At 40.3% G+C, this 72,089-nt stretch overlaps 1 protein-coding gene across 1 annotated transcript; it reads right to left on the bottom strand.

The window, feature by feature from the left end:
• Positions 1-15,502: 15,502 nt before the first annotated feature.
• ABCD3 (ATP binding cassette subfamily D member 3) lies at positions 15,503-69,154 on the bottom strand. Its single transcript, XM_032217713.1, has 23 exons — positions 68,901-69,154; positions 58,616-58,649; positions 56,171-56,269; positions 54,199-54,287; positions 49,670-49,739; positions 45,658-45,755; positions 43,207-43,330; positions 42,755-42,811; positions 40,887-41,029; positions 39,638-39,707; positions 36,338-36,407; positions 34,075-34,172; positions 33,890-33,981; positions 32,727-32,815; positions 32,056-32,128; positions 29,322-29,385; positions 27,688-27,765; positions 27,536-27,601; positions 27,361-27,450; positions 23,843-23,962; positions 22,683-22,787; positions 20,611-20,667; positions 15,503-17,715 (listed from the first exon to the last, which is right to left on the bottom strand). The coding sequence occupies exons 1-23, from the start codon at positions 69,032-69,034 to the stop codon at positions 17,638-17,640; spliced, it is 1,998 nt and encodes a 665-aa protein (XP_032073604.1). The 5' UTR covers positions 69,035-69,154; the 3' UTR covers positions 15,503-17,637.
• Between the last annotated feature and the right edge of the window lie 2,935 nt (positions 69,155-72,089).

Below are 72,089 nucleotides of genomic sequence, written 5' to 3'. Positions count from 1 at the left end.
ACCTCTCTCCCCCCCCCCGTGCCCTTTTTAGGGGCTCGGCAACTGGCCTGTGTTTGCAGAATTTGAGGTCATGTTATTACAACTTATGAATGTTTTTGATGAAAACCGATGTTTGTTTCCAGTTTCAAAAAAACTCCCCCCCCAAAAAAAACCCCACACCCAACTAGCAATAGCAATAGCGGTTAGACTTATATACCGCTTCATAGGGCTTTCAGCACTCTCTAAGCAGTTTACAGAGTCAACATATTGCCCCCAACAACAATCCGGGTCCTCATTTCACCCACCTCGGAAGGATGGAAGGCTGAGTCAACCTTGAGCCGGTGAGATTTGAACCGCCGAACTGCAGATAGCAGTCAGCTGAAGTGGCCTGCAGTACTGCATCCTAACCACTGCGCTACCTCGACACCCAAAGAGTTTGCTTAACAGCCATTACAAAAAAAAGTCATAATATCAGGTCAGTCATGTGATGACTTGCTTTACGATCTTCATGACTTACAACCAGAATTGCCAGGGCGAATTTTAGTTCTATATTGAGAGCTATCTTAAACCGAGAGCCGAGATGGCGCAGTGGTTAGGGTGCAGTACTGCAGCCACTTCAGCTGACTGCTAGTTCTGCAGCTCGGCGGTTCAAATCTCACCGGCTCAGGGTTGACTCAGCCTTCCATCCTTCCGAGGTGGGTAAAATGAGGACCCGGATTGTTGTTGGGGGCAATATGCTGACTCTGTAAACCGCTTAGAGAGGGCTGAAAGCCCTATGAAGCGGTATATAAGTCTAACTGCTATTGCTACTGCTATTGCTAAACAAAAGTAATTGGGGAGCCATTCCAACTTTCCTTTCTTAACCCCATTTAAAAAAAAAAAATAATAAAGTAAGGAAAATACAGGAAAAGATGGAGGTGTTACAAATCAAAACCACCTTGTAGAATTAATATGATAAGGTAAATGCATCAGTAAAATGTTGAAGTGAAAGTGCTAGTATGAATTTAATCTCATTATGTGTACTTTTATGGTGTTTAAAACCACAAATGACTCATTTATCACATCTTGAGGAGCTGCTTTCTCTCTGGCATTACATCATCCAGCTGATTTTTATTCATCTTACCTCAAGCGTTTTATTGATTTTACTCCACACCAAACATGTTACATAAGACACTGAAATAAGTTGCTCATTTTCCTTAAAATGTATTAAAAGAAAGATTCGCAGGACACTAATTTTGTATCCAGCATTGTATTTAATGCTTTATTTACTATGGAGCACATCTGTTGCACACATTTCTCTTATAAGCACATCTTTTTTCCCAAAAATCAAATACAATTGATTTTTTTACTGATCTGATTTTTCACACAGATCTGCTCTGTTCACTTGTTTTAATTGTGTAATGTGTGAATGACTTTGGGGGAAATAAATGCTGCTTAGGAAATAATAAGCCAAGAGAAAGAAGAGCCCAAGGATTTAATGGTCAGATTAAAGAAATGTAGAAAGTACTCATCCAAATTTATCAGATGGCTTCAGGTAGAAAGTTTGTACCTTCAGACTTGCAAAATTCTGTTAATTTAGCATTTAAATAAAGTAAATTTAGTTGTCTGGTAGTTTTTCCCTGTCTGGTTTGCTTCTGGAAGGGTGCGGCGTGGGAAGGCTGACTTCAGTGTTTCAAATCTGAAGTTAAAAACTTTGCAATGCCATTTTTAACCATCTGATCAATTAGTACAGACAGGGCCGGATTTAGATGAAAAGAGGCCCTAGGCTATTCCACTTATGAGGCCCTTTCACCTCCCATTTTTAAGTTTGTAAATTACATGAGAGACAATAAAATACATCATTACTGTGATATATATCAATATATATCAATATATATAGCTGGCCTCCCGACGGAGGGCGGCTCTGCTCTGCGGCAAAGGCAGCAAGGCCAGCCGCCTCCCCTGCTGCGCTCAGCTGCCCGGCTCGGCCCCCTCGCCCTCACCTGCCTGGCCGCTGGTGGGCTCCGCGTCAACGGGGCAGCTACTGGGAGCGGCCGCGCCTCTCCCCCGACCGCCGGTTCCGGGAATGTGGACGGGCTCCCCAACTGCCGCGGCGCTGGAACGATCTTAACCAATCCATTTTTATGTTTGTTTATTAGTCATATGCGTAGAATTTCTCCTTATTTTCGGTTCAGTGTTTTAGTGTTCACTGTTTTTAGAATAGTATAATTTTAATTTTGCTAACAATTTGAATGTAGGCCCCTCTTGATCTTGAGGCCCTAGGCTGAAGCCTAGTTAGCCTATAGGAAAATCCGGCCCTGATCTGTACTGTACAGATCCTTCCTAAGTTTCTTTCTTGGATAGTTAAGATCTTCGGGATTCCGCCTTCTTTTGTCAGATTGTTTCCTAAGCAGCAACTTTTCCCCTCTTTCCCAAAGGTCAGTAATACATTCCGTTCCATCACTTTCTTCTACAGAGCATCCAGTCCAGCCTAGCACAATAAATAAATATCCAAAATTGCTATTTTTGACAAGGAAACAAATCACGTTTGAACTAATTATTCATTGCATTTCAGAAAGGGGTACCCAGATTTGGCCTTTCCTGTAAATCCCAGCAGCACAGATTCCTATGTTCTATGATAGCAGGGGTGGGCTTAAAAAGTTTTAACAAGGGATTCTCTGCCTGGTTGCTGGATGGGCGTGGCCATGGTAGGCGTGGCCTAGTTGGCCTCCTGCACCACGGCAGGGGGGGACTTTTGCCATCCCTGGGCTCCCAAGGCTTTTCTCGGGCCTCTGGGAGGGAGAAAACAGCCTCCCCAGACTCCGGAGGCCCATTTTTCCTCCTCCTTGAGTCTCCGCACGCATCCTGCACTTACCTGCATCCAAAATGGGCCACGTGGGGACTCCTGGGAGGGGAGGGGTTGGCGGCGTTAGCCAAGAATTGCGCAGAATCTTAGCCAGAGGTTCTCCCGAACCGCTACAAACCCCCATCAGCCCACCCCGGAGGATAGCATGTTTTGGGAAACGTATCAGGACATGTTTTTCAAACTGGAATGAAAGGAAAGTGCTGTATCAGTACTTCGTACTTAAGTTACAAAGAGAATACTAGAGATAAACTAGTACATCACTGAAGCAGACCTCTGTTGCAGCAGTAATTCTTATAAAACTATGCACAAGTTCCCATTAAAAATGAAGCTTAATGTCTTCTGATGCTTTTGGGGGAAAAAAAATTCTCCTTCAGTCCTTCCTTTCCACTTTAAAATCTTGCAGACTGCTATTGAATTTCATTATATTTGTATAATCCATTCAATGTACTTTAAAAAGTGTGAAAACAAAAGAAACAATTAAAATGCTAATGAACTATAGATCCCTTAGTGTTAGCCAGAGCTCCTTCAAAGATATAGAACTGACACTGTTTTCCTTGAATATTGGATTTTGGAATGTAGAGGATGTCAACTTGACAGCAGCCTTTTCTTATCAACCCCCCCCCAAACAATTTCCTAAAATTTCTGGCCACAATTTCCATTTTTGAGGGTTGTGGTTGTTGAAGCCTTCATGGTATCCAATTCTGAGACTGTTCCAGAGTATGTCATTTTTCCGCTTTCTGCCAAAAGTAACACAGACCGTAATCCCTGCCAGTGAGAAAATTTCTGGGAATAGAACAGAATCAGGAATTTCTGCTCTTAAAAATCATGTTGAACTATTCTTTTTATCAGGATTCTTGGTCATTTGGTGAGTAGCAAATGAGGCTAAGAGTTGTAGTTCAGCAACATATGGATTGTCATCATCATTGCAAAAATAATATACTTCTAAGAATCATTATTGTGCAATAATTGGATGGATGGATGTGGAATATTGTCCCTAGTACTTTCTGGGAGCTAGCAGTGCTGTGGGAAACATCCAGATCTCATGCTATCAAGCCACTGAAGAACTGTTATTCATAATTTACCCATTTAGAGAGACATTATATTTGAATATCTAATATACCTTTTTGAGCATGAATCAGAAATTGTAAGTCAAACCTTGGAAAAAATGAGAAATGTTAACATGGAGTTGATGGCGAAAGGACAAAATAAAAGGAACTGTATGAATCAGTGTGTGGAGATGATGGAAGCAAGGGTGATTTGCAAGAGTAGAAAGATATGGTATTATAATTAGTATAAAATTGATTTTCCCCCCTTTCTTTTACCTTCTTTCTTTTAATTTCTTTTCCCTTGATTTGTATAATGCTGCCAATCCAAAAGGAAATTAGATTATAATAATGAAGATGATGATGATGATTTATTAAACTTGCAAGCATCCCATGCATGCATCAGTGGTGGGATTCAAATAATTTAACAACCGGTTCTCTGCCATAATGACCAGCTGGGTAGGCATAGCTCGGTGGTCATGTGACAATGTGGCTGTGGCCAACTCACGTCGATGGGCGCTTCGCCTTAGCTGTTACAATGTAATAAGGGTTAACCGGAGAGGCAGTTTCTGTAAGCAGGGCAATAAAGATGAGGCTAGAAACAACAACAACAATTTTTCCTTCCTGCCTAAAAAATAAAATAAGATTTCTTCCAACAACCAGTTCTCCGAACTGCTTAGAAAGTTACGAACCGGTTCTCCCAAATAGGTGTGAACCAGCTGAATCCCATCACTGATGCATCCTGACTCTCATTGACTTTGGATGGCTCATACAATTAAAAAGTACCATAAAACCAATAAAGATAAAATATGAGAGGTGCAATAAAGTAGGGGGGGTCTCACTCTCTGATATTGGGGTGAAGAGCCAGGTCTTCAAGGTTGTTCTAAACCGTGGCACGACAAAACCGCGGTCCACTAAAGCGCGCCCGATTAAAGCGCGTCGCTGACGTCATCAGCAGCGCGACAACGACCGCGGAGAAAAAAGGGTGCTTTAAAAAGCGCTTTTAAAGCAAGCCGATTCACGTAAAGGTAAGGGTTAGGTTTAGGGTTAGGGTTAGGGTTAGGTTAAGGGTTAGGGTTAGGTTTAGGGTTAGGTTAAGGGTTAGCGTTAGGTTTAGCGTTAGGTTAAGGTTTAGGTTTAGGGTTAGGTTTAGCGTTAGGTTAAGGGTTAGGTTTAGGGTTAGGTTTAGGGTTAGGTTTGGGGGGGTTAGGTTTAGGTTTACGCGTTAATTTTAGCTTTACCGCTCACAGCGTGCTGTTTTCGTCGCGCTGTGATGACATCAGGTACGCGGTTTCGTCGAGCGCGCTTTAGTCAACAGCGGTTTTGTGGTGGAACCGTTCTAAACAACAGCCGGGTGGGGGTGGTGATATTTGGATCTCAGGGAGAATCTTGTTCCTGAAGGTAATGCTGCTACAGAAAAGATGGGCTTCGAGTATTTCAATAGATAACATTGGTCCAGTAAAGGAACTTGGAATGTGTCAAACCTCCATGATTGAATCAGCCAGGCAGATATAATGGGGGGGGGGGGGGGGGCAGGGAATCTTCCTCAGGTCTTATGTCATGTGGCCTTTTAAAAAATAATAAGCAACTTGCATTGCACTGGAAGCATATATATGAATTAAATGTATTAATTTAATAGTAATAACTGTTAAAAGGGATCTTGGAGTCCTGGTGGACAACCATTTAAATATGAGCCAGCAGTGTGCTGTAGCTGCCAAAAAAGCCAACACAGTTCTAGGCTGCATTAACAGAGGGATAAAATCAAGATCAGGTGAAGTGTTAATACCACTTCATAATGCCTTGGTAAGGCCACCACACTTGGAATACGGCATCCAGTTTTGGTCACCACGATGTAGAAAAGATGTTGAGACTCTAGAAAGAGTGCAGAGAAGAGCAACAAAGATGATTAGGGGACTGGAGGCTAAACCATATGAAGAACGGTTGCTGGAATTGGGTATGTCTAGTTTAATGAAAAGAAGTGTTGCAGCAGATTGAGGTTTGCAATCTACTTACGAAAGACCAGGACTCGAGACCACGAAGGTGAGAGAAGCAGGTTTATTTGATGCATCGAGTTCAGCGTGTTCACACACCAAAACCTGAACTGCCTGGGCTCTGCCCAGGATGCTACTTTTATGCCGTGTTCCACACTGTGCATTCTCAAGGCGTTTCCATACACGAGACAAGCATGACATTTCGAAAAGGAGAAGTTCATTTGGAATGTTAGCTGTTTCACCTCTGTTCTATCTCTCACCCACGCCTGGCTTCCTGTGCCCCTCCTTTACAGGGTCTTGCCACACTGTTCAGCCCTATTTTTAATACTTATGAGGAATTTGGAGAGAAGCTACAAGTCAAAGTTGGAACTCCCAGGGCACTAGAATGAAAAGCCAAGCTAATATGAATTTATAAGGTCCATTCTATTAAGACCACCTAACCTGGCCAGCCACTGGTGGGTTTACCTGTGCACCCCCTCCTGCATCAGAAGGACTCGGGGTGACGTGATGACAGTGTTCCAATAACTCAATGGTTGCCACAAAGAAGAGGGAGTCAAACTATTCTCCAAAGCACCCGAGGGCAGGACAAGAAGCAAAAGATGGAAAATAATCAAGGAGAGAAGCAATCTAGAACTAAGGAGAAATTTCCTGACATTTAGAACAATTAAAAAGTGGAACAACTTGACTCCAGAAGTTGTCAATACTCCAACAGTGGAAGTTTTTAAGAAGAAATTGGACAACCATTTATCTGAAATGGTATAGGGTTTCCTGCCTGGTATAGGGGGTTAGACTTGAAGATCTCCAAGGTCCCTTCCAACTCTCTTATTCTATTTGTGAATATATATATATATATATATATATATATATATATATATATATATATATATATATATATATATATATACACACACACACACACACACACACACACACATATATATATATATACACACACACACACACACACACACACACACACACACACACACACACACATATATATATATATATATATATATATATATATATATATATATATATATATATAAAATACAGATTAACAACACAAATCCGGGTGGCTTATTTTTGTAAGCCGCCCGGAGTCCTTCGGGATTGGGCGGCATATAAATGTGGTTAATAAAATAAAATAAATAAAATACAAATAGAAATTTTCATAGAATCAAGGGCTGTATTGTTTTCATACAGTAGGTGTCTTGGTAGATACTTGATAAGACAGTACATTCCATCACGTAAATAATAAATTATACATTTTCCTGGTGTACAGTGGTGGGTTGCAATCCCGTTCCAACCGCTACGGTTGGAACAGGGCCGGCAGCGTCCTCATGGACGCACGCAGCGTGCACTCACACACACACAGCACGCACATGCATTCAAGCATCTCTGTGACGCTCCAGCTACTCCATGGAGCGTTGCGCAGGCGCTATATGTGCCCTGCACCTGTGCAGAAGCCTTCAAGCTCCGGTAAAGAGCTCAGGCGGGCGGCCCCTCTGGAGCACCATACCAGAACGGTATCCGGTGCTCCGGGCTGGCTCCGGTACGCCTGTATCGGGGCGTACCACCTGCAACCCACCACTGCTGGTGTATCTCATACATAACAGTTATATGTTTTTGCGGTTTTCTCTTCTTTTTACATACAAAGTAAGTCTAAAATTTTATAAAATATGTTTTTATAAAATATGTTTCATTAAAACATATGATATATGCTTCCCCAAATGAATCTTTCAGCAATAGAATTCTTTTCCATATATAGAGGTATAGGATCTTCAGTCCTCTGAATAATAGGTGGAGAATGATCATTCTTCCTTTCTTACGGGATTGAACTGTAAAGTAGATTTCTGCTGTCATTCTGTTCAGTTCTAAATGATTTGTACATAATTCTTCTGAATTACAGTATACAAAACCTGTGAGTCACAGGCAGTTACTGTATTACATGATGGTATTATATGAACGGAAGGTTTGCAAATTCTTCCGAGAACTGCTTCGAAATGCAAAAAAGCGCATATAAAACACCTCTTTCAGTGGTAAAGTGGCTGTGATGCACCATATTCTCTCTGTACATTTATGGAGTGACCTTTGCATGTGCCATAAGAATCTAGAATAAGACAATTAATGTTTGAACAATTCCTGCGTTCTATAAAGCATCTCTTTCAAATGACTAATATGGCCTTGTTATGAATTAGTATTGCATTTTAGAACTACCACACCAATCATTGACTGAACACAACAGCTTCCTTCTAAACACATATAGGTATGAAATGCATCCCAAAACATTTCAGTTGGATTAATTGAAATTAGAGCTAGAAATATGTTGTATGCGTGTCAAAATTGGCTTCTCCTGAAGTTCACGTAACTGGGTTTTCTAATTATTTATTACATATTCCTTTAAATGCCTCATTTGGTATCTTCTGGGTTTTTTAAAAAATGTAGCAATTACTTGTGATATTTAACATTTTTACTGCTATGTCTATTACTCTTCATATTGTTGTCGAAGAGTGTTTTTATTAAAAATACTGCAGCACCATGGGGCAATTGTTCTTACATTGCAAATCCTCTTACAACAACAACAACCAGCTACGTAGCTGAAACTGATATTTGATCACCATAATTCTTAGGTGGACTGCAGGGGTGGGTTCCTGCCAGTTCTAACCTCTTCTATAGAAGAGGTTCCACAAATCTACAGTGCCGTTTAGAACCGGTTCCAGCTCCCTCCCCCAGCCGTGCACACATCATCAAGGTGAAGAGTGAGAGGAGGAATTCTGGGAGTTGAAGTCCACAAGTCTTAAAGGTGTCAAGTTTGAACACCCCTGGGTTTTTTTTCCCTAAAGGGTTAGGGGTGCGAGGGTCTTGTAATGTGACAGCTTTAAGACTTTCATACTTCAATGCCAGAGTTCCTGAGCCAACATGACTGGAGGAGGAATTCTGGGAGTTGAAGTCCACAAGTCTTAAAGCTGTCAAGTTTGAACACCCCTGGGGTTTTTTTTCTAAAGGGTTAGGGGTGCAAGGGTCTTGTAAATTGACAGCTTTAAGACTTGCGTGCTTCAAATGCCAGAGTTTCTGAGCCAACATGGCTGGCAAGCCACTCCCACAAAGCAGGCCACACCTACAGAAGAGGTTCTAAAAAAATTTGAAACCCACTACTGGTGGACTGATATATGTATGCACAACAAGAATTTATTATTTGAAGCCAGAGTGCTTGGAACAGTAGCTCTTAGGAAGCTAGAATCACAGTACAATGTGTGTCTCCTTAGGATTGCATGGTGTCAAATCTCACATAGCACTTATGAATGTCATACTAGTTGCTATCTTAATCCATATTATATATAAATGTCAACATGGGTTTTATAATGATTTAAGTGAGAGACATGTACAGTTTTTTGATACAGGGACTGGCAATCTTTTCAGATGCTAGACATTACCAGGCCTGAATATAAAACAAATATCTAAGAATAATCCTCACAGGATTCCCAGGAATGAAACCCTGAGATTTCGTTAGAATTTTGAAATCTAGAAGTTTCATCTACTGTATGTGATCACAATCATTTAAAAATGATTGGATTTGGGTTTTATATGGACGCCATCTATGAGCATCACTCATAAAGCACCGATGACGTTGGTTTATGTTATGAAGGTGGCATAACGACATTATCTATGGTTTACATGTGCATATTCCTCTACCATCTCTACCATTTTGGGTTTTTTTTTGCAGTGCTTAAAAAATACTGATTTGATCCTCAATTATACCAAAACATTGCACACGATTGGAATTGGGCAAACCATATTAATTACTCATAAAAAGGTGACACGAATAAGAAAATTAGCACTATAGACACATGTAATTCATGTGAATTGTGCCCATTAATTTCCAAATACTGTTCAATCCTTTGTACGTTTATGCATATTAAAAGCATCTTTCCTATAAGTAAAATCAGATTATGAATTATTAGATTTCATACATAAAATCTCTACGTACTTAGAAGTGACGTGTGCTTATCTGGATTTCCACAAATTCTGTGCGTAATGTTAGAAGCTTTATTATATCTATAATATAAACTTTTTATAGAAAGAACTAGGATATATTAACATTCCTAGGGTTATTAGTAAAGATTATCCTGCCTTCATTTGTCGGAGACGCTGGATCTCACGGGGAGGGGGGGTGGTCCTTAAATTCCTTAAAACTTAAAAACAAGGTCTGTAGTTCTGTTGAAAGCTTTAAACAGGAGAACCTTCTTGAAATGGCAAATTGTGCAATATCTCAAGTATCTTCTTTCTACATCTCCACAGTATGTTTAAAAGTATCTAGCATTTCCTGTTTTTAAGCTCCAGTGATGGTGGTGGTGGTGGTGAAATCAGCTTTAATCAACAAAAATTAATAGCTTTAATCAACAAAAAGCAAAAATTGTATTCCACTAAAAACAGACATGGTGAATTATTTTGGGGGTGATGGTGGTGGTAAGAAACCATTATTTTCTAGAATCTTTTTTCTCACAATGATGGAATGTTCCAGAAGATTAAGGGCTTCCTGCTTGTTTTTGCATAACACCACTTCAGAAGTTGGATTATATACATTTGTTCTTTTATACTCACAGCAGAAAGATGTTTTACCTAGAGTGAATTGGCATACTGGAAAATGATAGTGGATATCATTATTGGAAAGATGAGTGGATATTGTAGCTATAGCAGCAGAAACTGAAGTATCATTGCCAGAGAAAATATAGAGATAGAGTTGGAATCTGGGTTTATGGTAGAGAAACCATAAACCATAGGTAGCAGGGGGCGTATATAAGTCCATGTCTTACTGTCCCCATTTATCTGCATTTACTTGCTTTGTTTATGTTTATGTTCATACCAGAGGTGGGTTCCTACCAGTTCGCACCTATTCGGTAGAACCGGTTCGTCAAATCTACCGAACCGGTTAGAAGAGGTTCCACCAGTGGACCCGGAAAGCAGGCCACACCTACAGAAGAGGTTCCAAAAGTTTTTGAAACCCACCACTGGTCCTTGGATATGATTATTCTACACTATCATGCTCCTATTTATAAAACTCAGTGCTTCTGTGAAAGGTAAGGATGACTACTGCGTTTGTGGTGCAATCAGAACATTGCGTGTGTTGAAGTTGTTTTAACGCAAACCAAAGATGCCTTTTAAAAAACAAGTTTACATCCTATTCTTATGCAGGCCAGTGCTGTGTGTGAGGTCATTTAAGGTGGTTCTGACAAGTGTCGTCGGCATCTTCATATCCGGTCACATGGGCGGCAAGCCACTCCCATCCGGTCACATGGGTGGCAAGCCACTCCCACAAAGGAGGCCACAGCCACAGAGTAGGTTCGAACAATTTTTGAAACCCACCACTGGTTCATACTTATACTTGTTACCTTGTATATGTTAGACAAACCAACCAACAAACAAATAGAATGGTCCACTTTTGCACATACTGACTGCCATTAAATCAGGTGGAAGGAAAGCATCAATGTGTAACCCAAGTTGTAGCATTGCAATTTCTTACAGTAGATTACTTCTCCCACCAATCTAGGACTGGTTTCCCCCCCCCCCCATTTTTCACTTGCTTACTAATTGAGTGAAAAGTGCTTTAAATTTTATTAGCAACCCTCTCCCTGATGTCTGAACAGATAAAAGCCGTAACCCTTACCTCTCCTGAAATCCAATATTTATTTTTTTGTGGTCAATGTTTTAGTTTCAATAGAAACTAAAATCCCATAAATATCTAGAGCGATTTGTGCCTCTAAAGCTTAGTACTTGTATGCACTATGTACTTCTATAAATAATGTCTGAAATGTGAGCATATTGCATGGAACAGCATTGGTTTAAACTGATGATACATCTGAATTTTTACAGTTGCCTATAAAGTGGAAATTTTTTGCTCAATTTAATTATTAGCAGATTCAGGGTTTAGATCTCAACTCCTATCATTCCTATTCATCTCAACCAACAGCAATCTGATCACTTAGCTATGATCTGATGAGAACATTGACATATCTAACTCCTTTGATGGATAAAAGACTATCAGAAGATGCTGTATTACTTGATTAAAAGGGATAAAAGTCTATGGGAAGTAGAAAACTGTCTGACATCTCCCTTAAATATCAATTAAAACCCCCAAAATTTACTAACCTGTTTCCCTGAAAATAAGACCTCCCTGGATAAGCCCAATCGGGCTTTTGAGCACATGTGCTAAAATAAGCCCTTCCCCAAAAATAAGCCCTCCCTGAAAATATTACAACACAACAACAGCCATGAGGCGACCACACTCACCACCTCCTGCACCTCAAAAATAATAAGACCTCCCTGAAAATAAGGCCAAGGGCTTATTTCAGGGGTCAAAAGAAAATAAGACCCTGTCAATGTCTTTTAATAGCAAGTATAAAAGTGCTTCAAACAAAACCCGTTTGCATGTTGATCACAATATTCAAAAATGGGCTCAGAATTTTGATTCCCCTTTCCTATTCTAAATAGCGGACCTCATGTTCGAAAACTGCTTGCATAATCTGTCACTGATTTAATTCCACAAAGATCATTCCCCCTCACCCACCCACTTACGTTTTAGCCCCTGCATAGTTCACCGACAAGTATTTATAATGTAAACGTGTCCTCTGCAGTCTGCTTTATCTCCCATTATGGTAATAAAGACCAAATGGGAGTTAGATATTCATCAGCAGCTTTGCTATGCAGAGATCAGAGTCATGGAAACTCATCAGTGATTGAAGTTTCTCCCGTAAAACAAACCAATTACTTATTCCTGTTTAAAAAACACAAACCAAAGGACTATATAAAAACATACATGTGTATGCATGCATTATGGTATATACTCACATAATATTTTTATATACGCATTCATAAGCGTGTATGTGTGTCATAACAGCTTAGAAGAAATGATTTACATATGTAAGGAATGTAGTTGTGTATGAGGTACGTGTGAAGGCCACAATGCTGTAGCTGTTAATAAGATGTAAAATGTCAGTTTCTTAAGAAAACCCTTTTAACAATTACTCTTAGCCAGGTGTTAAATTAACACTTTAGTCATGCCCCTTGCTGGCAACCATAACTAGGTAGAACAGATGTAATCAGAAAAGCCTTTGTAAATTACTTACTGTAAACATACTCCTAATTTCAAAAATTACACGGAACAATTGTTTAACTCTCAATGGCTGAGGTCAAGCAATATGGAGATAAAATGAAACAAGAGCCGAGGTGGCGCAGTGGTTAGGGTGCAGTACTGCAGGCCACTTTAGCTGACTGTGATCTGCAGTTCAGCGGTTCAAATCTCACCAGGCTCAAGGTCGACTCAGCCTTCCATCCTTCCGAGGCAGGTGAAATGAGGACCCAGACTGTGGGGGCAAGTTGCTGACTCATTTGCTAAAAAATTTGTAAACCGCTTAGAGAGGGCTGAAAGCTCTATGAAGCGGTATATAAGTCTAATAAATAAATAATAAATAAATAAACCATGATGTATTAGAGCAAAATATGTTCATAGCAAGCGGAAGGCAGCTGGATTGATGCATCCCTACATAATATACATTTTCCAAGTTTACAGTTTCTCATACTTCTCTTGTTTTACCATGAAGCAAAAACAAACAAACAGGAATTGCAATCAGACTTGATTTAAAAAGTGGCCTTGAAACAAAATCAAAGCTATTTAATTTACAGTAGGTTCCTGATTTTCTGTTGACCGGATCCTGTGTTAGGAAACTGAAAACCAGCAGGCATGCACACACAGAAATTTGGGCTCCGTAATGTTGGTGTCAGCCTTTGCTTTGCTGCTGCTTCGGCTGCCATGAAACGGGGAGGGGGGGCATGGTATTTGGGAGGGGTTACTTATTGTGCTGGAGGAAGATTCTGGAGTTCTGCTGCCTGTCAGACTACGCATGCGGAGGAGGTTCCCGCCAAGGCTAACGGCACCGACATTCCATCTTGGTGATGCCTTTCGAAGTTATCTCACACCTGACACTTAGGAGAATTATGATTGGACTGCAACTGGGATGCCAAGGGGTGGGGAATGGGTTATTTTATATATCAATCGCTTTCGCGCCTAAATAATCAGTCTTCGCTTTGCTACGCCTTTAATCATTTATAATTAGTAAAAGTACACTTGATTTCTACCTATGGAGTCTCGTGGTCTTCTTTCCTAATTACTCAATGAAGAGGTGCTGACAGTTGGTAATTTAGGCTTGATGTGATAAAATAATGTTTCACTTTAACTGGGATTAGCCCCTAAAATTATGAAAGCCGAATCACTAGGGCAATCAAGCGTACAGTTGTAAAAAATGTTCCATTGATAACAATTAAAAAGAAAAAAAAATACTCGATGGTTGTGTGTTTCAATTTTATTATCCAGAGGCACTTATATATAGAAAAATCGTACATATGCCTTTCTTTCTAATTGACTTTACAAGCTATAAAATAACAAATTACTGCAATTATTTCCCACCAAAAGGAGTCTCTTGTGATCAACTACAGTACAAAATACTACCAGGCTAAATGTGGTACAGAGAATGGCGATGCTTCATTCTTGCATTATACCAACATTTCCAGTTTAATAAATCGTTAACAGTATCAATCAAAACATATGACCATGACAAGTCCATCATGGCTGACTTGTGGATCATTTTGAACCATTACAGATGAAAACCATAACCTTAACAACTCTTATCCCCTTGAGCACTGCTCTGGTTACTTTTACCTTCATGCTAGTTTTCTCATGGGGCAGGTTGATTTTTGCGTGGCACGACAAAACTGCGGTCCACTAAAGCGCGCCAGATTAAAGCGCGTACCTGACGTCGATCAGCAGCGCGACAAATACGACCGCGAAGAAAAAAGGGCGCTTTAAAAAGCGCTTTTAAAGCAAGCCGATTCACATAAAGGTAAGGGTTAGGTTTAGGTTAAGGGTTAGGTTTAGGGTTACGTTAAGCGTTAGGGTTAGGGTTAGGTTTAGGTTAAGCGTTAGCGTTAGGTTTAGCGTTAGGTTAAGGGTTAGGTATAGGGTTAGGTTAAGGGTTAGGGTTAGGTTTAGGTTTGGGGGGGTTAGGTTTAGATTTACGTGTTAATTTTAAGTTTACCGCTCACAGCGTGCTGTTTTCGTCGCACTGTGATGACGTCATGTACGCGCTTTCGTCGAGCGCGCTTTAGTCTACCGCGGTTTTGTGGTGGAACCGATTTTTGATGCATTCTGAATATAAGTATGAAGCTTGAGCTTAATGAAGGTCATCTAAAATCCCCATTTTCCCTCATGTTCTCATGTAGCACTGAAGTAAATCAACCGCTATCACTGATTAAGAGTCACTGTCACACAATCAGCTCCATCTGAGAGAGAACGTTTTTAAAAAATTGTGCGTAATGGGTAAAATTCATTGGAGACTTTCCCATAAGTAGAAATGCTTTTTTTTTTTCATAGAATGTGGAATTCTTCCCAACAACTTATATCCCTCAGAATCTTCTTCTAGATTCAGAGAAGATTTTATAGGGTTGTGGTGGCTGAAAGGATATCTCTTCAGAGTAAACAATTATCTCTACTTCCCAAGCAATGCAATATCCCACTCTATGAAGAATGTTGCCATTAAGCAACCCTAGATTTTCTACAAAAGACGCTATATGCTTTAGGGTGCTTTCCAGTTAGTAACAAAAACATACATGCCATTTTTGACTATTACTCACTTGTAGCCCAGATTTCCTGTAAAGGAATGTATTTTAATAGCAGTTTTTTTTTCATACGAATTTCTTGAGAAAGCGGATCTCTGTAGAATAGCGGCACAAAAATAAAAAAATAAAAGATCATATGTGGAAAAAGAAGTTTTCACCAGAAGCGTGGCAACCAAATTCAAATCAGAGCTTTATTTATTCCTCCGTCAGATTTCCATTCAATCTGAAACAGCCATTCCAAGCAATTGATTTGTGCTAAATTGGTATCATAGTCTTGCTGTTTGGAATGCTTTTTTCAGATTATGACATGCCCTGATGCATTGTCTGTAAACTCGTATCAACTAATACTATCAATATCAGCTTTTAGGGAGAGAGAGAAAATCGAAGTAATCATAAAAAAGGCAATTCTTTGTTAAATATGAAATGGCAACAAACTGAAACCAGTTATTTAATATTTAAACTGAAAATACTTATTTAACATTCATTTTTGCATTTCTCAGATAATTCATCCTAATCCAACTCTCCACCCATTTACCCAGCACATATGAAAACAATGGCATTTAGAAACACTGACTTTTCGGAAAAATAAACAAATCTGATGAAATGCTTGGAAGTTTGAAAAATTCCAGATTTCCCATGAAATAGGGATAATTAATGATCGACTAATAATTAAGAACAAATGCTGATTTTAAGCAAAGGGAGGGGGGAACACCAACCACATTTATTTTGCATGTAGTGCTTGCCCATCATGTTAAGTGCATGTGGATGTTATATTATAAGGACAAAAATCACATCATACAGCACAGTTTTTAAAGATTTGTTAGAAGAATGATAATCAATTACATAGCCAGACTAACCAACTCATATCTTCCAGTCCCATCTATGTCAAGAAATCTAGATAATAATTTATAATCATTGCATGTAAGTTTTATCACATACTTGTTTCAAAAGTGCTTATTTATAGTTAAGCGGTTGTGTCGTTTTTATAAAAGTAATGGACAGGAAGCCAAACAATTCTTCAAGTAATAACTATATAAAATAGTTCTAAAAGATTCTGAACTGTTTCTTGGGGACTCTGAACTGTTGTCTCTCTGGCATTAAATAGTTTACATTCCTTTTTTTTAAAAAAATCACGTATTATAGACCTACATGCCAGGTACAAAAATGTCCAGTAAATGCCTTCTCTGAAAAATCCAAATCCTTGTGGCAGATATGTATGGCATTTTATTTCAAACTTGCACACTACATTCTACAATTTAGAAACAGATTAGACCTCTCATAAGCGAGAATGTCCTTGATCTGTATTCCATGACAAGGATTTGGAAATTATTGTATTTATTTCTTCTTCATCCCCTCCCCCTCCCCATTCTCATTCCTCTTATTTGTCCTTCTGAAATTGGAATATAAAGGCCAAATGGAATATTGTTATTTTATTTGCACTGAGCAGGAAAAAATGGAAAAAACAGGATTGAAAGGTAGTCTCCAGCAATGGCCAGAGGATGTTGGATGGAGTTTTATTTTTTTTGCAAAGAAATTCTAAAGGGGCTTTTCTCCCCTCAGTACACCTGGAAGGAGACTCTCTCCACAGACATGGCTAAGAGGAAGGCCAATTGCCCCATATTATGTTACAGTAATACAACAAATCCTATCCTGAAAAGAGTACAGATAATGAACTGACACACTAGGATGTTGACACAGAAATTCGTATCTGTTGTGACGGGGACAGAAGAGGTAGTGAATCTAATTTTAATAAGGGCCTTCCCCAGAGGAAGTATGGTCAAACAGAAGTCAAATTAGTTGACTTCAGACTGTTTACATCCCAGGATGAACCAACATTTCAGTGATTTAAGCCCAACTTAATTTAGGCAGATTTTTTTAAAAAAAACAAAACACAAGAATAAGAACATTCTTAGAGCATATTAATAATTAAACCAACATGAACACAAATTAGTAATATTCTACATAATAATAAAGGTACTGACAGCTTGTTATCGTATTCCTAGTAATCAATTTAAGAGTAAGTCAAGTAGCTTTGTTACACCACAATGTACGTTTCCCAAGTTCAGTATTGTTAACAGTCATGGCTGTTGATGGTCGGAGTTGGGGGTTATGAACCAAACTCAATTGTTTCTTCAGTAATTTTCTTGAACTCATAGTTGCCTCTTCCATCCATGTGAAGATAAAACTGGGGAGACAAGAAAACAGTCAGCAAATTTGGATATTAAAGAGTGAAAAGTATGCATCTGTTTAGATAAGGATCATTTAGAGGAATTCATCTTCAGACATCGCCCTTGGGGAAAAGAGCTCTGTAAAATGTGGATATTTGATCTCCATCTGCTGGCCATGATAATTCAACCAGTGGCCTAAGCCTTATCCTTCAAAAATGAATTCAATGCTTTTTATTACTGAAACCCATAAATTGCTAAATAATAATCCTGTATTTTTCAAATAGTCATTAAAGACAATGGGTATTAAAACAAGTGTTTTATATATAAAAAAAACTTAACTGCAACAAACTAATGACAAAAGTGACCTCTCTTAACTGTTAACAAAGTTTTCATTATATTTATGAGCAATCACAATGTGCAATATTAATACAGGAAAAACCAACAATCTTCTTTAATTATCCTTGAGATAAATGTACATGATTCAGAGGAGTGTAAAATTGGTTTTATTGTAATGGTTTATTATGACTTTATTCTTCCATTATTCTATTCTAATAAATAGATGTACTTTTAATTTTTTTTCCCAATATACTTTTTTATTTTCCATTTTCATAACATACAATCACATGTATACTATTACATAGGCAGTATCCTATTGTATTAAGTAGTAATTACATCAGTTCCTCTTGTCATCAATGCCCAGAAAGATAAAAACACGTTATTAGCTCTTCTGCTCTCCATAACCTCTTTCTTCTACCTCTCTCCTACCTCCTTCCTTCCCTCCATCATCCTTTCCTACTCTACTTCCCCCTCCTTTCTCCTTCTCCTCTCTCTACATTCCACTCCTCCTGATCCTCCTCGTCTTCCCCCCTTACCCTCTCTCCTATCCCTCTCTCCCCATCTCTCTTCTCTCTTCTGTTTCCCACTCTTCCTCTCATTGGTGTATTTCTGCTTCTGAGCGAACTCCAATCTATGTTGATGGTATTTATGCTTCCATATCCATAGAAATAGATATACTTTTGAAAGGAAGTCTCAGTGACAATGTGGTTATGATTCCGAACTTAGAAATTTAGAGGAAAACTATAACAGAATCTAAGCAAACCTCTGGCTCTTAAAACTCAAAAATAAGGGGAAAATATGTAGTGAATTCTTCCATTTATTTACTTACAATGTCAATTTCTAAGGCTGCCCACTCGCCAATGACTCTGGGCAGCTCACACAGAGTTAAAAAGAATACAGAGCACTTTAAAAAAAATCATAAAAAGGAGTTGCATGAGGGGAAATAGGGCTGAGGGAAAAACCCCACAGGAACTAAACAATACAGCCTCAGAGTTCAAAATGCTGAATCATGCAATGTCCCAGCACAGTGTCTGTGGGAACAGAAAGATCTTTAAGGTTCTTCTAAGGAGTGCAAGACTGGGATCAAACAGACCTCAAGAGGAAACTGTTCCAAAAGGCAGGTGTAGTGACAAAGAAAATTATATGTCTACTGGATCCCATAAGAAGATGATATTGTTTTAACAGATGAAATCTGAAGCATTCCATTGGCTCTTATAAGACAGGCAGAAGACATTCCAGTGAACATTCAAGCCAATGTAAATTATTAATCTATTTAAAGGGTAGATGATAAGAACAGTGACCCTATTTCTTAGCAAAATAAATGAAAATCATGAAAAAGAAGTAACGTTAGGCCTGCTATTCATCTTTTCTTTTGGACCCCAGGCCTACCACGCTTTCTATTATTCTACTATGCATTTTTTTATTGTGGGAAAACGGGAGAGGGGATTTTATGGAGTTAGGCGATATGTAGCCATAACAACATTCTTTATAGAAAGCCAAGGTCACTCTTTGTCTCTGCACCTGACCGGAATTGGATCAGGTGAAGCTGCCAGCATGGCAGTGGAAGATTGGACCATGTGATGGACTTGTGGGTGTGAGGGAAAGTTCTGGAACTTTCAACTGAGTGGGAAAACTGGGAAGCCTTCAGGTTTGAGTTTTTGCAGATGTGCCAACATGGCTCTCTTAATATATTGGAACTTTGAGGAATACTTTAAGGAACACTTTGCCTTGGACTCTAATTTAATTTTGGATGCTATCTGGAACCATGACAAATAAATTTGAAAGAGACTCATAAGGGTAAAAAAAAATGTTTGTGTTATGTTTACAAAGGAAAATTCAAGAGCAAAAACAAGGAAAATGTTACCAAAATACATATTATAATAAAATTATGTAAAAGTGATTTACAGTATATAAATTCATTTAAAAAATAATTCAATTTCCGAGCAGACGTCCCCTAAGAGGGCTGCTGAACAATAGGAGGATTTCTCTCTCCTGCTAATGATCAGCTGATTTTGCTGCCAAAGCTGGTTCTTTGGTACTGATGCTCCCTGGATTTAACTTCTCTTTAAATTCAATCCTGATTTCCAATTTGCTGATAACCTTAAGGTTGACTCTGTATCTTGGGTTTCTATATATACATAGTCCTCAACTTACAATCACAACTGAGCCCAACATTTCTGTTGTTAAGCAAAACATTTGTGAAGTGAATTTTGCTGCATTTCATAACCTTTCTTCTTAAATGAATCAATGTAGTCGTTAAGTTAGTAATCTAGAAGTGACTTGTAAGTGGGAGGTTTGTGACCTGAAGACTTCCCATACTTATTAAAAGTGTTATAATGCCTTCAAGCTAATTCCTAGGCTTAAAACTTTATGCTTTGAGACCCAAATATTTAAAGAGCAAGTTTTCTGTTTGATTATGCCCCCTAATTCAGATAATAAGAGATCCTATGTATGTTGTTTTCAACCTATCCAGGAATAACATACCAAGTTAGTCTTATTTCCTTAGCAGACATGGATAATGTCAAATGGATTTTATGCATTAGAAAAAAAGAACAGTTAAATAAAATAAGCCTTACATCATGGTGTTTCCAAAGTGATTTTCTGTGAGATACAGTGAAGAGAGTGATGCCAACCTGAAATGCCAAAACACAATTTAAGGGTTATAAATGAGCTTTAGATTGCCAGACATCTATCCGCACCGAAGTCCAAGACACAATAAAAAAAGCCAACCCATATATAATCTACAGAAAAATAATCCAATTTTCCAAAGTATTCTTTTTTCTAAAAGCAGCTATAGGAAGCGGGAACCTTTAGAACAAGATTATAGTGCCAGAATGACACTTTTTTCTCTGTTTAACTTTATGCTGCACTATTTTCTTTTGTAACTTAACAGCTGCATTGTGATGCTTGTACATTTTCCCTTCAATAAATAATAGCAGCTTCGAGTTGGGTGATTTGCAACAGGGAATCTCCATGGGAAACATAAGAATTCACTCCCTTCTCCTAACCCTCTCCTCCCATTCTGCCCTTTGGTTAAAAATCAGGCTACAACTCATATGTCATCTTTACTTAGGGGTTCAAAAAATTAAATCCTAAAGAGATAAAAGATACATAAATCTTTTTCACTGAATTCGCCAGAATTGAAGACTAATGCTTCAAATATATTTTAACCATTTTTAAAACTTGCATTTCAAGGCAAAGAAGGAACCTGAATGCAGTGAATGAGAAAATATGTGCATGAATAGTTAACTCCAGCTTCAGCAACTGCCCAATTCTTATTTGCTTTGGCCGTAACAAAGACAAAACCATGATTCAGGGCAGGACCAGCTAACTCAGTTTCAACTGTGAGATGGGGAAGCATATACAGTTAATAAATAAACTTAAATAAATAAATCCACAAAATACCCAGTTAGCCTTCTTACTGCATTATAGCAATAGCAGTTAGACTTATATACCGCTTCATAGGGCTTTCAGCCCTCTCTAAGCGGTTTACAGAGTCAGCATATCGCCCCCACAGTCTGGGTCCTCATTCCACCCACCTCGGAAGGATGGAAGGCTGAGTCAACCTTTGAGCCGGTGAGATTTGAACCGCTGAACTGCAGATAACAGTCAGCTGAAGTGGCCTGCAGTTATATCCCTTCATCCCCCCTATCCAGGACAGGGTTGGGCAACTATGACAACTTTACAACCTGTACAGCTGACTTTAGGAATTCTGGGAGTTGAAGTCCATATGCCGTAAATCGTGACCCGTCAAAACCGCGGTCCACTAAAGCGCACCCGATTAAAGCGCGTACGTGACGTCATCAGCAGCGTGACAAATACGACAGCGGAGAAAAAAGGGTGCTTTAAAAAGCGCTTTTAAAGCAAGCCGATTCACATAAAGGTAAGGGTTAGGTTTAGGGTTAGGTTAAGGTTTAGGGTTAGGTTTAGGGTTACGTTAAGCGTTAGGGTTAGGTTTAGGGTTAGGTTAAGGGTTAGGTTTAGCGTTAGGTTAAGGGTTAGGTATAGGGTTAGGCTTAGGGTTAGGTTTGGGGGGGTTAGGTTTAGATTTACGCGTTAATTTTAAGTTTACCGATCACAGTGTGCTGTTTTCGTCGCGCTGTGATGACGTCACGTACGCGCTTTCGTCGAGCGCGCTTTAGTCTACCGCGGTTTTGTGGTGGAACCGCCGTAAATATGTCATAGCGGCCTACCCCCTTGGTCCAGCTTCTTTGACTGAAACTGGAGAAATAATTCTATCAAATCCCCATTTTTTTTTGCTCAGCCATTATCTCCCCACTTCCCCCCCAAAAAAAACAATGACCCGTATTAATCAATGAAATAAATCATTCTTATCCTTTAGTTCAGAGAAATGATCTTCAAGTTGGACGAACTTCATGAGGAGAAGAACAGACTTAAGTTATATTCTACGGAAAATATCAAAATAAAAATCCCCCAAAGTAGACGGTCGTTACTCTTCACGTGATTTTTCTCTCTCTGCTGTTTTATTTTGCCTTCTTTAACACATTCTCATGTTAATATTTTAGGGTTAGGGTCTGTAGGCCTAACGTTACTATAGTAATGTAGCCACACCATTTTCTTTTCTTTAACATGGCTTTAAAGTTGGATCTTAAATTAGCAGTGCAAGATTAACCACAGAAAGACATACTTTCCGACAATGGCTGTAGATGTATCCCTCCACATCAACACTAACGGCGCTCGTACATTCATCCAGAATGGCAAACTGGGGTTTATGGTAGAACAATCTAGCCATCTGCAATGGAGAAAGAAATGATGAAGGATTACCATATAATCCATATATACTAAGAACATTGAATTGGATTTTTTTTTTAAAAAAGCCTAAGATATTTTGCAGATAATCATAAAAAATAAGCCACATTATATGATGGGAGAGACGTTCAAACCACAAAAGTACTACAAAAATGTCCCTTAATTCCATCACACTCATATTCTCCAGAGAGAGTCACATTATTTGTATGCTGTCAGTCCTGGAAGCTATTTTTTTTCGTTGGATTATTTGTAGTCAAAGTGAAAATAAAAACAGCAAATTTTATACGTGGCACACAGTTCTCTTTTTTTTCCTCCCCCTTGAAATAGATGCAAAAATTTCATTCTGTTGCCATCACACAGAATTATCTGAAAATATTTTACTAAATTTCTGACCCTCTTAAAGGTAGCAATTAATGGGAGATTTATCTATGACTCAGAACTGCTGCCAGCCTGAGTTAACTCTAGATTAGAAGAACAAATATTCTGAACTGGAATTAAGCAGATTGCGAACTGTAAGTAGTGAACTTATTATTATTATTTTATTTTTAAAAGCTTATTATCAAAAGCAGACATCGTAACACATTTTGTTCCTATGTAATATTGTACTAAATTATTAATCAGGTGTTCCTCGACTTACAACAATTTGTTTAATGACTGTTCAAAGTTACAACGGCACTGAAAAAAAAAACCATATGACTGTTTCTTATACTTAATGACCATTGCAGCATTGAAACCACTGTTCAATAACAGTGGCAACAACTATGGAGCATCCTATAAGAAATGAATTTATTTATTTATTTATTATTAAAATTTATATGCCGCCCAATCCTGAAGGACTCTACACTTAGGAATGGAGACAACCCTGTTTGCTCTAATAGTTTATGTTTGTTGGAACCTAGGGATTTGGTGGTCTATAAATGTAATTAATAATAGTGGTAATTGACCACCGTTTTACTACTGAATTTATGTAAACGCGTCAATCAAAACAAGTGGTGGAAAATGTACACAGTGTCAAGGGACACTGTGAAGCCAACCAACCGCCATTCTCTGTTTCTCTCCTCCACTGAGAACATCCATCCAGTCTTGAACGCTATCCCAGCCTCCTTCACGTTCCAAGATTTGACCCAGCTGGACATTATCCAAGTATTCCTTTAACACCTGCAACCAAAACAGTAAACAAATATTGCTTAACAGACTGCTGATATGTTTGCTACTATCTCCCTGTTAATTTAGCTAATCCTCCCCCGTCCCTAACAATTTAGATTGGTTTAGTTCAAAATGTTTTGTCAGATAAATTGTACCCAGCAACCATATTACCTGAGCTAGATTATGTACTTTAAGTGGTATTGAAGTACATGATAAATGTTATGCAGTCTCGCATACAGCTGGCCTGAAAGCGGTTCTGATTCACTGACCTTCCCTTCCGTTAAAATAGAAAGCCTAAGTAACCAAATGCTCTCTTTCACCAGATCTATAGGTTTTTTCCTTCAACTTCTCTGTGATTCAAGACAGAAATCACAATGGCATTGCTACAGAACCTGGCACTGAAGCATCAGCGCAGATTTCAATCAACATTCTCTTTTTCTACATAGGAACCAGAGTTATGGAACTTGGAAATCCATGTGTGCAGTTATAAAATTCCCCCCAGTCTTGAAAGCTTGGCAGAAGTTAAAGCAGATGAGTAATTTCTACGCATGTACTGATAAACTGATGTATCTCTTCTTTATTACATTCATACCCTTTAACGGTATCAGCCGATAGGGAGGCTATGCACCTGATTTTTCTGTCCTATAATTTCAAGATGCTCACCAGAGGTGGTATTCAGCAGATTCCAACCAGTTCTGGAAAACCGGTAGTGGAAATTTTCAAGTAGTTTGGAGAACCATGTCTGAACAGCCCCGCCCCCATCTATTCTCTGCCTCCCGAGTCCCAGCTGATCGGGAGGAAATGGGGATTTTGCAGAAACCTTCCCCTGGAGTGGGGAGGGAATGGGGATTTTACAGTATCCTTCCCCTGGAGTGGGGTGGGAATGGAGATTTTACAGTATGCTTCACCTGCCATGCCCACCAAGCCACACCACGCCACGCCCACAGAACGTGGTGTGACATAAAAATGTTTGAATCCCACCACTGATGCTCATATAATAGCACATTTTCCTATCTGCCAAGCGGCAGTGCCTACAATAAATTCAGAAAATTAGCTTTTATGATTCTACTTCTATACTAATTCAGTATAGTTCTACAATAATTGAGAAAATTAAGGCTTGTATGAGCAATGTTGTAATTAATCTCAATTAAAAAAATCAAACAAGAATCAACCTAGGAATACCACTATAATACCACTATTCGGTTACAGCACAGAAACCGCTTTGGTCGCATTGACCGATGATCTTTGGAGAGCCAGAGATGGAGGACATCCCTCCATCCTGGTTCTCCTTGACCTCTCAGCGGCGTTCGATACCATCGACCATGGTATCCTTCTGCGACGACTGCGGGAGGTGGGAGTGGGAGGCACCGTGTTGCGGTGGTTCTCCTCCTACCTCTCGGACAGGTCGCAGTCGGTGTTAGTGGGGGGGCAGAGATCGTCCCCTAGGCCCCTAACATATGGGGTGCCTCAGGGTTCGGTCTTATCCCCCCTACTATTCAACATCTACATGAAACCGCTGGGAGAGATCATCCGAAGGCACGGGATAAGATACCATCAATATGCGGACGATACCCAGCTGTATCTGTCCGCCCCGTGCCAACTCAATGAAGCGGCAGACGTGATGAACCGAGGCCTTGAGGCCGTTATGGACTGGATGAGGGCTAACAAGCTTGTACTCAACCCAGAAAAGACCGAGTGGCTGTTGTGCTTCCCTCCCAAAGATTCGACCAATATTCCAGCACTCAGGCTGGGGGGTCAAATTTTACACCCCTCAGAGAGGGTTCGCAACTTGGGAGTCCTCCTGGATCCACAGCTATCTCTTGACCACCACCTGACGGCTGTGACCAGGGGGGCATTCGCCCAGGTTCGCCTGGTGCGCCAGTTGCGACCCTACCTGAATCGGGAGGCTCTCACAACAGTCACTCGGGCCCTTGTGACCTCTAGGCTGGAATACTGCAATGTGCTCTACATGGGGCTGCCCTTGAAGAGCATCCGGCGACTTCAGCTAGTCCAGAACGCGGCCGCGCGAGTGATTGTGGGTGCACCTCGGTTCACCCACATAACACCTATCCTCCGCGAGCTGCGCTGGCTACCTGTCGATCTCCGGATGCGCTTCAAGGTGCTACTAGTCACCCATAAAGCCCTGCATGGTAGTGGATCTGCGTACTTGAGAGACCGCCTTCTGCCAATCACCTCCCTGCGACCAATTAGATCTCATAGATTGGGCCTCCTCCGAATTCCATCGGCCAGCCAGTGCCGGCTGGCAACCACAAGGAGGAGGGCCTTCTCAGTAGTAGCCCCGACCCTTTGGAACGAGCTCCCCGTGGAGATTCGTACCCTCACCACCGTCCAGGCCTTCCGCACAGCCCTTAAGAACTGGCTAGCCCGTCAGGCCTGGGGACAAAGATAGCTGCCCCTCCCGAATGATGAATGAATGTTGCTTATTATTTTTTACTATATGTGTCTACGTCATTGTTTGTATTCCCCTTCCTGATTTTTATGTGAGCCGCCCTGAGTCCCCTCAGGGAAAAGGGCGGCTTACAAATGTTAATAAACATTCAAACATTCAAACTATAACAGCAAATCTGAAAACCAATGAAACAATGTTCTATCACAGGGGTAGTCAACCTTTTTATACTTACCGTCCACTTTTGTATCTCTGTTAGTAGTAAAATGTTCTAACCGCCCACCAGTTCCACAGTAATGGTGGTTTATAAAGTAAGGAAGTAACTTTACTTTATAAAATTTATAAAGCAGAGTTACAGCAAACCCCTACCGCCCACCATGAAAGCTGGAACGCCCACTAGTGGGCGGTAGGGACCAGGTTGACTACCACAATACCTTATTCTGTTGGCATGCTTATCTATAATAGATACATATTTCCTTTTTCAAAGTATTATATCTTTCTTAAAGAAAGACAAATCAGAATGTGTAGAAACATTTATAAATTTCCCTTCTTCTTCTCTGCTCCCATTAAGGTTGTAATAAATACAAGAGTATCAATTCATACACATATGCACTGAGACAAAACTGGTTTAAATCACTGGCATTTCAAATTATTACATGCTTTTAAAATTTACAGCGATTTCTGTTTTTTGAATTTTGATTTACTTTCATTATACATCTATAGTAAATGTAACCTTTAAAAACAGAGCCTGTTTGATCTAGTGGTTAAGGCACAAGACTACAGGAATCTGTGAGTGTTAGGTCCCATTTTTGCCATAAAAGCCGGCTGGGGTGACTTTGGGTCACTCACTCTCTCTCAGCCCAATGTACCTCACAGGGTTGTTGTTGAGGAAAAAGTAGGAGGAGGAATTGTGTTGGATATGCTAGCGGCCTTGTGTTATTTGTAAAAATGATAAAGGGGAGATTCAAAGAAATAAATTGTTTGAATAAATAATGCATTTCACCTGGTCAGAGATGCCTTTCCTTTTCTGATCTTCTATAGTGTCTGGATAAATTACTTGGTCTCTCAACGTCCCGAGTGTCATATATGGTCTCTGAAATTAAAATTAAATTATAATTAGAAAATCGTGGCATTTGTCAGAGAGAAGAAATGTCAACGGTCCTGGTGGTTTGATTTACCTGGGGAACATAAAACAACTTTCCTCTCTCGGGTTTAGTTAGGCAGCCGCCGAACAAGGGCCACAGCTGCAATAAGAAAAACACAACTTATTAGAATAGAAATATAATGTCATTTTTTTTGCCCTTCAAATCAAGTTTACTTTTTTACTTACTTCACCAAGGACCCGGAAGAGAGAACTTTTTCCACATCCATTTGGCCCACAAATAAGGACATTTGCCCCAGATTGCACCTGGAATATAAATCAAGACAGAATATGTATGTTTAAAGTTTCTCAAATGCTAAAAGCTACAGTATATGAATTACCTTCACAATGCATGAGATTTGCTTCATTAACTTGGGAACATATATTTGATTTAGCAAGTATTTTCTAGATACTCCTTCGAAACACAAGCACTCAAAAGTATTCAAACCTTGGAAGTGTTTATAAAATTTGGTAGAAGGAAGTTAAAAACCTACATGCAAATTTTCGGTTCACTATGGGACGGACCTGCTTTTTTAAAGTACTAAAACGCTCAGTTAAATTGACACATTTTAAAAATAATTTGAACTAGATTGTTTTATGAAAATAAAATGGAAGATTCTGCTATTGTAGCGTGTCTCAATCAAGTATGGTTCTGGGCTTAATACAGAGTTATTTTTCTGATCTGGTCTACCTTAAAGATCATCCCCCTGGCTACTTACTTGTGGAATGCCACAGAAATTGGTCCTCTCTCTCCCCTACTCTTTATCATTTATATGAAGCCACTGGGAGAAATTCTGAAGTGACTTGGGGTGCTGATGATACAAAGTTTTATGCTGCCACCCAAGTCTGAACTGGGCTCCATCAACTGTGGAGATCCTTTTTTTTTTGTCTGGAAACTATAAGGATTTGGATAGGACAAAACAGGTTGTTCTAATGAGGCAATCTTGGAGCTACACAAAAAATGTTATGGAATGGATATTTTGGTTTATATTATGACTACCTAATGAAAAAAAAACTCAGCCTGATTAATGTGTTTTTTCAAATTCCTATATTAGTGTTGACTAGGCCCATGGAGAATAGCAATCAGTTTGTCAAATTTCTCCTGGTTTCCATGTGTATAGCATGATTATCACCAGGAAGAGATTTATGCAAATATTTAGTATTATGCATACAGAGGATGGGAAAACTACTTAGAATCTATGTGGGTTAGCTCCCCTCTTAAAAGTTTCCCATATAGAAAGCTTTCCTTTTCCTGCCTCTTGGGACTTCCCCCCAAATTTAGAAAACATTCTTGTCTGTGAAAGGGCCCTATACTGAGAAGGAGAAACTCCTCAAAATTAGGTAGATTTCACTGAATTATAATATAATAATATAATATAATATAATATAATATAATATAATATAATATAATATAATATAATATAATATAATATAATATAATATAATATAATATAATATAATATAATAATAATATAATAATATAATATAATATAATAATATAATATAATATAATATAATGCAATGCAATGCAATGCAATACAATACATAATATAATATAATATAATATAATATAATATAATATAATATAATATAATATAATATAATTAATATAATATAATATAATACCTCCAATATAATATAATACCTCCACTAATTTTGGATAGTTTTTCACTTTGAAGGCAATCTCCCTCACTATCAGAGATCACTTTGTTCTGAAATAATCTTCCAAAGACAATGCTTTGGGATGGGAAGTGGAACAAAACACATTTTTATTCTTATTCAGCGAATTATTTCCAGGTGAAATTGTGAATGTTACAAGGTACCTCAAAGTTGAGATCTTTAATCAGCAAATCGCCATTTGGTGTTGCCAATGGAACGTGATCAAATCTTCAAGGAAAATAGACATACCACCATTAATTATTAAAAAATATTACCATTGCAAAAAGGGACAATTAATAAACTAATTAGTAAACTGTCTACTCAATTTACTAGTGAATTGCCGTTAAACAAGAGGGTTAACATTTTCAAGGTGCTTGCAACATAGCCGCGCCCACAAAATAAGCAAATAACAAAATGTCCTTCAAAATTTTTGAAGTTGAAAACGGGAAAATATATGAAAATCTACAGAGTTGAAAACATAAACACTGTTAGGTTTCACAAGCATTAACCTCTGTCCCTCTTTCTCAATATTTGTAGATGCTATTACTTTTCAGAAACGATATGGGTATTCCTTAAGTTACAACCACTTTTTCAGGGATGGCTCAAAGTTACAGGTGAATGATACACTTGGTTCCTGAAGCTACGGCTGTTGTGGCACTTCTGAAGCCAAGTGATCAAAATTCAGGCGCTTGGCAGCCCATCTGCACTTACAATCACAGCGGTGCTTCAATTTTCCCTGCCTATCTTTCCCATCTGTGCCACAATTTAGGAAGGGTTCCTTCTAAGCCTCTTATTCTGTAGATGTGGGTAATGCTGTCATTGTTCCATAGGCAGCCTCTGTCTCCCAAGCTCTTTCCCACATAACCCATTACACCTTGTCAGCAGTGGGAACAAGAAGGAGGAGCCGAGGTGGCGCAGTGGTTAGGGTGTAGGACTGCAGGCCTCTTCAGCTGACTGTTATCTGCAGTTCAGCGGTTCTAATCTCACCGGCTCAAGGTTGACTCAGCCTTCCATCCTTCCGAGGTGGGTGAAATGAGGACCCAGACTGTGGGGGCGATATGCTGAAGCGGTATATAAGTCTAACTGCTATTGCTATTGCTAAGAAGACAGCAAAATTTAGCTGGGGCAGTGGAACGCAGGACGGCAGGGGCTTCAGAGGCCAGAGCACAAGGGCAGTTGATGTTGGGACAGTTACAACTTCTTGAGATGACTGGGGCTTCCCATTGTGATGGTTGAAGCTTCCTGGGATAACTGCAGCTTAGTGCTAGGGCAAGGACTCCTTGCAGATTTATTTATTTTATTTATTAATTAGATTTATATACCGCTTCATAGGGCTTTCAGCCCTCTCTAAGTGGTTTACAGATTTTTAGCAAATTGAGTCAGCAAATTGCCCCCACAGTCTGGGTCCTCATTTCACCCACCTCGGAAGGATGGAAGGCTGAGTCGACCTTGAGCCGGTGAGATTTGAACCGCTGAACTGCAGATAACAGTCAGCTGAAGTGGCCTGGAGTACTGCACCCTAACCACTGCGCCACCTCGGCTCTTCACATCCAGAGCTGTGGCAAGCCATGAAGCTCCTGAGTTGCAAGGTGGCAAGCAGCCCCCTAGGCCAGTGATGCCGAACCTTTTTTTTAGCACCGAGTGCCAAAAAAGTCGCACGGAAACGTCGTGCGTACACGCGCTTATTGGGGGTCACACTCCGAAAAAGCTGAACTTCCGGGTTCTAGCGTGCATGCACGCCCGATGATCAGTTGGCACAATCGCACATGCACACACCAGTTTTTGCCACTGCCGCGTGCACGAAGGACAGCCGATTATCGCATGCACAAGGGCGCCAGATACCCAGAAGGCAAACAGGCAAGGATGCGCGTGCTGGGTGGCATGGCCTTGCGCGCCACTTTGGGCTGCCACACCATCATGGCCTTAGGCTGTGCAGTTCCTGGGCTGCTTGCTACCAAGCCAGGAGTGATTTGCATTGGAATGCATCCTTAGCTAACGATGGGTGGAATTCGGTTCACAATTGCAATCGGCACTGCCAGGATTGCTATCGCCAAGCAATGTAGCCGCATAGCGTCAAGCTTTACAATCACATTGTTTAGCGGTGGAAATTCCAGTTCCAATTGCCATCACAGCTCTTTGTACATAAAAGAGAACTAAAGGTGGAATTGTGTTGATGTTGACTGTTTCCTTTCGAAAGCTTGGATATGTATGAACAGTAACTGTTCAATAACTTTTTGACTGTGGTTTCATAAAGCCTATTTTATATGTTTACTTCACTGCAACTCTCTCCCACAAAGCTTCTTGTAGATCCAAGAGATGGCCATAGTTGTTGACAGTTGGAGTAAAACACTGATCAATGTAAAACAGTTGTCTTAAATCAATCAAGTCAGATCCCTAGATAACCCTGCCAACTGAATATGTAGTGGCTTGTGATACTCATTCATTACACATTTCAAATGTAATATAATTTGCTTTTCCACTTAATTCATTGAATCCCATGCAGATGACACTAGCTCCAAGATCTGTGGAAGCATGTCCATACAGAGGCCTACAAGATCTGTGGAAGCATGTCCATACAGAAGCCTACATGATTTTCTGCATTCAGAAGACCACAATTGTACTTGTACTTGTACTTGACGCCTCTTCACCCATCGTGGGTATAGTAAATCTACAATTGGGGGTGGGGAAGGGTGAACAAATGGCATTGCCAGGAAGCAATTGTAGACATGGTCTCACAGCTGCTTCTTGTACAGTTTACTCTTCAGGGTAAAAGGTGTGTGCAGAGATCTACCACAAATGCTAAAAATTAAAAATAAAATCTAGATAGCACGGATAGGTAGGTAAAAATGAAAAAGGTTAATAGGACGTCTTAATAAAAAAATGAGGGATTTTACCTACTTGATAATGTTATCTGTTATGACAATTCGTCCTGAACCAGGAATCAACGGAGTGGCTTGCTTCAGGTCTAAATCTTAAATTAAAAAAATTAAAAACAGTAAATAATTAATAGTAAAGTTATTATGTGTTTTTTTTTTAATAAACAATTTTATACATTCACTTATATACTGAATATTTGCAATAATAATAATATAATAAAAAAAACCCCACCTAAACACAACTCATCATAAACCCAACCTGTCGCTTTCATACACCCCTTCTTCTCCCCCTCCAACTTTCCTTTCTCCCCCCAACGATCACCCCTCTTACTTCCCTTTCCCCTCCTATCTTCCTTTCTCGCCTTCCTCACCCTCCTTCCCCTCTCATCCTCCTTACATTCCCCTCTTCCTCCCTCCTTACTTCTCCCTCTTCCTTTCCTCTACTTCTCACTTTGGTGCATTTCTCTATTCATTAATCTATTCAGTTACTAAAAATTGCGCTAAAAAGAAAAGAGAAGGAAAAAAAAAAAGAAAAAGAAAAAAAAGAGAAAAATAAAAAGAAAAGATAAGGAACAACAGTATACAAGTGTATTCTTCTTATTCTATATATTGAGACTATATCTCCACCCACCCATGGTGGGTGGATGTGTTTTTGTATTAATTCCTTAATCAACTTCAGGGCACCATAGTTACCTTTGTCTTGTGTTAACATGGTTCGTTGATATTTCCCTTTGTTTAGTTCCTTCAGAACTTGCATTAATTCTGTAATTCGAGCTGTGAAGCTAAAGGTTATAAATCTATTAAACTGACAGACTTCAAGAATTTTCTTCAAAACTGAACGTTCATCAAAAATAGATGAAATCGACAAGTTTAAAATGGAAAACAAAATAATACATATCACGAGTGCATATTATAAACATTTAGAAAGATTTCTTTTTCCATAAACGATGGTCCAAGCTTTGTTAAAATACTTCCTTTTTTATATTTCAAATATACTTTTTTATTTTCATTTTCATAACATACAATCACATGTATACTATTACATAGCCAGGATCCTATTGTGTTAAATAGCAATTACATCAGTTCCTCTTGCCATCAACACCCAAAAATATAAAAACCCATTATTAGCTCTTCTGCTCTCCATACACCTCTTTCTTCTACCTCTCTCTTACCTCCTTTCTTCCCTCCAGCATCCTTTCCTACTCTACTTCCCCTTCCTTTCTCCTTCTCCTCTCTCTACATTCCACTCCTCCTTATCCTCCTCATCTTCCCTCCTTTAAACTCTCTCCTATCCCTCTCTTCCCATCTTCCTTCTCTCCTGTTTCCCACTCTTCTTCTCATTGGTGTATTTCCGCTTCTGAGCAAACTCCAATCTATGTTGATGGTATTTATACTTCCATAACAATATACTTAACATATCCTAGTTTTAAATAAAAAATAAGAGAAGACAGTATACATGTGCAATCATATTACATTAAAATTTAACACCCCTCGTCAAACCTCCCTCCCTCCCTAAAAACAATCAAATTGATCTTAGTTATCTCATAATTAGAAATTAATACGGATTTGGGGCTAACAAGGAGGATAAAATACATTTATTTTATGAATGAAAATGGGATTGCACTTATTGGTCAAGGTTACTGTTGGGAAACTACTGGCCAGGCTGGAAGGAGGAGTAAAGCGAGGGTCTAGCTTAGAATTCTTGCACAGCCAAGCTTGATCTCCCTCAACAGTCTTATCTGACTGTTCCTGAGGAAGGTGAGCAGTCTGGGCAGATTCTTATAACACAGGTAGAAGTCAATGAAATTGTTTACTTCAACTATTTACGGCTTTAGTTGCTCGTACTTGACACTTACCCAGCCAATCGAGTCATCTCACGACCCGCTAGGACTATTCTGCCAAGGGCTTGAGACATTCTCAGTAGCATTCTTCCACTTTGGTAGTAATCCTTAAAACAATGAAATACAGGGTTTTCTCTCAAAAACCAACAAGCAATATGCGTGTCATTTATTATAACTACTGCAGCAAATATATTACTCACCTCCAAAAGTTCAGCATGGTTGCTACTCTGATGACGAGGATGGGACAGGTCTAGAAACGGGCGGCTAACAACCAGATAGCCAACTACGGTTGCAAGATCTGTAACATTTGAAAGGGGGGGGGGGAAGTATTTCTAATTCCATGTCGTTATTTTAAATGTGGATTGATCCAACATTCAGACAGCAGTTTCATGAAACACCGTTTTATTCTTTTCAGTTTAATACAGGTAGTCCTTGTTTAGCATGACCCAACAATTGCGCAATAGCCATAAGCGCGATGACAAAACTGCGCCAACAAAACCGTGACGTCAAAATCCCGTCCACAAATGCGCGCCGACAAAATTAGGGGTAGGGTTATAACGTACGTATACACGTCCCACTATGTAGTTTGTTGATGATGTGATTTTGTCGGCGCGCATTTGTCGGCACGCTTTTGTGGGCGCAATTTTGACGTTGCGGTTTTGTCGGCGCGCATATGGATATCGCGCATTTGTCGCAACAAATGTTTAGCCACCACAATTAGGAACCAGCGAGTCACGGCTGCTAAGTGGGGAAATTGTGTGATCAGAACTGGATTTCAGGGTTGAAATTGACAAGTGAAACTGACACGGCTGATCGGTTTCACACCTTGGCTTACGTTTGCCTCCTAACCATTCCCCAGTCCTTTGGAATGCTCATCCCAGCACAGTTATAACAAAGGAATTAATATTTGTATTTATATTCATTGGAGAGCAAGACAGTATAGGAGTCCTTGCTTAATGATCGCAATTGGGCCCAGAATTTTGGTCGTAAGTTATTGTGATCGTTAAGTATGTGCCCATGTAACCTGACTCTGTTTTAGAACCATTTTACAGCGATCATAAAGTAAGCCACAACAGTCATTAATCAAATCATATTATCAATAAGCGGACCGAGAGATTAAGCGAATCCAGCATATTCAATGGGTGGGGTTTTTTTTGCCATATTCTGCTGGAAACCAGCAAAAACTGCCACAAGTTGTGGCCACCTGACCCTAGGACACTGCAACTGGTCTTAAATGCAAAACAGTTGCCAAGTGTCTGAAATGTGATTGTGGGACTGTGAGAGCATATGTGGGGCGGTTGTAACTTGGAAGATGGGTTGCAATTTTTAGTTTATGGTAAAGCAGTCAGTTACTACGTAAGGGCTACTTTAAGCAGGCACACAGTGGGTAATACACATTAAAAGCAATATTCAGGTGCAAGCAGATATGAGCATGCCATGCAAATAGCCCATTGTGTTTCCCTTTGTGTAACTGCTTACTCTCTTGTAATGTCTTTCTCTTGGAGAAGGACAGGTAAAGGCACAGGAGAAATTACCTACAGAAATAGCTTGTTTTTTCTCTTCCCAATTCACAGAGAGATTGGTGAGGAAAGAATTAGAAGAGAGTAAGCAGCAGAGGTGAGTTCCTACCAGTTCGCACCTATTCGGTAGAACTGGTTCGTCAAATCTACCGAACCGGTTAGAAGAGGTTCCACCAGTGGACCCGGAAAGCAGGCCACACCTACAGAAGAGGTTCCAAAATTTTTTGAAACCCACCACTGGCAAGGATCTTGTAACTTGACAGCTTTAAGACTTGCATGCTTCAATGCCAGAGTTTCTGAATAGCTACTTGGACCGACCTAAGTACTAATTCATAATTTCATATCCGGTCACATGGGCGGCAAGCCATTCCCATCCGGTCACATGGGTGGCAAGCCACTCCCACAAAGGAGGCCACACTCACAGAGTAGGTTCCAACAATTTTTGAAACCCACCACTGGTAAGCAGGCACCCAATGGGGGAATAGATTGGGCTGTTTGTGCAGTGCACCATGGTTCCCGGCATCAGTGCATTGATTTCAATGTGTATTACACCTCTCCAATCTTTTTATTCTGCAAGGGGAAGGGGGAAGGACAATGACTGTAATGGAGATCGCATTAATTCAGAGTTTAAACAATCATCTGGGATCAACAAAATGTAAACCAACCCCTGTTCTATAAGACTTTTCCCTTTCCTTCTGCCCAAGATTATGGAAACATCTTAAATGGTACAGCAATCAGAAGGGAGAGGCTGCTATTTAAAAGTCAGAAAAAAGATACTGGCATTATCGAATTTTACATGGCAAAATGCCTGTTTTGTGGAAATTCTATAACAGGAGAGAAAGAAAGAAAGAAAGAAAGAAAGAAAGAAAGAAAGAAAGAAAGAAAGAAAGAAAGAAAGAAAGAAAGAAGGGAGGGAGGGAGGGAGGGAGGAAAGAAGACTTACATTTAGCAACAATGGTGTCTACGAAGCCCATTGTAAACCGGAACAGAATGAAATTATGCAGATGCTCTACCTAGGGCGATAAAAAAAATGAAAAGTTATGTCAACACATTTTTTTTAAAGATTTTTATTAACAAACATGTAAAATACACACACACACAAATTAGATGTACACATCATTTATACAATACAGTGCGAAAAGGAACTTCCTGTTTTTTATATTAGCAATCATCAATCGATACCGCTCACCTTATATTATTTCCCCTTCTATCGTATTTCATTTGGATTTCACCATTCTTAACCCTCTTATTTTACTCATAACTATTGTTTTTTGAGTTTTGTTATATTCCTTCATTGATTTTTGTTTCTTTCCTCCATCCACCTATACCATTTATCCCATATCTGGTGGAATTCTGATTCTTCCTTTCCCTGTATTTCTTTAGTTAGTTTATCCATTTCGGCACAGTCCATAACCTTTCTTATTATTTCATCTTCATTTGGGGTTAATTTGTTTTTCCATTTCTGGGCAAAGGTGATCCTTGCCGCTGTAAGTATATGTAGTATTAAATATTGGATTTCTTTTTTGTATTTCACCGACATAATTCCTAATAAAAAAACTTCAGGTTTCCATTCTATTTTAACCCCTTATTGCTTCCAGCCAATTTTTGATCCTTTTCCAAAAAAAATTTGCCTCCTCACAGGTCGACCATAAATGGTAATATGTTCCATGTATTGATTCGCACATTTTAAACATGGAACTTAAATTATGAATTAAAAACAGATCGCCTCTCAGTCTTTCTTAGGATGTATTTATTTTATTGGGAAACAAAAACAGGAAAAATGTTGCATTCTACAATATACAGGAGCGAACTACTTATCCAAGAATTGCAAATTTGTTAAGTAGCAGGCCACTTTTCGCAACCTCATTTGTTGTTGTGTTTTAGCAATAGCAATAGCAGTTAGACTTATATACCGCTTCATAGGGCTTTCAGCCCTCTCTAAGCGGTTTACAGACTCAGCATATTGCCCCCAACAACAATCCGGGTCCTCATTTTACCCACCTCGGAAGGATGGAAGGCTGAGTCAACCCTGAGCCGGTGAGATTTGAACAGCCGAACTGCTGAACTGCAGTCAGCTGAAGCAGTGCTGCATTTAACCACTGCGCCACCTCGGCTCATTATTTTTTTTAAAAGTACCATCTTTTTATAAGCCATAATTTTCAGAAAAGATGTGGATAATTTTATTGCTATAGTACACTGTAAAAATGGTTTATAATTTCAAGATAACCTTTTATTCACAATTTAATCACATTTATATATCTTTATATTAGATGTTCGTAGATGAGGGAATCATGACCCTTTTGAGGCAATGACAATCACTGTGTATTGTTGAGTGTGCCCAAAAATAAAAATTAGAGAAATGATTTTTTAAAAAATCTCATGATATTTCATGCAAGAATAGTAATCTTATGAAATTTGGTTCATTTGGTGTAATTTCACTGCATATGCCTCTCAGTTGGTATTTTGGCAGGCAATAAATAGCACATTGGCTTACAAAGTAGTCTCTGTGTTAAAGATCTTAGTTTGTGTAGAATAGCATGAGTAAAATAGGATTTTGGTTCAATTGGTGCCAAATCCTATTTGAAAAAGTTTTAGAAGATATATTAATCTCCCATTTAGATTAACAGAAAGTGGACAGAAGGAAAAAGAATGAGAACATTGTTTGGAAAAGAATGAAATGATGTATGCTACAAAATACCACAAAAATGTGTGGAGTTATGAGAAGTCTGTGAAAATATACTTGGTCTATTAAAAATGCTACAGGTGGGGAAAAAAATCCTTACAGTAGAATGACAGCAGCATAAAATGAGGACCAGAAAAAAAAAGTATGTGTGTGTCAGCGGTGGGTTTCAAAATTTTTTTGAACCTACTCTGTGGGTGTGGCCTCCTTTGTGGGAGTGGCTTGCCGGCCATGTGACCTGGTGGGAGTGGCTTGCCAGCCATGTGTTTTCTCTCTCTCTCTCTTTCCTTCCTTTTGTCTCTCTGTCCCTTTTTCCTTTTTTTCTTTCATCTCTCATTTTTTCTTTCTTTTTTTCTTTCTTTCTTCCTTTCTTTCTCTTTCTCCCTCTATGTGAGTCTGTGTGTGTGTGTGTGTGTGTGTGTGTGTGTATGTCAGTGGTGGGTTTCAAAAAATTTTGGAACCTCTTCTGTAGGTGTGGCCTGCTTTCCGGGTCCACTGGTGGAACCTCTTCTAACCGGTTCGGTAGATTTGACGAACCGGTTTTACCGAACCGGTGCGAACTGATAGGAATCCACCTCTGGTGTGTGTGTGTGTGTATACTGCATATAATGTAGTCAAAGAGAAAAAAGAACAGTTAAGATTAAAAATGGCATAGAAAATGCGGAGCAATTTTGAAATATACATGCCCGTATATACTCTACGTCTTAAAAAAGAATTACAGAAACTGTATCCAATATGTGGATGTGTTATGTTGATGACTCGCAAGAATAAAATATGCAGATAGGTAAACACAGGTAAAGCTCTTATCACATCCGTCAAGGAAATGATATGAATTCTCAGAGGCAAATGTCTGCAACGTGAAATAGTTTTTTCTGCCTTTTAAACTTCATATATCAAATTTGTTAAGCTTTAACAAGAAGATTTGTTTTGCCTCTCAGATAGGGCTCCAACCTACTCACAACTAAAAAAGTGAAAGCATATTTATAATGCAATATGGGAAACTAAAAAAGTGAATTAACGGTGAGGGGGGAAAAAAGGCTTTGGTGCTTGTAAATAGCACTTGTAAAAGTCAAATGCATTTTTTTTAAAAAAAAAAAATCCACATCCAGGATCAACAAAGCTCACTGATTCTGAAGTCACTGGGTCTAAAGGTAGTTTTAAGTCAGACTTAAGGAAAAAAATAAAGCTATAAAGACTGAGAAGGGAAGAAGGTGATAAGCAGGTTTGGCAAGATTTTTGGAGAATGACTATAACTAAATTGAATCAAATCAAATTGGAGGAGACAAAATCCTTATTACGACTGAAGGGCCAATTTGTAGACAAGGCCAATATGCTACAATCATGTCCCCTTTATAACTATATCATTTGGCAAATACACATAGTCCTTAGGCATTGCTTTCAGAAAAAAATAGTTTCTTTCACCTATTGCTTTTCATTTTTTCTTAAGTGATTGGTCTCGTGCAGATATTCCTTCTAGCACAGAAGCCTTTCATAATCTTTAACATCACTGTGCCAAATGTTATGGATTATTTACAATTACCAAGTGGTTTGATGCTAACTTACCAGTTTGCGAAAAGATTTGTGAATCGTCTGTTTTTCCCTTTCATTCCCATTGTAAAATGCAATTTCCTCACTGTAGGAAAAAAAAAGGCCTAATCAGCAGCAAGATCAAGCTACGCAACAGGAGAATGAGATGGGGTTTGTCTACAGGTGATAAAAGTGTTGTGACACCTTGCTGTTTCAAACAACCGGTTGGAAGTCGTAATTTTAAATGCTCCCTCGATATCTTTCCCAGCTTACTACACATGTTTTAATTCTGCCCTGCAACACAGAATCACATTGGCTGTTTCAGCATTTCACGATTTTCGATCTCCTACATGTCTGGATCAGAATTTGAAACTAGTCTTTCAACTAGTGAAATCTTGCTGCCACAACAAAATTAGCAAAATGTTCTTGTTTAAATGACCAAGCAAAATAACTCAGAGTGTATGCATCCTTAAATTCTTAGTTACAGCCATACTTGTCTCCTCACAGGTTAGGTCTCCTCCAGATTCCATCTGCCAGCCAATGTCGGCTGGCGACTCCCCGGGGGAGAGCCTTCTCTGTTGTAGCTCCAGCCGTCTGGAATGACCTCCCCGCGGAGATCCGGACCCTTACTACCCTCCCAGCCTTCCGCAAAGCCACCAAGTCCTGGCTGCTCCAGCAGGCCGGGGGGCTTGTGAAACATCTAGCCCCACGGAAACTGTGAATGTTGCGTTTTTTAAAGTGTTGTCTTTGTCTATTTATCCCTCTTCCCTTGTCTATTGTGAGCCGCCCGGAGTCCTTCGGGAGTGGGCGGCATACAAGACAAATAAACTAAACTAAACTAAACTCTTGGTTCTCTAAGAGAATTACCAATAACTACTCCTGATTTTCACTGCTTTGGCAGTAAAGCTGACATTAAGTTCACATTAAGTAGCGAAGCAGTAAAGGTTACATTAAGTTTACATCACTACTAACTTCATTTTTAAAAAAATAAAACTGGTATTTTAAGAAGTTTTTTTTTTAGTAAAGAAACCCTTAGGATGTGCTTCGTACAACAAATTAAATCACACTAAAACAAATTATGACAAATCAAACATGTATATCTTATTCATTCAGTTTTCAGATGAAAATTGATTGTTTTAATTCTTTGCCAACCAATATAGAGAGGTTTAACATGAAACAGTTTAGAAGTTTTTAAAAAAATAAATAAATAGCAACATAATGGACTTGATTTAGCCTATAATATTTGGCCTAATGAATATTAGTTTCTCTTGAAACCATCTCATACCTGTTTGTGATCAGCCGTGAATTGACATATCTGTATTCGCCTTCATATTTTTGTTCCGTGATAGTCATCTTACCAATAGGTCTTCTTAAGCGAGTAAGAAAAAAGCCTGAAAAAATCAAGTAGGCCATCATGGAAGCAGGGCCCTGAAAATATCAAAGAATAAAATAAGACACAACTTCCAGAATAAATTTATTAACAATATTTTCTTTTTCAAAAAGAATGCAGCTAGCAATCCATCTGTGCAGAGGCTAGTTGCAAAGTTATCACCCGACTACAGATGAGGAGTTACTTCCAACTACAGAAAAATGTAATCAATCTTAAAGTTAGACCTGCCAATTCTGAAATTAAATAACACTTACTTATTTTTTTATAAATGACAGCAGGTTCCAAATATAACAACATTTGCTTCTGAGTAAATACTTATATTGTATCATATATGTCAAGGGCTGATCTATGATAAGAAACTGTTCTGAAAGATTATGACACAATGACACTTAACCTTTTACAGTGGCTTATTAATACATCCATTTCTACTACAAAAAAAAATGTGTGCAGAGATGTGGGCATGCATGTGTGTTCTGACCCGCCTCGTCCCACACCAACACACTCGGGGCCAAAGATAAGTTACGGCATTTAATTAACAGACAAACAGGTCCTTGGCAGCAAACCGGCACAGACAAGCTTGGGCAGCAATAAACACAGATAAGGCTTGGCAGCAATCCAGCCTGCCAAGCTCACAATAATGTTCTCCGACATTCGTTCCTGCATTGACTTCTGCAAGAGGGGCATGTGCACAAGCAGTCCTTTTATAGTCTGGAAAGGAGCCTAATGACCACCAGCTGAGTGCAATTACCTCCTGTAACTGCGCAACTGTTCCTGATGCCTATTAGCTCTTCAGTGCCGGGCATCCAGGAACAACTCACTGCTGACCTCAGGCTCACACTCCCTTGTCTCCTCCCCACTGGTCCAAGGCTCAGGCGCCTCCTGTGGCCAACCAGTCTCTCTGTGCCCTGCTCAGGGTCGGAACCCTGTCCAGGGTCCTCCACATCCTCCAGAGCCAACTCATAGGGCCCCTCGCTGTCGGAGTCTGGTGGCAGCTCCAACAGTTCCTGCTGGGCCACAACACTGTCTGTATGTGTTTGTGTTGATGCCTGGTGACTGCCTGGATGAGTCCCTGCAATTTTGGGGGGGCAAGATTTCAGAAGTAGATTGCCATTGCCTATTTTCTAGATCTCAGAGGCTATGACTGGGGCAAGATCACCCAGCTGGATTTCATGCATAAAGCGGGACTAGAACTCACACTCTCCAGATTTCTAGTCTGGTGCCTTAACTACTACACCAAACTGGCTCTCTACAAGAACTTTAATGTATGTGAAATTCTTAAAACTCTGAACGATCTACGGCAGTGGTAGTCAACCTGGTCCCTACCGCCCACTAGTGGGCGTTCCAGCTTTCATGGTGGGCGGTAGGGGTTTGCTGTAACTCTGCTTTATAAATTTTATAAAGTAAAGTTACTTCCCTACTTTATAAATCACCATTACTGCGGGACCGGTGGGCGGTTAGAAAATTTTACTACTAACAGAGATACAAAAGTGGGCGGTAGGTATAAAAAGGTTGACTACCCCTGATCTACAGATTACATTATCAAGACATTGTTAGAAGAATCCCACATTATATTTACCATCTGTTTATAGAGTATGTAACACACATTTGACAGATTATAATGGTTGAAAATTTCTAAATTTCTGGTCATTTTAGTTCCAAATACTACTCAATATTACATTATAGAAAATTCTCAATAATTCATCTCTCCTATTAGAGAATATATAATCCATACTTAAAGTACATAAATAAAAATACAATTTTACCTGTGCTCCTATTGCGCTTGTTAGTTTAAAGATGTACAGAACAATATCCAAAAATGGCTGTAAAATAAGATTTAATTGTAAATATTGGTCATGGGAGAAACAAGCAATATGGTTTTTTTTATTTAAAAGGACATTTTTTAAAACGTCACATTTTTTAAATAAACATAGCTAAAATGTCTTATTATAACTTAGTCTCTCAAAGATTATGTGAACATGCGAATTCAATTTTTAAAAAAGTAAAAATCTGTATTTAAAAAAATTCCTACAATATAAATCAGTTTCTCAAGAGTTTTCGCTTCCTCTATTGTTCAACAGTTATTAAAGTGCAAGAAAAATCTTTTAATTCAGCAGTTTTTCAGTTTCATGCTGAGAACGAATATTTAAATTGCTACTATGTAAGTAATATTTAAACATGCAGATGACAACATAATCACTTTTTTTTCCACACTTACCTTGCTGAGATTTGAATATAGGTCCACTACACTGTTGCAAAATTTTTCGACATCTTGTGTAAGTAGTTGATCAGGATTGCCTATTCTGTTGTCTAGATTGCCCATTTTGTAGAATGTGTAACTCCTAAAATGTCAAGAAATCAGTGATATAATACAGGAGTTTTACTGAATGATTAACTACATTTATATTTATTAAAATTGTTGCCAGCCCTCTCGCTGCAAGGCGACTCTGGGATGCTTACAAGGTTAAAAGAAATAAAACCGTACATATACATCTAAAAGAAATAAAGCTATACATATACATCTATACATGTGTGGATCGATAGGTCGATCAATAGATTGATTAGATAAGAGTATGTAAAATTATGATACAAAGGTGGAAAGGGAGAAAATAAGAACTGCAGGGGTGAGATGGAATCTACGAGTCTGTCAACCAAGGTTCAAGGTTCAAGAGAGCTGAGGTGGCGCAGTGGTTAGGGTGCAGTACTGCAGGCTACTTCAGCTGACTGCAGTTCTGCAGTTCGGCTGTTCAAATCTCACCGGCTCAGGGTTGACTCAGCCTTCCATCCTTCCGAGGTGGGTAAAATGAGGACCCGGATTGTTGGGGGCAATATGCTGACTCTGTAAACCGCTTAGAGAGGGCTGAAAGCCCTATGAAGCGGTATATAAGTCTAACTGCTATTGCTGCTATTGCTAAGGTTCATTTTATTTATATGCCGCCCTCTTCCCGGCGGGACTCAGGGCGGCGCACAAACCCAAAGGAGGGGAAGGGAAACACAAAAACTACAGCAAAAAGTACAGGGCATTTAAAAACAACCAACAGCCACACGACTCGAGAGGGGAAGGGAGCTCATCGACCCCAGGCCTGCCGACACAGCCAGGTTTTAACGGCTTTTCGGAAGGCCTGGAGAGAGGTGAGGGTCCGAATCTCTGCGGGGAGCTCGTTGTTGTGATACTCCTGGTTGGAATGAAGACAGTCCCTTCAGGTAACCTGGAACCACGCCATACAAGTTTTTAAAGATGATAACCAACACCTTGAATTGCACCTGGAAGTAAATCAGTAGCAAGTATAATTCTCGGAACAGCAGTGTGACATGGGCCACTCTAGCCACACTCTGCACCAGATGTAGTGTCCGAATGCTCTTCAAAGTTAGACCCATGTTCAGTGCGTTGCAGTAGGTCAGATGTGAGATGGCCAGGACTTGAATGACTTGCGTGCAGGGGCTCTTGAACCAGGAACGGCTGCAAATGGTGCACAACCCAAAGTTGTGCAAAGGCTGTGACTGCCACCTGCTCATGAATCAAGGAGAACCCCCCAAGTTGTGAACCAGGTCTGTGTGGGGGTAGCGCCACTCCATCCAAACGGTGACGGGTGATCTCACTTTGGTGGCTTCATGTAGAAGTTTAAAAAGAGAGGCAATGTGAGGATGTTTGCTTTCTCAGTAGCTGGCAAAACACTCTGAGAAATGCAACATCATTGATCATTGTTAATTTTAATCAATTTTTTTTTAAAAAAAAATGCTATTGTTAACAATGCTATTGTTAATTGGGTTTGTTTTTTGGCTATTCTATTTAATTTTTTTTTTAACTTTTGTAATATGCGTTTTTTTTTTTTAATGTTGTACGCCGCCCTGAGTCCTTGGGAGAAGGGCGGCATATAAATCCAATAAACCAAACCAAACCAAGTGCAGCCAAGGCTGTTTCTCTCCCTTAACTGAGCCTAAATCCCGGTTGAAAGGGGCCCAGATAATCTGTTTCATCCAGGATCCTCTGACGCTGCCAAACAACCATCTTTTCTATCACTTTCCCTAAGAAGGGAAGATGGGAAAAATGGACAAAAATTATCCAGGCAGGTGGGATCTTGCAAGGATCGTGCACGGAGGCAAGGTGAATCGGGGTCTCCTTATACATTAAATTATACATTACAATTTAGATTGCCTTTAAAGGATTTGAGTTTAAGTTTAATGTAATGCAGGGGTAGTCAACCTGGTCCCTACCGCCCACTAGTGGGCGTTCCAGCTTTCATGGTGGGCGGTAGGGGTTTGCTGCAACTCTGTTTTATAAATTTTATAAAGTAAAGTTACTTCCCAACTTTATAAATCACTGTGGAACCGGTGGGCGGTTAGAAAATTTTACTACTAACAGAGATACAAAAGTGGGCGGTAGGTATAAAAAGGTTGACTACCCCTGATGTAATGTAATGTTACATTAAGAGCCAAGGTGGCACAGTGGTTAAATGCAGCACTGCAGGCTACTTCAAATCTCACCGGCTCAGGGTTGACTCAGCCTTCCATCCTTCCGAGGTGGGTAAAATGAGGCCCCGGATTGTTGTTGGGGGCAATATGCTGACTCTGTAAACCGCTTAGAGAGGGCTGAAAGCCCTATGAAGCAGTATATAAGTCTAATTGCTATTGCTGTTGCTATGTTAAAAACTATAAAAAAATCACTTACTGTAGGTACTGCTCATAAAGATACTTGGTCAGTCGGACACGGAAACACAATTTAAGTTCATTTAATCCATACTTCAAGAAGTTATTCACCAGGGAAATCTGTAAATAAGAACGTATCAATAAGAACGCATAATCTAATGTGCTTAAAGCCCATCACCACCTTAGATCCCAACAGATGGCAAACTAAAATCCAATTTAAGAGTACAATCCATGAAGAATTCATCTGCAATCATAGCAATGTTTGTTTGGAAAATTAGCCCCAGTAAACTGAATGCAATGTAAACCTGCGTAGGATTGTGTGTAATCGGTATTTTTTTTAAAAAAAAAAAAACTTCATGAAGAAATACATGCTTAGATTCAAGGTACCAAGAGGAAGCTCGAAGTGTAATAGTACTTGCTACTCTGTGAACTGTTTTACCAGATGGTGATAGTTTCTCATGGCACAGTATCACAATATAGTGGGGATGATATACTGTAAATTACAGCAAGTTGGTGAGCAATCTTTTATCTGTAAGAACCACATATTGGTACCGCAAAAGAAATAGAAAGCAGGGGGCTTTGTGTGAATCGGGAACTTCTAATTCTTTCTTTGATTTTGAAAGTTTTTTATGTTCCCCCCCCCCTCATTTCTATGCTAAGACTTGTTCTGCTGTTTTTTCTTCACACAAACATGCTGATATTTTACTATGCAGGTCTCAACTGAGAGACTGCCTCCTGCCATTTACCTCCCAGAGACCAATAAGATCACACAGATTAGGCCTCCTCCGGGTTCCATCGGCCGGTCAATGTCGGTTGGCGGCTCCCCAAGGGAGGGCCTTCTCTGTAGCTGCTCCGGTCCTATGGAACGATCTCCCCATAAGAGATCCGGACCCTTACTACTCTTCCGGCCTTCCGTAAAGCGACTAAGACCTGGCTGTTCCGGCAGGCCTGGGGCTGTTGATTTTATCCAGCCCCACTCTAAGCTGTATGCACGTTGTGTAATTTTAATGTTTGTTTTCCTTTTAATTTTTATATGTCCCCCTTTTTATCTGTAAGCCGCCCAGAGTCTCTAGGGAGTGGGCGGCATACAAATGCTAATAAACCTAAACCTAAACTATCTACAGCAGGCTTATCAAACTCAATTTCATTGAGGGCCGCATTACGGCTCTGGTTGACCTTAGAAGGCTGGCTGGGCGTGACTGACTGGCTGGGAGGGGCCAACTGAGTGGCATGGTCAGCTTGACGCCGCTACCCAAACTATTTCCTCTTTACACTGGGTAGACAAGGCCGAAGCCATGCTGGTCTGATCTTTCCTCTTCGTGTTGGGTAGACCAGGGCGGCCCCACTGGGCTGGATCCAGTGGTGGGATTCAAATAATTTAACAAGTGGTTCTCCGCCCTAATGACCAGCTGGGTTGGCGGGGCTCGGTGGTCATGTGATTAACTGGGCGTGGCCAACTCGTTACTCACATCAATGGGCGCTTCGCCTTAGCTGTTACAATGTAATCAGGGTTAACCGGAGAGGCAGTTTCTGTAAGCAGGGCAATAAAGATTAGACTAGAAACAACACCAGAATCTTTCCTTCCTGCCTTCCTTACAGGATTAGCCCCGTAAAGTGGGGGGGGGGGGAAACAAAAGGAGATTTCTTCCAACAAACGGTTCTCCAAACTGCTTAGAAAATTAACAACCGGTTCTCCCGAATAGGTGCGAGCTGGCTGAATCCCACCACTGGCTGGATCTGACCATATTGCGGGCCAGATCTGGACCACGGGCCTTGAATTTGACACCCCTGATCTACAGTAAGGCTCCCGCCTTCGTGAACTGGCCCATTTGATATGTTCTTCCTGGAAGAAGCTTTTTGCACATACCCCACTTTTATAAGTAAGGAGAATGAAGGTCATGGGATCCTACTTCTCTGGCTTTGTGAAAGGGTCTTCCCTTGGAAATAAGACTGACACCATCCCTCTTCACATTCTGAACTTTCCCCAGAACGTATAGGGACTGGTTAAACTGCTTCAATTCCCTTTAACTGTTGTGTTTCATGTTGTTTATCTTACATTTTGACTGTGCTATTATTTTCCCTGTTGTCTGCCTATCCCAGGTCCTTGGGAAAGACTCAACAGGCAGACAAAAATGCCAAATCCAGTCTGAGCATCTGGCTGAAAGCGGGAGCCATAATGAACCGTAATGATATTATTAAGGTTTACCACTTTTATTTTAATGATATTTATTGTGGCACTCTGGAGTTCAGATACTTTTGAATTCGATTATGGGTATCAGGCAATTATTTCTGCCACCAAGCTTAGTTTCCAATCTAGCACATTCTGCCCTATCACAAATCAAATCCATCTGTGCTTATACAGTATTTACTCTTACACTTACTTTGATTTTTTTTTTAAAAAAAATCCTCTCTTGTATAAAACACTTCCCCATCAAAGTGGAAGGGGAGCTGTTCCATTAATGAGGTGAGGAACTATAATTTTGTTAATGATAAGGTGGGAAGACTACACCAAGATTGTATCTTATGTACTTTGATTTCAAAAATCAAAATGAACAAACAGTTCATCAACTTTTAAATATTTTTTGCATTACAAACTTTTCCTCTGCTCTTATACTCTGGACATAGAATATTTCATTCCTCCAGTTTCATCGTAGTTGGAGTGACATTAAAGAAATCTCTCACATTAAGATCAAGGGTAAGCAACTTGGGAGAACTGCAAATAGCTTGGATGACAGTTTCCACAACATTGTGGAATTGCCATTGGTCACACTAGCTTTGCTTGATAAAGTTGTAGCGCTAACTTCTGGAAGTCGCTACAATATAAAGGTAAAGGCTCCCCTCGCATGTATGTGCTAGGCGTTCCCGACTCTAGGGGGCGGGGCTCATCTCCGTTTCAAAGCCGAAGAGCCAGAGCTGTCAGAAGACGTCTCTGTGATCATGTGACCGGCGTAACTAAAGGCCGAAGGCACACGGAACGCTGTTACCTTTCCACCAAAGGTGGTCCCTATTTTTCTACTTGCATTTTTACATGCTTCCGAATTGCTAGGTTGGCAGAAGCTGGGACAAGTAACGAGAGCTCACTCCGTTATGCAGCGCTAGGGATTTGAACCGCCGAACTGCCGACCTTTCTGATCAACAAACTCAGTGTCTTAGCCACTGAGCCACTGCGTCCTTTCCACTACAATATAGTGAGTGCATGATTAAAGTGTGGGCGGGGGGGATGAAATACTGTAAACCCATAAACTTTTTCAGGGTAATAAATTTCATGGGAGTATAAAGTGGCCAAATAGAGCCGAGGTGGCGCAGTGGTTAAATGCAGCACTGCAGGCTACTTCAGCTGACTGCTAGTTCGGCAGTTCAGCTGTTCAAATCTCACCGGCTCAGGGTTGACTCAGCCTTCCATCCTTCCGAGGTGGGTAAAATGAGGACCCGGATTGTTGTTGGGGGCAATATGCTGACTCTGTAAACCGCTTAGAGAGGGCTGAAAGCCCTATGAAGCGGTATATAAGTCTAACTGCTATTGCTAAATATTACTGGAAAAGGTTGTTGTTGTTGTGCCTGTCGGAACAGCCAGGTTTTAAGGGCTTTGCGGAAGGCCTGGAGGGTGGTGAGGGTTCGAATCTCCACGGGGAGTTCGTTCCAGAGGGTCGGAGCAGCCACAGAAAAGGCTCTCCTCCGGGTAGTCGCCAGTCGACACTGGCCGGCGGATGGAATTCGGAGGAGGCCTAATCTGTGGGATCTAATCGGTCTGGTGGAGGTAATTGGCAGCAGGCGGTCTCTCAAGTACCCAGGTCCAATACCATGAAGGGCTTTATAAGTGACGACTAGCGCCTTGAAGCGTATCCGGAGACCAATAGGTAGCCAGTGCAGCTCGCGGAGGATAGGTGTTACGTGGGTGAACCGAGGTGCACCCACGATCGCTCGCGCGGCTGCATTCTGGACAAGCTGGAGTCGCCGAATGCTCTTCAAGGGGTCGACTGAATATCTATTCATTTTACCCCAAAGAGTTCAAGAACAAAAAAAGCACCACTTACAGCAGGCATGGCAGCGATGAAGTTGAACAAGTACCTCTTGAAATCTTTTCTACTGCGGCCAATGATAGCACTGCAAACCACCACACGCACAAGATTAGTGCCAGAAGCAAGAAGACCCATCCCACCATGTTTCCACAAGGACAAGTGGAAAGCCGTGAAAACGGACACAAGGAAAGGTCAACAGAAGAAGCAGCAAGACTCTCTTTGCACCGGATCAACATTCAGATGTGCTCCCACAACGGTGGGCAAAGCAACAACTGAATCAGTGAAAGCCATCACCTCCCTTTTGACCCTCGGTGAAAGCCGTCATCTCCCTTGCTACCCTTCGTTCTAATGAAACCAAATTATACAGGGGGTGGGTGGGTTTTAAACTTCCACGTACTGTCGCCCATCTCCTTGAAGACACCACGCTACAAACAAAGCTATCGCCAAATAAGCCTATTGTCAAATCCCATGCCTCCGTGACGCCTGGTTAACGTACACTTCCATCCTGATGTCACGAAGGTATGTATTTTCCCCATTTCTGCTGGCATAAGGGCCATTTCTGCCCGTGACCCGTCAAAACCGCGGTCCACTAAAGCGCGCCCGATCAAAGCGTGTACGTGACGTCATCAGCAGTGCGACAAATAAAATTAAAAATAAATTAAATTAAAATTAAAATTAAATTAAAGCAAGCTGATTCACATAAAGGTAAGGGTTAGCGTTAGGGTTAGGTTAAGGGTTAGGGTTAGGTTTAGGGTTACGTTAAGCGTTAGGGTTAGGTTTAGGGTTAGGTTAAGGGTTAGCGTTAGGTTTAGCGTTAGGTTAAGGGTTAGGTTTAGGGTTAGGGTTAGGTTAAGGGTTAGGCTTAGGGTTAGGTTTGGGGGGGTTAGGGTAAGGTTTTCGCGTTAATTTTAAATTTACCGCTCACAGCGTGCCGTTTTCGTCGCGCTGTGATGACGTCACGTACGCGCTTTCGTCGAGCGCGCTTTAGTCTACCGCGGATTTGTGGTGGAACCATTTCTGCCATAGGAGAAAGCATGGGCTGCCACTATAAAAGGCAGCTCTATGCTTTTTGTAAAAAAAAAAAAAAAAAAACAATTCCTACATTATAGCCACAAATGCAAAAATTTAAATAAACAGGGTTTGAATTGGATAAAAGCCAACATAGAAATACATATAGAGAAAAAAACAAGACCAGGGCAAGGAATAAAAAAATTATATTCAGGAAGAATTTGGTACCATGTTTCCCCAAAAATAAGATAGGGTCTTATTTTCTACCCCCCAAAAAATAAGCGCTTGGCCTTATTTTCGGGGAGATCTTACAATTATTTTTGAGGTGCAGGAGGCCCGTTAAACCTCTGCCCGTGGCGCGTGGATCAGCTGATCCAGAGAGGGCCGGAAGTTCTATCTCTGTTTCTGGTACACTCTTTGCGGCTGCCCCTAAAAGGGGCACAGTAGCTAGTGTTTGCGATAACGGCTACCGCAAGGCCGTTCTGCATGGATGGCAGGTGCATGTGCGGTGGGTGGGGCATGTTCCCCCCATTTCTCCCCGCAGGAAATGGCGGGGACCGGCTGCACATGCGTTTAAATATTTTAGGGGAGGGCTTATTTTCAGGGGGGGCTTATTTTAACACATGCACTCAAATGCCTTATTATCCAGGGAGGTCTTATTTTCTGGGAAACAGGGTAGGAAAAAAATAATACTAATGGTTTAGGAACATAGCGGGAAGAAATTTGACTACGATCATCCAATGATCAGCAATGTTTCATCCTCAACTTCCAGAATTCTCAGCCAGCATGGCCAAAGCTGGGAACTGCACTCCCAGTACACTGACTGGGAATTAGATTAAGAGCAATCTAGAACAATATTCAAAGTGGCGTTGGCGGCAATTGAGACTTTACTTTTAACCTACTAAGTGGTTGTCTTTGGAGTAGCAGAAAACAACAGTGAAAGTCACCAGCACCCCACTGTACAATTTGTAAGAGTACAAGTTTTGAAGCAATTAATAAAGCTTTAGAAAGACCATGGAGTATACAATTTAGCTGATATTATTTAAACTAAATCTCTCCAAAGTAAAAAAGCCACTGGGGAACAGAAGCTATAGTTTCATTTATGCATCAGTTATGAGCATAAACATGGTAGATACATGCTTATATTTATGTCTCTTTACCAGTGGAATGGAAACTACAAATTTAAGAAAGAAATTCTTGAATAGCGACAGATCCCTGCTTACGATTGCACTGCAAGAAAAAAAATGTACAGAATTTAACATTTTTATTTCTGACTAGGCAAAGTAATCATTACATACGTTTATTGTAACAAAAGAGTAATGGATAATTACTACAGGTAGTCCTCGATCTACGACCACAATTTATGCTGCTAAGTGGGAAATTTGTTAACGGAGTTTTGCTCCTGACTTCCCTTGCCACAATTGTTAAGTGAATCACTTCCGTTTCTAAAATTAGTTAACATGGTTGTTAAATTGATCTGGCTTCTCCATTGACTTTGCTTGTTAGAAGGTCGCAAAAGGTGATGATGATATGACCCCAGAACACTGCAACGGTCATAAATATGAATCAGTTCTCAAGCTTCCAAATGTAAACCACGGGGGGATGCTGCAATGGCCATAAGTGTGAAAAATGGTCATAAGTCACTTTTTTTCAGTGCCGTTGTAACTTCAAATGGGCACTAAATGAACCGTTGTAAATCGAGGACTACCAGTACTACAGAAGTCTAATAAACAACATTCCTCAATAGACATCAACATTTGTAAAAAGAAAAGCTGTCCTACATTTCATAGAATACAGGATTATATGCATGAATGTCAAAATGGAAAGCTTAAAATAAATTCCTCTCCATAAGATTTGTTTAAAATTGAGTAAAATTCTTGACATCCAAGAGTATTCATGGTTTAGATAATTTGTGCCCACAATACTGCATTGTATTTGCATTGCAACACAGGAGTAAAGAATCACATATTATTACCTTCCATAAAATAAACTCGTACATATATGCAATTGGCTGACACATTTAGGTATGTTGAAATACCAACTTTAAAACTCCCAGTCAACCAGTGGTGGGTTTCAAAAAATTTTCGAACCTACTCTGTGGGTGTGGTCTCCTTTGTGGGAGTGGCTTGCGGGCCATATGATCTGGTGGGAGTGGCTTGCCAGCCATGTGTTCTCTCTCTCTCTCTCTCTCTCTCTCTCTCTTTCCTTTTGTCTCTCTGTCCCTTTTTTCTTTCATCTCTCTCTCATTTTCTTTCTTTTTATATTTATTTCTTTCTTCCTTCCTTTCTTTCTCTTTCTCTCTCTGTGTGAGTCTGTGTGTGTGTGTTTCAGTGGTGGGTTTCAAAAATTTTCGGAACCTCTTCTGTAGGTGTGGCCTGCTTTCCGGGTCCACTGGTGAAACCTCTTCTAACCAGTTTGGTAGATTAGACGAACCGGTTCTTCTGAACTGGTGCGAACTGGTAGGAACCCACCTCTGCAGTCAACATAACTGATAGTCATAGGAATTCCGAGAGAGAAATCCCAATGTATTGGATTTGGGAGAAAATTATGTTTTTTGCACTTCTAGAGGGGACCAGTTGAGCAAGGCTAACCCTTAAACTTGTGATGGCGAACCTATGGCACACTTGCCACAGGTGGCACGTGGAGCCATTTCTGAGGGCACGCGAGATGTTGCCTTGTTGGCTCCAGCGCACATGTGTGCGCTGGCCAGCTGATTTTTGGCCTTGATTTTCGGCCATTTTTCACCCTCCGGAGGCTTCAGGGAAGCCTATGAAGCCTCCGGAAGGCGAAAAACTACCCAACACACAAACCGGAAGTTCAGGGACGGACTTCCGGTTTGCGGATTGGGCTGTTTTTTTTCCCTCCAGAGGCTTCAGGGAACCTGGAAGTCCATTCCCGAACTTCCGGTTTGTGTGTTCGGCCTTTTTTTGCTCTCCCCAGGCTACTAGAAAGCCTCTGGAGCCTGGGGTGTGTGTGTGAAAAATGGACCTACCAGGTCCCCTGGATGTCAGAAAATGGGCCATTTCCAGCTTCTAGAGGGCCTCAAGGGGGGGAGTGAGACCATTTTTGCCCTCCCCAGGCTCCAAGAAAGCCGTGTGCGCATGTGTGGGTCAGAATCATGTGCACATGCGCAGGAGGCATGGCACGGGGGGGCATTACATTATGGGTGTGGGCACGGGAGCGTGCATGATAGCGCATGCATGCTTTTGGCACCTGAGGTGAAAAAGGGTTGCCATCACAGCCTTAAACTATGATTTTTGCTTTTCTATTAGCCACACTGGTTAGTTTAAAAGTGGAAGTTTGTTCTCCAGGAAGCTCCAAGAAAGACTAACAGCAAAGGGGAGAGTCTGTGGTTTAACATGGCATGTTCACTTAGAAAGAAATGTTGATTTTGTATTGTACTTGGATAAAGCCTATATTTACTAATTTAAGTTAAATATTATTTAATTTTATGCACTGTGTTTCTAAAAATAGCAGTATTAGTCTCTGATATCCAGTAACATAAAAGAATAATGGCATATATAAATAACGCTTACCTCTCAATAACTGTTCCATTATGAATCATCCAGATGTCACAATATGTGCGAAGTACCAACATAATGGCAATAAGTACCAAATAACCTGTCTATTGTAAGAAAGATAGAAACAATATTTAGAATTGTATTGATTTTAGGAGCTCTGCAAAGAAAGCACATAGATTTTTTTCCAACCATAAAGAATCAGTGCAAATTAAGCTTTAAAATAAAGCTAATCTGTTCCAAACATGAAGTACAGATTGTCCTTGGCTTACAACCAAAATAAGTGCCAGAAGAAAAAACACTGTTAATCAGTGTGGTCATTAAGTGAGACGGGAGATGGGACTGAATTGGAGTTTACAATTTTTTTTTACCACGGTCATTAAGCGAATCACCTACACCACGACTTACAACCCTCTACCAACTGCCCATTAAGAGCCGAGGTGGCGCAGTGGTTAAATGCAGCACTGCAGGCTACTTCAGCTGACTGCAGTTCTGCAGTTCGGCTGTTCAAATCTCACCGGCTCAGGGTTGACTCAGCCTTCCATCCTTCCGAGGTGGGTAAAATGAGGACCCGGATTGTTGTTGGGGGCAATATGCTGACTCTGTGAACCGCTTAGAGAGGGCTGAAAGGCCTATGAAGCGGCATATAAGTCTAACTGCTATTAGCTTCGCTTGTCGGAAGCCAGCTGGGAAGGTTAGAAATGTCAATCACATGACAGTAGGATACGGCAACTGTCACAAAAGTGATTGAGCTTTTAAATGCCTGGATTGTGATCATGTGAATGCAGGAATGCTGCAAGAGTCATAAGTCACTTTTTCAGTGCTGTTGCAATGTAGAATGGTCATTACATTGAAGACTACCTGTATACTAGAGATGCAGGGATTATTTTTGCTGCACCTCTTAGGTAATTATTGAGTGTTTTAGCATAGGTGTATACCGCCCAGAGTCACCAAAAATATGAATGAGCAACTGGAATGCAGCTATACAAACTGGATCAATCAATCAATCAATTAATCAAAGCAATTCTAGGGAGCTTTCTACAGAATGTATCCAATATCCAAAAGCCATGACTCCCGAGGGAACAAAATTTTGGAAAGTTATGGCTCCTTAAATGCTACTGGCTGCAGCTTTACTACTAGGCTGCTGTGATCATGTGATCTTTATTTTCAACATTCTATAATATTTAGCAATAGCAATAGCAGTTAGACTTAGACTTAAAATAAGCAGAGTAAAAAATGGTTGTAACTGTTATATATTAGACTTCTAGTCTTAATATGATTGTTACAGTTTAATCATGTCTCCCAGATGGCTTACTTGTAGAAAATTTAATGCAGCATATTAATATAGCCTACAGTGCTGAAATGAACAAAACATGCACAATTGCTACCACTTCTAACACTATTTGTGTTTGTAAAAACAGGAACAACCACCCAGCTTTAGGACGCAATTTGTATCTTTAACAAGCAGAGAGGCGGATCTCCACTTGCCTATCAATTAAACTTTGAAAAAAAGTTACAAGCTTTATAAACAAGAGTGCCAGTATAAAGAAAAATCCTAGAAATACATTACGTAGTACTTATTCATACCCACTGCATTCTTCCATGGTGATGAGGCTTAATGCTGAGAGCAGACTTGTTATTCCTGATTGCTGCTTTCGATTCTTTTAAGAACATCTACAGCAGTCAAATTACGGCATATGGTTTTCAATGTTTAACTAATTCAAGTTAATAAGAATACCCCCCCCCTCCAAATACTACATTCGTAAATATAGGTTTAACACGGGCAACCATAAAAATGTTCAGGATCCAGTTTGACATAAACAGCAGTTGCAAATTACTAAATTTTCAGGCTTCAAGTGACTGAAATAAACAGCCTTTGTGTTGAATTGGCATTCTAGGTATTGCAGCCAAAATACATCTGAAAGACCACCAGCTAAAAAGGTTTCATAACAAAAGTATTAAGACTGGTTATTGTCTATTCGCAACTTACCTCTTTACAAAATGTCCTGGGGACCATAACTTTCAGAATTTGACAAATTCTTGCAAAGAATACTTTATCTACTACCGCTCTTTCTTTCTTGAATTCTTTCTGCATATTAAAAGATTACAGGAGAAAATGGTCTCATCAAAACAAGTGTATCTGAATTATTTCAACACAGCTAAACAATTTAATGTGAATTATTCTCTGCATCCTATATCTGTCAAATAAAGAATACCAATGTTTTTGCTTTGCAAAAGAAACAAGAGCTTGCCATTTTCTTCACTATATTAATACTGTATCTTTATTTTATCAATGCTTATTCCTGAATGAATCAAATAGACAGGTTGCAAATCTAGCCAGCCAGGATAGACCAAAAAAGACTGAACTGGGATTTAGTAGTACATGCCTGCCCTTCCCATTTCCCACACCACATTGGGTTGTGGCAAGCAATTTTTCTGTTATTTCCAGGTGAAAAATCAAAAAGGCAAAACAGCTTTTTTTTTTTTCCTGGATTATATTCAGTAATAAAAACACGACCATACGTATTTTAGCAGCGCGTGTGAAATTACTTACAATTTGGTAGGATATTTTACAATGGTATAGAATAAATAGGTAAACAGAGTGTTTTACAGGGGTGTATTGCAAAGTGTGAATGAAGTGTCTCTCTTTGAAGCGTTAAAGCAGCCGCCTCCTTTGCCAGGCTCATGTGCAGTGGTGGGTTTCAAAAATTGTTCAAACCTACTCTGTGGGTGTGGCCTCCTTTGTGGGAGTGGCTTGCCACCCATGTGACCGGGTGGGAGTGGCTTGCACCCCATGTGACCGGATATGAAATTATGAATTAGTACTTTGGTTGGTCCAAGTAGCTATTCAGAAACTCTTGGCATTGAAGCATGCAAGTTTTAAAGCTGTCAAGTTACAAGACCCTTGCACCCCTAACCCTTTAGGAAAAAAAACTAGGGGTCTTCAAACCTGACAGCTTTAAGACTTGTGGACTTCAACTCCCAGAATTCCTCCTCCAGTCACGTTGGCTCAGGAACTCTGGCATTGAAGCATGCAAGTCTTAAAGCTGTCAAGTTACAAGATCCTTGCACCCCTAACCCTTTAGCAGTGGTGGGTTTCAAAAATTTTTGGAACCTCTTCTGTAGGTGTGGCCTGCTTTCTGGGTCCACTGGTGGAACCTCTTCTAACCAGTCCGGTAGATTTGACGAACCGGTTCTACCGAATAGGTGCGAACTGGTAGGAACACACCTCTGCTCATGTGGCTGTTTCAAAGGCTCTCCCTTGTCCGTCTGCATGCCAGAACAGCCATCAAATTCAGGCCCAGAAAAACCAACACAGCCCTCTTAAGTAGTTACACAAGCTTTGCAGAAAATGCAGCTGCTTTAATCTTTCAAAAAGAGGAGATTTATTTACATATGACTTGACTCCTTTGAAAAAACACTTCTTTCAAATGTTTTCCATGTCCCTATTATCTAATTCTCATTCATCCAGACATGTAGGACCAGTTCTTAAGAACTGAAAAGTACATAGTATAGATTTAAGGAAAATATTTCAACTTTTATATATATTTTGGCCACAAGAGGAAAACAGTTATAAAACACTTTAAGAAACTTGCTTATTAAAGCAGCTTATACATAAGCAATATCAATTAAGTTCACTATGATATAAATATTGCAAAACAGATACCATCTTAAAGAAAAGCTGCATTGTTTAAAACCTTTTACATTGGCCAATATAAACCAATTAGTTATCCTCTTCCCTTTACTAAGACTAGTGAACATAAACTTTTTTTCAAATTTATTCTAGTACATCAAAGCTGATGTTTTAGAATTATTAAATCATATAACATTCTATTGCTTCTACCATACAGCAGATCTAGTATTTATTACTCCATTTTAAATCAATTCCCTGAAATCTTTATGGGCAAGTATTGTATTTTATATTTGCATTAGACAATATCAAAAGAAATGTGGGGTTTTTTTTTGCCAGATTCTCTTTTTTTCCTATACAAATTTGTAAAAGGATGTCCCATAATTAATTTTGCTTTTATTTTTATTATATGTTTTGTATTTATTCTTCTCTGAAGTATGATGAAGTAAAAAAATTGATTCTGACTTCATGACAAGTTCTTCTTCATGATATAATTGGATTTTTTGATAAATGTATTATAATTATTTCAGTTTCTAAATGAAGCTACATACAATAACAGTGCTAGTATGTCATAATCTTTTATTAAATGCTTGGAAATAAGGCCTCTTGCAGTGAGCGAAATTCCATATATAGGATTATATAATATACATCACTTAAATAGGTATTCTATTTTCACATTGTATAAGAGAAAAGATAGCTAAAACATTCTTCTAAACTCTTCTTTTTTGTATTTAGCATATTTCTACACACAACATAATTTCATGGAATTTCTAGATTTCATAGGGTAACTGTAGTGAAACTTACCTCACTGCTGGATAAATTTTTTCCATTTTTCTTTCTGCAAATAATAAATTTATTTTACTTGTATTGTTTCTGACAAAATTCTTTACACAATTAACAGAACACAGTCTTAAAGTTGTTTCTTTACCAAATAAAATCAAAATATACGTACACACTATCTATTGGATATTTTTAGAATTAAATTTATATTAGCTAATTTTGTTTTAGTTTCTCCTGATTTTATCAATTTCAATAGGATTTCTGTTCCTGTATAATTTAAATGATAAAACATCTGTGCCTGAAACCATAACTCTAAAAGTATTTCCCAATGTTATTTGAGAAAAATAAAAACAGGATTACATAGTTTCAAGATAACAAAAAAAGATAGTAATAACCCAGGTATTGTATATTGTATTGTATTTATTATATTTATATGCTGCCCTTTTCCCCCGAAGGGGACTCAGGGCGGCTGACAAATCAAGTCTGGGAAAGGGGGGGGGGGGGTACAGACAAAAAATAAAAAACAAACATGACAATGCATAATTTAAAACACACAACAGTCATACCATTCGAGACGGGGGGGGGGGGGGCAACAGCTCTTTAGCCCCAGGCCTGTCAGAACAGCCAGGTTTTAACGGCTTTGCGGAAGGCCTGGAGGGTGGTGAGGGTTTGAATCTCCACGGGGAGTTCACCTGGCTGGTAAAACCAATGCCTAAAAATGCCTCCATTTGCACAAAAAATCTCTTTAATTTTCACTGGATGAGGGTATTAGTCTGTAACTTATTTAAATAAGATTAATTCAACATATTTTAATATAATGTATGTGAATTAATTGAGAATATTTTCCAGCCTAAATTAGAATGGAGCGCCTGTATCCCTTCAAATACCGCCAAGCTATAATTTTGGTAGTGTCACCTGAATGGCAATGGTGAGTTCCTAGAACTTGTAATTCAGTAACATCTGGGGACCCTATTCTAAAAGTTCTCCAGAACCTGTCAGAATTGGCTGAATACCACCTCTGATTTTAATGTTAACGATAAGCACCACCAGCATGTTAAAGAGATAAGATGATGTTTATGCAATGTTTATGCAATACATTGCATAAAAGGAATCTCTGCTTGTAGAGAGGAGGCTGATGGGAGCACAAATTAGCATTGTACCCATGGCTTATTTTAGGTTCACTCTACAAGTTGATGTCAGGAAGACATTTAAAGAAAACGAAAGGTGCACACGTGTAACACAAGAACTGTGCCAATATGATATATCCAACAAGGTTCACCGACAAATGCGCGATAGACATATGCGCGCCGACAAAACCGCGATGACAAAATCGTTAATTGTTTTTTGACAATAGCACGCCGACAAAATCGTGCATACGTACGTTATAACCCTAACCCTAACATTTTTTCGATTTTATTGTCATTGCGCTTTTGTGGGTGCGATTTTGACGTCGCAAATTTGTGGGCGCGGTTTTGTTGGTGCGCATATGTCAATCGCGCATTTGTTGGGTCACGATCCAACAAAACTATTCTTTGAGGAATCTACCTGCCCCGGTGTTTTGTTTGCAGATGACAATCCTGACACTAGGATTGTCATCTGCAAAGCCAAAGGCAAAGCCAGACTCACTTAATGATCACATGATTCATTCAACAACTTCAATGAATGTTGGCCAAAAGTAACTGTTATACATTCTTGCTTTATTGTTCTTCAATCCAGCTGTAGCTACCTGAGGGAGGCGTGACCCGACAATTGCGCGATAGCCATATGCGCGCCGACAAAAGCGTGATGACAAAAGTGCGACGTCAAAATCGCGCCCACAAAAGCACGCCGACAAAACCGCGATGACAAGCACAATTAAGGTTAGGGTTATAACGTACGTATATGCGTCCCACTATGTAGTTTGTGGATGACGCGATTTTGTCAGCGCGCATTTGTCGGCGTGATTTTGATGTCGCGGTTTTGTCATCGCTGTTTTGTCGGCGCGCATATGGCTAGCGCGCATTTGTCGGTGAACCGAGGGAGGGACCTTGATGGTGCTCTCTAAAAGTAGAAATCCAAAATAATGAGCTTTTTGCGGGGGGGGGGGAAGCTGGGTGCCAGTCTTACATGCAATAGACTCACATGTAATAAGATGCTCACTCACCCTTTCAATTATTTTCTTTCTTTTAAATACAAACACGAAATGTTAGCACAGGTATGTGTGGGACAGACCCTACAGATAGTCCCCGACTTACAACAGTTTATTTAGTAACCATTCAATGTTACAACATCACTGAAAAAAAAAAAGCAACTTCTGATCATTTTTCACACTTACGACCGTTGTAGCATCCCCATGGTCATGTGATTAAAATTTAGGTGCTTAGGAGCTGGTTCATATTTATGACGGCTGCAGTGTCCTGGGGTCATGTGACCCCCTTTTGCATCCTTCTGACAAGCGAAGTCAATGGCATTCACTTAAACATGTTACTAAGTTAACAACTGCAATGATTCACTTAACAACCATGGCAAGAAACATAAAAGGGCCAAAATTCACTTAAAAATCATCTCACTTAGCAACAGAAATTTTGGGCTCAATTATAGTTGAAAGTAGACCAGATATTGAAGCTACGTAGTTCCTAATCTGCTTATGCTTTGGCACAATTCATCCCTTTAAGTCTACTGATTGATTAAATGATGAATTTTAGAATCAGACAAATAAATTATTGCCAAACGAGTATCAAGCAACTCTATTGTCATTCAAACCAATCATTAGAAAAGACGTAGCAAGGAAATAAAAACCAACACTAATATAATTGCTATTCTACCTGCCCCTTTTTAAAAAAAAAAACTAAAAAATTACACTGTATGATCCATACCAGGACCTTGGACACATCCTAAGAAAGGCAAGATTTCCTTCGAGAGTTTAGTAATAGAAACTTCCACCCGGATGTTGGGTGAGAATAAATAATTCAGCTTTCTATAAGAAGGTATTTCTAAATGACACCATAAATAGTGGCAGGGCAACCAGAACTTAAAAGATAGATCTAAGTTCTCACGCCAGTTCTCATTATTCTCTGTGATGAAGAAATGACTTAACTCTTCAGATGGCAATCTGAAGGCGACATTTTTCTCACAGCCCCTCCAGAGATTTGATTTCATAAGTAGCTAAGATTTAAAATATCCTGTCAGGCTACTTTTGGGGGGGGGGCTGTCACTTCTCTTTCTCTTTCCACCCAGCAAGGTCTTGGAATATCAAAGATTAATCAATAAAAACAAGAAACTCCTTTACCTCCTGTGCTTTTTTCCTCCAGATTATGCTCAAATATCCCACAAGATCAGAACAGATCCCTTCTTTGCCAATGGGAAAATGCATTTCCTTTCAGCTGTGTTGAAAGGATAGAGCTGTGACAGTAATTTCTCACACTGATAAGAAGCCTAGCAAACAATTACAAAAAAGAATCAACAGATGCAACCCTCTTTTTCCTCTTTGAAGGAAAAAAAAGGGACCAGAATTTTGTCACCTATATATACACCACATTTTTCAGAGTATAAGACGCACCTTTTCCTCCCTAAAAAAAGGCTAAAAATCTGGGTGTGTCTTATACACTGAATACTGCAATAGCATTAGCAATAGCAGTTAGACTTATATACAGCTTCATAGGGCTTTCAGCCCTCTCTAAGCGGTTTACAGAGTCAGCATATCGCCCCCACAGTCTGGGTCCTCATTTCACCCACCTCGGAAGGATGGAAGGCTGAGTCAACCTTGAGCCGGTGAGATTTGAACCGCTGAACTGCTGAACTAAAGGGTTTCGGAGGCCTGCAAAGTGGCCCTGGGGGCTGGGGATGGCATTTTTGCAAATATATCTATACTGACCAAATTCATTTCTGGCTTTTGCCTCTTTTGTAACTCTCATTTGTACATTCATGAAAATACTGTACAATGTGTTTGGTGTTTTCCAAACTTATTTGCTGTTAATTATCAATAGGAATCAAAATTCCAAAGAATCAAAAGTAACACATTGACTTGTTGGGAAGGACATGTTCTGTGTTACAATAGTCAGACGAAATGTTGCTTCTTTTTTTATTATCATAAATATATTATCTTTTTTATTTTTACTATTTTACTGCAAAATTCATCCTCATGCTTTCATACATCAGTAGCAAAGCTACTGTAGCAAACAGTACAGTTCTATTTGTTCTGCATTAGTCAAGTCCTGTGATATTCACTTGGGAGAAACAACCAAAAAAATAGCACATGAATGATTCCAGGTTCTGGGTCAGAGGTGGGTTCCTACCAGTTTGCACCAGTTCGGTAGAACCGGTTCGTCAAATCTACCAAACCAGTTAGAAGAGGTTCTACCAGTAGACCCAGAAAGCAGGCCACACCTATAGAAGAGGTTCCAAAAAATTTTGAAACCACCACTGGTGGGTGTGCAATGTCCCGCAGTTATCTACGCATTAATAATGATCTAGTAATATTTCCTTATACATTTTAGGAGCCTTTCCTTACATAATTGGTGTTTCCTTTCATACTTTTGGATTTCTAATTTCTGTTTCCGTTAGTTGGCAATCACTAAAACCAATCCCACGTGAAAAAGTATTCAAAGCCTTCTTGATTTTAATTGTCAATTTATTTATTCCTGCACATTGTAATATTTATTCATTTACATATCTCTGTTTTTCCACTGCTGTGCAAACACAATTCCAGCAGCTGCTAACATGTGTAAAATTAACTATATATTATACTCCCTTTCAAATAGCCAACAAAATATTTCTGGTTTTAATTCCATATCTTGCTTTACGATTGCTTCTAACCACTAACTTCTGAATAGCTACTTGGACCGACCTAAGTACTAATTCATAATTTCATATCCGGTCACATGGGTGGCAAGCCACTCCTACCCGGTCACATGGGCAGCAAGCCACTCCCATCCGGTCACATGGGTGGCAAGCCACTCCCACAAAGGAGGCCACACCCACAGAGTAGGTTCCAACAATTTTTGAAACCCACCACTGTTCTGGGTGTAGTCATGGAAATAATCTTGACTTAAGGGAGCATTTATCTCTGGCTTCAATCAATTTCATTGTAATGGAAAATTATTTCCCCTTAACTGAATTTTATCACAGGTATAGTTAATATACTTTCCTTAGTGGCAATGTGTAAGAATCCCTCATAAAAGTAGCATTTAAGAATTCAACCTGACACTCTCTAAATCTGTAATGAGGGAGCTACGATCTTCTAAAACTTGTTAACTAGGTAAATAACAGGAACTTAATTCAGTAACATCTGAAAAAATGAAGTTTCTCTACTCATATTCTACATACTATTATCCTGTGTATAGTTTTCCCTTAATTTTCATTTAGCTTCCTACTACCTTTGGAAAGGATATACTATGACACAACTATTTCTTTGGTTGAATAATCAAGTGTGATTCATCTCAGCAGAACAAAGGTTAAAAAGTCTACCTGTGCTTGCAACATAATCCTACCTCCTACAAAATCTGGTAATTATGGTTGCCAAATGAGGTTTTATATTATTTGAGTGTAAAGTACTTGGGATAATATCTATCCCAAGTAGTATAGTACTTGGGATAATACCAAAGCTATTGCTGCTGCACTGTGCAATTTCTATTTGGATAAAAGTATTTATATATCATTTTACCAAACTAAAAGATTTATATCGAAACATTTCCATATGAGTTCACAAATCCATTGATAAGATAGGCAATCTCATTTATTTATAAAGAAAACTAATAATTTCACAAATGAAATTTGGATTAGAATTGCTTGTATATATTTCAAGGGTTATTCCATTTAAGATGAGATCATATCAGTCCATTGTGGTGCGTTTCATTCAGCATTTATCACAATGCTGAAACAATACAAATAAAACAGTAATGGAACCTCCAATCTAACAATCCTGTCCTTCACCACAAACCCATCTGATCGGCTGTTCAAATCTCACCGGCTCAGGGTTGACTCAGCCTTCCATCCTTCCGAGGTGGGTAAAATAAGGACCCGGATTGTTGTTGGGGGCAATATGCTGACTCTGTAAACCGCTTAGAGAGGGCTGAAAGCCCTATGAAGCAGTATATAAGTCTAACTGCTATTGCTATTGCTATAAGTACCATAATTTCATGTATGAACATACATACACCCATCTTGTTGCTTACTTTACTAGACTAATTCTGAATACTAAGGATGATAAGATTCATTTTAACCAAGTAAAATTCATTAACTAAATCATTTAACGTGAATGGTCGTTTAACCATCCAAAGGTCATTTAATAGGGATTTCCATCAATTATATTTATTTGAATGTTCATTCTAATAAAATTCATCGGAGAAGATTTGAGAGGCTGAAGAGACAGTATTGGAAAAGAGTTTATCGTGTGACTGGAGAATCACTGGGTGTCATAGGATGTCTATAAAAGTAATAAGTGACAGATGTGGTTAGGGGGGATATTGCAGAAAGCTGTCTTGTACACCAACTATGCCCTTTCCTGAATTCCCACCTGGGTCACTTCCCTTTGGATTACTGCAATGAACTCTACCTGGGACGACCTGACACAACGGGCAGCTGTGTGTACAGGGCTGGGCATCTGTAGGTTGACCCATATTACATCCCTGTTGTGCATAAGCTTTGGTGGCTCCTAGTTTCTTTCTGGGTTCAATTAAGTTGCTGATTATCACCTTTAAAGTCCTACATGGCACGGGGCCAGGTCACTTGCAGAACTGCCTCTCCCTGAGTGTATATACTCATTCCACCAAAGCAGATAGTGTGGGCGCAGTCACAGTCCCTTCCCTTAAACACTAACAGTCCCTTCCCTTCCCTTAAACACTAACATCTTATAGGCCCTGGGAAGTGTGCCTTCTCCATTGCTAGCACTGCCTTATGGAACAGAGATCCAACAGGCTCACATCCTTTTAAGCCCCAGGAAGGTGGTGAGACCTGGCATTTCCCCTCTGGTGTTGGGAAGAGAATGTTGGATGTTGCATCAGGAAAAGTGTACTTGTTGCGCCTGGTTTTTAAAAATATATATATTTTGTTTTTGTTGATGCATCTATTGGTTTATGTTTTCAGTTGTAAGAGTTTGGCTTTAAAATGAACGGTTTTATAAATGTTCTAAATAACCAACTAAAATAGGTTGCATTTCAATAAAGGCAACGTGCATTAGTATGTAGATAGGTGTGAGCTGCTTGTCAGGTAATTTACAAAAAAACACAAAACCTGTCTGCCAAATCAAAGGAGTATGATAGATCATTTAACAAGTAAATAGAATTTCAGGAAAACAAACTCACAAGGGTACCCTGAAAATAAGATAGCTATTGGATTTGTCAATTGGATAACAAACTTTCCCTAGTTCTGGCAGCATATAGTGTGATTGTGTGTGTGTGTGTGTTTAACATATAAAAACTCAATTTATTTGTACACTGAAAATAAGATAGCTATTGGATTTGTCAATTGGATAACAAACTTTCCTTAGTTCTGGCAGCATATAGTGTGATAGTGTGATAGTGTGTGTGTGTGTGTGTTTAACATATAAAAACTCAATTTACTTGTACACTGAAAATAAGATAGCTATTGGATTTGTCAATTGGATAACAAACTTTCCCTAGTTCTGGCAGCATATAGTGTGATAGTGTGATAGTGTGAGTGTGTGTGTGTTTAACATATAAAAACTCAATTTACTTGTACACTGAAAATAAGATAGCTATTGGATTTGTCAATTGGATAACAAACTTTCCCTAGTTCTGGCAGCATATAGTGTGATAGTGTGATAGTGTGAGTGTGTGTGTGTTTAACATATAAAAACTCAATTTACTTGTACACTGAAAATAAGATAGCTATTGGATTTGTCAATTGGATAACAAACTTTCCCTAGTTCTGGCAGCATATAGTGTGATAGTGTGTGTGTGTGTGTTTAACATATAAAAACTCAATTTACTTGTATGAAGACAATTAAACTAATTGTCTGATTATTTTAATTCTGGCAGTACTAACCTACAAATCTTTAAAATTCTTGTTTGAGCGCTGAGTTTAAAAAACAACAACATAAAATAGTACCCAAACTATTATTTTAGCCTCAGTTCACAGCCACAAACTTGAAAGCTATACAGTAGCATGCAAAAAAAATCTTAGGCCATCATTTGATTTGATTTGATTTGTAGCAAAGTTTTAATGACCGTCCATAATTATTTTTCCGTCCTGAATTCTACATCTTGACTACCCAGCTTATTTGTTGATTTCCCTTTGAGTGGTCTCACTGATGCAAAAGAATAATTTTATGTCTGCCGAATTCTTGAACTTTTGCATTTTGACTGGAATGATGTGATAAAAGTTGGTTTTATTAGCAAGCTTCCAAGGAATTACACTCATACAACGTGTCTGCACCGTATGTAATGCTCAAGGAGGTCTTGCACAAACCTAATATAATAAGACCTTTTTTGCACAGCTGTCATTTTGTCATGAAATAGTAGGACACGTACAGGTAACCTACTTGTCAGTACTCAGGGCTCCATTTCATTTAGGTTTGCAGGAGCCAGGTGTCTGCTATTGCTCAAGTGTAAGAAAAAGGTCACACTAAATACTTGCCCCTTTAACCCATGGAAGCCGTTTCTTCTGCTTTTCCCCCGCTAGTGAATACTATATTTTCTGGTTGCTTTGTAATAAGACTGAAATATAATTATAAATGGTCATTATATAATCGCTACAACAAATCTAATGGTGGCCTGGAAAACTTGCACAGTACTGTACATACCAGCAATAATAGGTTTACCCACTTTGCAGTGTTTCAACAGGGAATCTTACAAGCTGAACAATAACGCTATTTGTTATCTACCCTTCAGAAGATTCAACTTTTACAGGATTTTATTTTTTCTCCACAGGTCCATGCATACATCATGTTTCATATAGGACAGTCTGCAGTCTGTGTCAGTTAGATATTTTGTCTAAGAGCCACTGAGTATATGGTGAAGGGTAATTATGATGATGATTGCAAGATTAAAATAATATACATTTTTGTAGTAGAGTTTTCTTCCTCCCAACAAAGAAGAATGGCTGTCGGCTATATTTCTGGAATCAAAAGACCAGGAGCGCTTAGTGAGCAAGTCACTCTAAGACCAAGATAGATATCATAGCTTTGATTTATCTTAAAACTTGGCCACGGGTTTCCTGAACACAAACCCCATGCAAATCTTGGAATATTTGTGAAGTCTACACTCTTGTCCCTTCCAAAACTCTCCTGCATGGTTGGAACTGTGCGGGGTCACCATCCTAGGCTGCCCTTGGTGATGAGAGAGCGGTCCAAGCCATTATTTGGAGGGTCTCCATACGGGTGCCAAACAAGGGGGTTTCAAATATCAGAAAGAAATAATAGGGAGACCCTCCAGATCGCCTACTGCCAATCACCTCCACTCGACCAATTAGATCCCCATAGATTAGGCCTCCTCCGAATCCCATCTGCCGGTCAATGTCGACTGGCAACCACGCGGAGGAGAGCCTTCTCGGTGGCAGCTCCGACCCTCTGGAACGATCTCCCCGTGGAGATTCGTACCCTCACCACCCTCCAGACCTTCCGCACAGCCCTCAAAATCTGGCTATCCCGTCAGGCCTGGGGCTAAAGACCGTAACCCACCCGAATGGTATGAATGTTGTGTTTTTTAATGACGTATTGTCCTACGTGTTAAATGTTTGTTCCCCCCCCCCTTTTCGAGTTGTAAGCCGCCCTGAGTCCCCCCAGGGAAAAGGGCGGCATATAAATAAACTTCTCAAATCTCAAATCTCAAATCATGGCTTGGATAGCTCTCTCATCACCAAGGGAAGCCCAGGATGGTTGACCCCCACACCGTTCCAACCATGCAGGAGAGTTTTGGAAGGGGACAAGAGTTGGGTTGAAGGAAGAGGAAGACTCCCAAGACCAGACAAATTGAATGCACCCCCTCCACCCATCCACCCCACACAGTTCCAACCGTGCAGGAGAGTTTTGGAAGGGACAAGAGTTGGGTTGAAGGAAGAGGAAGATTCCCAAGATCAGACAAATTGAATGCAACCCACCCACCCCGTTGAAAAAAAAGGCACACCTGCTGAACATCCACCTGTTTTTCCCCAGCAGCTCAACGGAGCTGTTTGGTTGACCTCTTGTCAATTGCGAAATCCCTTCCCCAGCTTGAACTGGCCTCTTAGGTAACTGGAGGAAAGGGGAAGATCATCCATCCCAACCCCAAACCTCGCCCAACTCGGGTGACCTTCGGGGCAGAAGCCGGCATCGTAAGCACAGCAACCCCCCCCCCCACGACCTCCAGCCACCCACCCGATCGCCGCCACTGACCCGTGTAAGGCGGCTGCGGCTGCTGCTGCTTTCCGCCGCTTGCTGAGCAGGCAGAGCAAGGCGCAGGCGGCGGCGGCGGCGGCGCCGGCCACGGTGGAGTAGCGCGCGGCGAGGAGCTTGCTGTAGACGGCCATGGCGGCGCGGCAAGGAGGGAGGAGGAAGGGCGAGCGCAAAACCCCGAAGCGGCGAAGCGGCGGCTGCCGACCGGAGGGACAAGGCTGGCCCCGCCAAGAGGGACGTCGGGAAAAAAAGGAGGCGTCTGCCGGCAACAGGGAAGGCCCTCTTGGCTGGCAACCCCGCCTTGGCTCCTCCTTACCCGGCAGCCGGGCCCGAGCGGTGGCAGGCTCAGCAGGGAGCGCCGGAATGGCCAAGGCCGGGCGAAGGAGGGAGAGAAAGAGAGAGAGGCGGGTGGGGAGGGCATGCATTGCAATAGAGGCGCTTGCCTGCGTGTTGAGTAAGCTTAAGATACCCCACGAGCGTGCGTGGAGTGGGGATGGAGGGGGTAAAAATGTTGCAATGGGGAACCAAGCAAGGGAATCCCCCCTGCTTTGGAAGGCTAGGCTTGAGAAGTCCTCAACACATCCAAGACGTGTCTATGGAGAGTCTTAAATCAATAGCAATAGCAATAGCAGTTAGACTTATATACCGCTTCATAGGGCTTTCAGCCCTCTCTAAGCGGCTTACAGAGAGTCAGCATATTGCCCCCAACAACAATCCGGGTCCTCATTTTACCCCCCTCGGAAGGATGGAAGGCTGAGTCAACCTTGAGCCTGGTGGGATTTGAACAGCCAAACTGCTGAACTGCAGTGCTGCATTTAACCACTGCACCACCTCGGCTCTTTAACCCAGTGGTCCCCAACCCCCGGTCCGCGGACCGGTGCCGGGCCGTTGAGTACCTGGCACCGGGCCGCGCAGCGGCCGGGGGACATGATCGCTGCAGTGCAAAGGCTCCTGGGCCGTGCGCAAAAGCTCCTGGGCCGTGCGCAAAGGCTCCAGGGAAGAGAGCCCCGCGCTGGTACGCACGTGATATATAAACAATCAATGTGTCGTCGCGAACAACGCCCCCTCACCCCTGCGCGCGCTCAGCGGGCCACGGTAAAATTATCAAAGGCTGACTGGTCCGCGGCGATAAAAAGGTTGGGGACCACTGCTTTAACCTATTCTTGACATTTACATTGATAGTTATGGGCTCAAATATATGAATTGAAAGAATTTGTGATTGTGCTCTTAACATTGTAAGAGAGGGGTGAATGGAAGAGAGAGGAGTGATAGAGGCGGAGGGGAAGTAGGAAGTAGAGGGGTATGTAGGAAGGAAGAATGGAAGTTGGAGGGGGGTGAAAGAGGGTGTATGGTGGGTCAAGGTGGTATATTGGGTTTGTATTGTGGGGGGTATTGTCTGTAAAAGCGAGGGCTGTGTTTATTATTCAATGTTATAAGCCCCGGTTATGCACAGTATACATGTGATTGTATGGAATGAAATGGAAATAAAACACTTGTATATAAAAAAAGAAGCTAGGCTTGAGAAGTCCTCAACACATCCAAGACGTGTCTATGGAGAGTCTTAAAATCATCCAGAATCAGATCATGGTTGGTCCAAAGGACTTGAGAAGTCCTCAAAACACACACCACCCCCACCCCCACGGAAGAAAACAGTGTAGGAAGTGATCACCCAGCCCTCTCCCAGAAAAAAATGAAATATCCTAGGAAATGTTGAAAAGGCAGAATATTTCTCTGGGTGTGAAAAAGGAAGACACGTGTTTTAAAAGACAGAATAGCTTCCTGCAGCTTCCTGCCTTTGTCAATGGGCCATTAAGAAGGCCAAGCTAGTCCACTTTACATAATAAAGGCTTCTCCACTTCTGCTACAGGAAAGCATGATAATATTGGCCCCAACTGACCACATGGCATCTGAGAACTCAACCAAACTTGGATTCAAAACGCAACCTAGAGAGTTAGCCCCTGCATGGCCCTATGGGAGTCTGACAACCAATCAGAATACATTTCTTACACAGGAACAGGAAACAGAGAGGTGGTGCTGAACAGGTTATAAAAAGCCTAGCAAGCCCCTCCCTCAGCCCTTCTCTTCTTCTCCACCAACATTGAAGCATGTGATCACCTTTTCTGTTCAGGACTCAAGCCATGTGGTCCTGTCCAACAATAAACCATCTTTCCAAGCAGCCTCCATGTCTCCAGTGTCTTTTCCCCCACTTGGAGCCGAACCCAGAAGGACATTTCTTTCATCAAAAGAAGCATGTTTTAAAAGACAGAATATCTGCCTGCAGCTTCCTGCCCATCCCCCTTTGTCAGTGAGCCATTAAAGCCTGAGCTAGTCCACTTTAAATAATAAAGAGTTCTCCCCTTCAGCTCCAGAGTGATGGGATTAAGGCATAACCCAACACGCCACATGGCATCTGAGAACTCAACCAAACCTGGATTCAAAACGCAGCCTAGAGAGTTGCCCCTGCATGGCTCCATGGGAGTCTGACAACCAATCAGAACACAAGCTCAAGATCGAAAGCCAGAGAAGGCATAAAACCAGGGGCTCAGATTCTCTTCCTTCCTTGCTTCCCCTTTGCCTTCCCTTCTCTTCTCTTCTCCACCAACACTGAAGCATGTGATCATCTTTTCAGTTCAGGAGCTCAAGCCATGTGGCCCTGCCCACCATTAAAACCATCTTTCCAAGCAGCCTCCATGTCTCCAGTGTCTTTTTTCCCCACTTGGAGCCGAACCCAGAAGGACATTCCTTCCAACACTAGACTTTGAGAAGTCCTCAAAACATCCCGGAAGAAAGCAGCAAGGCATTAGTCTACGGAGATTCTTAAATCATCCAGAATCAGATCAGGGTTGTTCCAAAGGTCCTTTTTTTTTTTCAGGAGGCAACTGGACTTTCTGGTTTTTTTCCTTGAAGACGTCTCGCTTCTCATCCGGAGAAGCAAAACGTCTTCGAAGAGAAACCAGAAAGTCCAGTTGCCTCTTGAAAAAAAACACCTTTGGCCACTAGCAAGAGACACTTCTTGGCAAGAAAGCTCAGCTAAAAGTCAAAGAGACCTCTGTTTCAAGAGCAGATGTCCAAGCAAGTGTTGTCAGTCAAGAATTACCTGTGTTCAAGAAGCTAAGATCAATGTAGAGATGTCATTAATTTCTTTATTTCTTTTTTCTCAATAGATTTTAGACTGTGCTTGTTAAAAAT

The sequence above is a fragment of the Thamnophis elegans genome, chromosome 5 (genome assembly GCF_009769535.1).
Source record: "Thamnophis elegans isolate rThaEle1 chromosome 5, rThaEle1.pri, whole genome shotgun sequence".
Lineage (NCBI taxonomy): Eukaryota > Metazoa > Chordata > Lepidosauria > Squamata > Colubridae > Thamnophis > Thamnophis elegans.
This window is presented reverse-complemented; position numbering and strand designations above follow the sequence as displayed.

Excerpts from the sequence above, each read along its gene's own strand:
- ABCD3 (XM_032217713.1), bottom strand. The coding sequence starts at position 69,034 with ATGGCCGTCTACAGCAAGCTCCTCGCCGCGCGCTACTCCACCGTGGCC. Across the intron at positions 22,788-23,842 it reads GAGAGAAACAGAGAATGGCG|ATGGCTAGATTGTTCTACCA; the intron begins GTTGGTTGGCTT and ends TCTCCATTGCAG. Across the intron at positions 17,716-20,610 it reads CACTTTGGAAACACCATGAT|TTTTATCTTCACATGGATGG; the intron begins GTAAGGCTTATT and ends TTGTCTCCCCAG.